The sequence below is a fragment of the Equus quagga genome, chromosome 9, assembly GCF_021613505.1.
Source record: "Equus quagga isolate Etosha38 chromosome 9, UCLA_HA_Equagga_1.0, whole genome shotgun sequence".
In the NCBI taxonomy this organism is placed as follows: Eukaryota; Metazoa; Chordata; class Mammalia; order Perissodactyla; family Equidae; genus Equus; species Equus quagga.
In genome coordinates this window covers 92,477,908-92,535,968 of record NC_060275.1, presented here as the reverse complement: position 1 = coordinate 92,535,968, position 58,061 = coordinate 92,477,908, and the positions used below count along the sequence as shown (strand labels likewise).

Sequence of the window (58,061 nt, the reverse complement as noted above, 5' to 3'; positions counted from 1 at the left end):
AGCTGCACAGGTCGCAGCCCCTGCAGACCACCAAAAAACTCTTTAAGTGCAGAGGAAGAAAGAGGGGTAGACCTCGAGGAAATTACAGGATTATGGATAGAGGAGCCTGGCCAAGTGGAGCGTTTCTAGATGAGGAGATAAGGTTGAAAAGTTGAACAGGAAAGGAATGAAGGATTAAGAATGTTAATTTGGACTTTATCCAATAGGCAGTAGTTTTTTGAAGGCTTTTTACTAGAAAGAAGTGAGTCCTCAAAGCAATGTTTGATGACTATTGATCTGGCTTGGAACGTTGGACAGTTTGGGAGGCAAGAGGAGGAAGGGAGGATTGGGTGCAGTTGGAATAGTTACACATAGACCTGGGCTAGGGTAGTTGTAATGGAAATAGAAGAAAATGCTCCTGTTAGAAGGGGAGAGTCAGATGGCAGTGCACCTCCTAGTGTTTCTCTCTCCTGCTCCTTAGATCCACTTGCTTTGGCACCCTCTTTGCTGCTTTGTAGTCCCAGCACTATCAGTAACGAGCTTTTGAACTTTGGGCAGATTACTTCATCTTTCTGAGCCTCAGATTCCTCCTCTATAAAATGAGGGAGTTGAACTAGGGTGATGCCAAGGTTCTGTCAAGCCCAAGTTGATTCTGAATATGTGAATCGGCTAGGCACCACCACCGACGTTTATTCATTGGTTCATTGAATGTTATTTGAGTCCCTGCTATGTGGCAGGTAGTGTATTAGATTGGGAAATACACAATGGAGTCTGATAGATGTCTATTTTAAGTAGGTCACTGACCCCTTCTGGCCAGGAGCTTTGCCTCACAGCAGCTGCTAATATTGACTTGTAGTGGAAACTTAAGCACATTTCTTAACTTCTGTGGGACATGAGTTACTCATTTATAACTTGAACATCCTCAAAGTCCTTTCTACTCTTACTATTTCAACACTTCATAATTCATTAGATTTTAGGAAGGAAGAAAAGGGAGAAGTCACCATTGACACCAAGGTTTAAAGCTTGGGTAAACAGGAGAATGTCAGTTGATCCATTTGTTAGGAAAAAATGAATCTAGAAAGCCTGTTTTAGATCAAAATCTATGAGTTTTGTCATGCATGTGTTGTCTACCCATTTCAAAGATAAGAACTCAAAGTTTTGGATCTCCCCCATTTCCAGCTACAAACTCACCTACAGTGACATCTTCTCAGTTAAGAGAGCCCTTTGTCCATTGTTATTTTTGAATCCTATCTCCTTCCCAGTCCTCAAAAATGTTACTCCAAGTTATCCCCTTTAATATACTTTAGTTCTCCCTCTCTCCTGGACTTTCTTCTTCAATATTTAAATATGCTTATGTCTATGATATCTTAAACTTTAAAAAAAAAAAAAAAAAAAAACTTTTAGGTGCTGGCCCCGGTGGCGCAGCGTTTAAGTGCGCTCGTTCTGCTTCCGCAGCCCAGGGTTTGCCGGTTCGGATCCTAGGTGAGGACATGGCACTGCGTGGCAAGCCATGCTGTGGCAGGCGTCCCACATATAAAGTAGAGGAAGATGGGCACAGATGTTAGCTCAGGGCCAGTCTTGGTCAGCAAAAAGAGGAGGATTGGCAACAGCTAGCTCAGGGCTAATCTTCCTCAAAAAAAAAAAAAATACACAAACTTTTAAGCCCTAGCTCTTTACATATTGCCTACCTTCCCTTTATAGCTAAGATTCTTGGAAGAGTAGTCTGGTCATCATTGCCACATCCCTGCCTCCTGTTCATTCCTTAACCTATGGTAATCTAGTTTCTCCCCACCACTTGACTAATTAGTGCTCTTGCCAAGTTGACCAAAGATTCAATTGTAAACTCAGAAGACATTTTTCAGCCCTTAAAATGACTTGATCTTTCTGCAGCATTTGAAATGATTGTCATTTTCTCTTGAAATTTTTTACTCTGGCTCCTGATACACCAGTACCTAATGGAGTTTCTCCCATCTCTCTGTCCCCTTTCTGGGTTCTTCCCAAGCTCATCTTCAGGATCTATCCTTCCCTTCTCTTCCCTTCCCTTCCCCATCCTTTCTTTCCCTTCTCTCTCTCCACACTTCTTCATGAGTTCATCTAATATTGTGTAATGAAAAGAGCTTGGGTTTTGGATTTTAAAAAGACGTTGGTTCAAATCCCAGCTTAAACATTTAATACCTTTTTCAACCTTGGACTAGTTCCTTAACCTTTCTGAGCCTGCTTCTTCATTTATAAAATATAATAGCACCTTTGTAACATTGTAATAGCTGTGTGCCCATTACAAAGTATACAGTTGGCAAATATTAGCCTCTTTCCTCTTCCATGACTTCAACTACTACCAGTATCTCTAGCCCAGACTGTCTCCTGAGCTTCAGATCCTTATTTCTAACTTCCTATTGGATAATACCTCTTGAGTCTTATACATACAACACATGTTAACGGAGACCAAATTATATTTGATTGGCCGCTATGGGCCAGGCACCCTGCTGTGTGCTAGAGATAAAATGATAAATAAAAAGGCAGTCTCCCTTTGGAGGAACATAAAGTCTGTGCAGTGGTAGAGTTATACACGGGATGCTATAGGAATTTGGAGGAACAGGTCTTAACTCAGCCTAAGAGGAATTAGGGAAAGTTTTCTGGAAATGTCATAAGTTAAGCCTTACAGAATGAGTAGGTATTAACCAGAATCAGCAAGAGTGAGAAAGGAATTCCACAGAGGAAACAGCCTGAACAAAGGCATGGAGCAATGAAATAGCAGTTCTGAATTCCTAGAGAATTTAGAGGGAGGCAGGCAACATTGGGAGGTGAGGCTAGACAGGTAGACAGGAGGAAAGACATGAAAAGTGATAGATCCATGCTTAGGAACTTGGCTTTTATCCTGTATTTGCTAGGAAGCCACTAAAAGGAGAAAATGGCATGATTAGCTTCTCAAAGATTATGAATAGGAATTTCTTAGCGGAAACACAAGTAATGAATAAATGAAAGATACTCGACCTTATTAGGAATCAGAAAAGCACAAATTAAGGTAATAGAGAAATGGTCTTTTGTATCCACCAGATTGGCAGAAAGTGTGAAGTTTTGGTAATCCTCTAATTTTTTGAGAACTATTATATCATCAAGTCTTTATTAGGCATTTGCTAGTTATTTCAATAACTCCTCCAATGCCATAGTTTCCAGACATCATCTTAGAAACTACAGGTGTGTTTATGTATTCCAGTTTGTCAGCTCCAGTACTGTGGGTATTATCTGGCTGTTGCAAAACAGACCAAAGGAAAGTACTGGCATTCATGGATTAAATATCAGTTTCAACTACCCTCAAGCAGCTAAAATAATCGGTAACGTTACTGAGTTTCAAACTTGAACCCCATCTATGGCAAGGCTGGTGTACTTTTCTAGTGAATGAGACTACCCAACCACCTGGTAGCCACATCTCAAGAAAGCTTAATTGTCAATATTTTATGGGAAAAATTACATATCATTGTGATATTCACAATTTGAAGATTTACAAAAGTTAAGATGTAGCTTTCCCAACCCCTAGAACTCCTTCCAGCTCACTTCATGTACATTCTGACTCCGTGAAAGATATACACTCCTCCTTTTTTTTGTGACATCCACATACTCCAAGACCTGTATAGGATATTAATCCCTGGGGACTAAATGTTCCTGTCTTTGGCAGTAATGGATATAAAATAATATTTTAAGAGAGAACATTTTGATGGTCCATAATTAAGCTGAATAACTTGGTAAAGTCCTGTTGAAAGAGGAGAATGTTTAGATTATCTTAATATAAGATATGTAATTAGCTATAATATTAAACATATATCTATTTGGGCAATAGTTATCTAAGTAAATTTTAATAAAAGCAGCTTCTGTGGAAATCTAAGAGGATGTGTGCTTTGAAATCACCTACCTAATAACTTGTGAAAATGAATATCATTGTGTGATTGATCTCTTCACATTAACGGGGGACAGAGGATATAGAAAAGCCAAAAAGGAGACAGCCAGGGGAAGATATAGGAAAAAGAGAAACTATAAAATATTTTTATTATCCTCCCAAAATATTACCAAATATTTGCATAAAGATTATAAGAAGGAATAGTAGAGTGGACAGGAAATGGGTTGAAAGTTGTAAGCTAAATATCATGTTTCTGCTGTTAGTAGCCATGTCATAATCTGGAAATTTTCACTCTTTCTCTCTCTGCCTTCCTGATATTCTATTTTGGTTCTGTTGCACTGGCATTTCTATATAGATCAGAAATTGAGGTGGTCTAATTTTTTTGCTTGGCATATGCAAAGAAGTACAAGGGAAATCACAGAAGGAAAGAATGAATTCAAATTATATTAAAATGTTTGAGGCATTGAAAAAATATTGCTTCATCTCCACCCTAAGGTAGGGGCAAGAATGAACAGGTCAGGAAGATAAAGATCTCTATTCTCTGCTTTACTTTAACAATTTAGGGCAATCACAATGTTCCCGTATCAGCTAAGTTCTGATAAGAAGAGAGAACCAATTCTTTATCATCTTCTCCAGATATCTCCCTGTTTATGCTGTGCTTCTAATGAAAATTTTTCACTGAGTGTGTTCTGCATCAGAGTCACTCTTTTGGATTAAAAAAAAAACCCAACTTTAAACTTCTGTTTTTCCATTCTTTTTATTCTTCCATTCATACTAAAGCTTTTCTTTTCTCTGTTTTTTTTCCTTCTCTCTATCTTTCCCCTCTTCCTCTCTCACATTAACTTTTATTCTATTTCCTGAGTCATTGCTTAGTTGAGAAATAAAAGATTTTATTTACTATGTTTCTTCCAGAGTCAGTGGAAGAATGACTGGGCTTCTCTTAGGGGCTAACATTTAATAAGTTATAGTTGCTGCGTTATAGGGAAAGAGCAAAACTTTGAATAATTAACATACTAACTAAATTATAGTCTAAAAGAGTTAATTCAGTTTTCATAAGCTAAAGTAAACTTGCAAGCATTAGCTCAGGTTTGACAATAAATACATATATATAATTACTTTTAATACTAAAAATAAAGTGATGTAAGTTTAAAAAAATATGTATTCACATATATACATCCAAATGAATATTGTGGGCCTGGCCCTGTGGCTGAGTGGTTAAGTTCACGCACCCTGCTTTCGCAGCCCAGGGTTTCACAAGTTCAGATTCTGGGCTTGGACCTACCACTGCTAGTCAAACTGTGCTGAGGTGGCGTCCTACACAGCAGAACCAGAAGGACCTGCAACTAGAATACACAACTGTGTACTGGGAGGCTTTGAGGAGAAGAAGGAAAAAAACCAAATGAATATTGTTCTTCGAAGTAAAATTTTGTGAAGTTGTAGTATTATTCCAAATATGTCGTCATTGTTCAAAACATTTTCAGAAATCATTTTGGAATTGTGAATCATCTCCTTGTTATGGACTGAATGTCTGTTCTCCCCAAATTCATACATTGAAGCCCTAGCCCCCCATGTGATGATATGGAACTTTAGGGGGTAATTAGGGTTAGATGAGATTATGAGAGTAGGGCCCTGGTCTACTGGGATTAATGCCCTCATAAAAAGAGACATCAGAGAACTTGTTCTCTCCTCTCCCTGTGCTCCCACAAAGAAGCCGTCATGTGAGCATAACAGTGAGATGCTGGCCCCCTACCAGCCAAGAGAAGAAGCCTCAGAATGAAACCTACTTTGCCAGCACCCTGATTTTGGTCTTCCCAGCCTCCAGGACTTCGAGAAATAAATGTCTGTTGTTGAAGCCACCCAGTCTGTGGTATTTTGTTATGGCAGCCTGAGCAGACTAAGATACCTCTAATAGGGGAATTGTTTAGGGGGTCACAATCAAAAGTCATTTTGAAGCCATGGAGTGATAAAACTGGATTGAAAAATGAAATATGGCTATAAGTACTGAGACTAATTTTCCTATATAACTCATGAAGTATCTCTGAAACAAATCTCAAAAGAGGGGCATCAAAACTCTTGCATGATTGTTGAAATTACTGTAGTCTACCATAATAACAGCATTTAAGAGAAAAGTTCACTAGGCTATATATGATATATCTGTTTTTAAAAAAGTCTCTATACAGCCACACCAACTAGAATATTAATCACAATTTAATTACATAAAGCAAAGAACAACTAAAGTTAACATATGTCACTTTTTCTATACTTACTGTTTTGATACATAGGTAATATATTTTATTCATTCCTTCACCAACTATTGGATGCTGACTGTGCGTCAGCATATACAAGGTACAATAGATACGAGTCCAAGAACAAATATTCTCTTTAAAGGAATTCATACCATGAATATATAATCTTACAGTATTAGAAAATCCAAAGGCTAAATGAAAATATACATTTCCCAGAAGGAAAGCATGATTTAATGAAATGTTATCATGTAGTTATAGTGTTTTTCAAAGAAATGACTCTGGAAATGTTGTAAAATATTTGTTTTATGGCCAATGCTTGACTGAAAAAATAAATATTTAGTTAGATATTTATCAAATCCAGCAATTTATAATTCTGTTGTATCCATCAATGTGATGCATAGTCCAAATTAGTTATCAAATCCTATTCTAAATTAACTTCTTCAAAAATGATAAATTTTGAACTTCCAAAGTCTATGTATTTCTTAAATTCTGTCATTTTCCCCACAATAATCAAAATGTAAAATCTCAGAATTATGAGACTACATAAGAGAAAAATTTTAATTGCAACAAATTATATTTCTTGAACTTTTCTATAAAAACTCTTCAAGGAATGAACAGGATCTTCCCATTTAGTTAGGATGGTTTAGTTTTCTCAGTAAGGTGATCTTTCTGTAGATGTCATGTTTATAACAGATAGCACTCATGAACAGGCAACCGACTGTCTGTGGGTCCATCTAGAAGAATCTGTGATATAAATTTAAAATAATTATTATATAATATATTCATATTAGATTTAATATTGAGGACAACTGAACATAAATACTCATGAATATGATTACTGGTGAGGAAATGAAATATATAGACTCTATATTTTTATAAGTGACATTTGGAAATGTTGCTAATTTTAAACATGACATTTTCAGAATAATTAAACCCTTAACTCATGGGCAACAAAGTTTAAAATATTAGACTTTTTATTGCTTCCATAACATTTATGCATTTGTATGCAACACCTCTTGGAGAAGGTACTAAGAGAAAAAGGGATAAAATAGCAAGGAAAGGAGGTTCATATGATTGACATTTACTTTGCATTATTTCCCTTGTTTCTCATTTTGTATGAAGATAGTTGCAAATCACTCCTTTCCAAAAATGGAATATAATAGAATATAGATTCTACTCATAAACATGTATCATTTGTTGATGAAAGAATTTTGCCATTTAATCCTTATTGCAAGTTAACATTTTTAATGGATACCAACTCATTTTCTAATAGACCCCATTTTATTGTTTACAAAATAAACAGTATAATAACAAAAGATAATTTTATTTATACATTTTATACATTTCCAAAAGTAATAAACCATTTGTTTAATAGTAACAAGAAAAATCATATTCATTTAGTTCTCTGGCTCACCGAGTCAAGCAGTCTATGATCCTGATCTGCATGGTGTGTGCATTTTTCCTCTTGATTACATTTTTAGTATTAAGCAAAGGAAGATATTTCTTCAAGTTCCGCACACATTCTTTGACAGATTCTTAAATTATGTATGTTTAAAATAGCCTTAAGATTTAAAATGATTAAAAGTTGGAAAATGGCTTGCTAACATACTATTTTTGTAAGCATATTGCTCAGTCCTCTGTAGAGCAGAATTTAAGGCTAAATGAAACTATTACTGAAAATACTTGGATGACTTTATTAGCTTTAATAGCTACATCTGTATAACAAACCTGGGCTTATTATTTCCTTGACAATGGTTTTCTTTAAAAATAATGATGAACTTTAATTTAAATGCCCTCATCAGGACAACCACTAAAACCTAAAAATCTGTTTACTACTGGTCCCACTTCAACCTTACTCAATTCATGGATCCTGACACAATAAAATAGTGCTTTCTGCCCCAGGCAAAGAAAGTTCTTGAAAATAAAGTAGTCAAATTCCAAAAAGGGAAGCTAGATTTTCCTGGTAGCTTCATTACAAGTATTAATACTTTTTCCTATTATAGCCAATAACAGGAGAATGAGAATAAGTGAAGAGAAATATAAATAAATTATTAGTTTCGGGGTCGCAATGTAATACTTTAAATTGTAATTTTTTTTTTTAATCAATTTATATGCAAATGATAGGCATTACAATGAGGCTGACTCTTGGTAAAATCCTAATGAAGGCCACATGTAAAAGACAGTGATTTTCACACTCCCTCCTCAGATCCAAACAGATAGTGCTCTAATCCCTGCACACTTGAAAACAGATCAGTTCCACTTTTTTAAAATCTATTTCATATATTAGGATTGTGCATAAGATTTCTTTCTCAAACCTCTGAACTTACAAAAGAAAAGTTATTTACCTGATCTATTTTTAGTGACCTGGATGAAATCATCCTCATCCTCATCACAGCTATCGAAGTTTAATTGTTGGAGGGCTGTTTCTGACTGGCTTTCAGGTTGATTTATATCTTTCTGCTTATCAAAGCTTCGAAGTGCAACAAGACGATGATGTATGGCTGCATACAGATATCCTGTATCTTTGGCACTGGCCTGCATGAGGAAAATTAGGTTGTTAAGAATATAACTAACTTAATAACAGCCACATTTTACAGATTCGTAATCTTTCACTATTAATAAGGAAGGAATTATATGTTATAAATCCAGAATGTAAATAGCCCTAAAAACTAAAGGGTAAAGAGCCAATTCCTCTTGAACCAAATTGAATCCTCAAGAGGATAATTTTATAAGAGGTCCTAATTTGTGCATTTGAAACTGAGAAAATGAAATTTTCTGATCGAATGAAATGTGATTTAAAATTTCTATGTGAATTTAAGACTATCCTTCCTCCAACATTTTACACTGTAGAAAATTGTAGGGCTAGAGGGAGAAAGAGACTTCCATTTCCTTTACATCACTTTACTTAGACATCCCCTGCAAGCTGCATAGCCCTGTGGAAAAGCAGAGCTCATTTGAGCAGTCATGGTATTGTACCATAAACACATCAGAAGTCCCTGCTTTCAATATTTTTCTATTTTTATTGTTGCTATAAAAACTGATGGTAACAATTACATTGGTATAACATTTACTGTTATTATATTCTTTTTTTAAATTTAGTCCTTACAATAACACCATGGGTTAATTATTTATTGCATTTATGTTAGTAAAAGCTCGTGGTACAGGTATTCAATATACACTTGTTTCCCTCTTCCCTTTCCACATGAGGAAATTATGGCTCAGAAAGGTACGACCTGTCTGAGTTTACACAGGAAGTTGGCAAATTGCCTGGAACCTGAATCCCAGGGTCTGTCATCAAAGTCAATGCTCTTTAAGGTAACATGGCAGTAGTTTACATTTTTGTATCTTTTCACAATTTCAAAGAAAATCTGGAAAATTTTTTCTTTTTGCTGATCCTCCAAAGAGCTATCAAATGTTTCAAAGCCAAGAACCAAGAGTTGAACCAACTGCAGGCCAACTTTTTGGGGGAAGGGTCTTAAATTATATTTTTTCATTTGCATGTTCTCAAGTTGCCTTAATTACTTTTGGGGGAAAAAAAACTAAGTTAAATAAAATATTTTTGTTTCTCACATTGTATTAGATATTACACAGAAGGTGTTGAGTAAATATTTGTTGTATATTATGTGCAAAGGTATAATTTTTCTTTAGTAAGTTAATAACAAATTTTGAAAGAATATTTGTAATTGAAATATAAATATTGTTCTGCTACCTTGACTTTCTTACCTTAAATTTTAAGCATACCATTCATTAGTCAATATATTTCCTTTTGACAAATTCACTCAGATGTTTTCATTCAAGAAATTCAGAACAAGAAGTTAAAAATAAAATAACAATGATATATTTTCTGGAAAACAAACTCACAATGCTTAAGAAAACTGTAATTCCCAGAAAGCATCATAAGAAAATACCAGTGAGAATGAAAATCAGTTCAGTCTATCTGGAGAGAAATTTGTCAAGACAAGTCAAAACGTTTTTCCAAGAAAATTAACATGTATGTACACAGGGAATTCCTTTCAGCTTCCTTACAAAATTTATAATAGTGAAACACAGGAAATTATCTAGGAATTTAACAAAGTGAGATTAATGGAATAAATTATGGTACTCAGAATAGAATATTTTCACCTATTAAAAGATTTTTTGAAGAATGAACTACTATCTAGTAACACAAGAACACTCATTTTCATTGATAAGTGAAAAGAAGGTTAGATATGTGTATTTCACAATCAAATATTGGCTATCTAGTCTTCTCAACCACTTTATAAAGCATATTATTTTCTTTTACTCGGCTTTGGCAGATGAGTAAAATTAGACTGGGGAAGGTTAAAATAACTTACCTGAAGGTCATACAGTGTATACAGTATGGTGCATGTGTATAAACGTATACACACACACGTATATATACTAAAATATAGTAGGAGACCAAAATGTTAATAGTGACATTTGGGAGTGGAATTTGGGTGATTTTTTTTTTTTTCTTACAGATTGGCACTTGAGCTAACAACTGTTGCTAATCTTTTTTTTTTCTTTTTCTCCCCAAATCCCCCCAGTACATAGCTGTATATTTTAGTGGTGAGTCCTTCTAGTTGTGGCATGGGGGACACTGCCTCAGCATGGCCTGATGAGCGGTGCCATGTCTGCGCCCAGGATCAGAACTGGCGAAACATTGGGCCGCCATAGCGGGAGCGAGAAAACTTAACCACTCGGCCACCGGCCGGCCCCTGAGTGTTGTTTATTGCATTTCATTTGCTAATCTCTAAAAAATACCCTATAATTTAAAAAGTCAGCATGGGTCAGATATTTTGCAGCAGAATCTTGTCACAGTTACAGTCTCAGTCTCAGGCAGGCTGCCTTACCCACTCAAAGCCAGGGGGATCTGGCCTGGCAGAGTATCAAGTATTATCTCCCTAAATGGTAAACAGGATTTGGGCATCATTTTACTCTAACATCGTAACACTCAACATTACTTACACCTAACAGTGCATTTACTGGTAGTTAATAAAACCTTTGGTTTTTTATCAGTGGACCCTTGCCAACTTTTCTTTCCATTACTGTATAAATGCCAATTTACTTGTATTGTCACCTTCTGCCTGAGTCACGTGAGTATTCAGTCTCCTCCAGTCTTCTGAGTCTCAGCTCATAGGGGAAACCCAGCCTTTTTTCTGATCTGATTCCTGCCAGCTCACTCTCTTGTGCCTGGATCTTGAATTTGAGGTCAAGCATTCCTGCCGCCGGGAAACAGCTAAAGCTGTGCTCCCATCCTGTTACCTTGGAGACTGACTCATGTCCAGAATTGGAATTTGCCACTGGACTGGTTCTTTTAACTTGCTGGCCCTGTGTTTTTCCATTTCTCACTGGTTCCTTTGCAGTGATCTCAAGGCCTTCTTAATTTCAGCATGCAGTACAAGCACCGGGCTGTGGGTTCTGCTGGCCTTCCAGAAACCAATCTTGACAACTCAGTAACTTGGTAACTCAGTAAGATTGTTGACATAATTTCAATAGTAAAGAAAAATGTAGAGATTTGACAGCATATATCAATACAAATGTCTTCGGACAGGTACCAATAATTACTATAGATTTTGGTGTTAATCTCTAAATTTCATATAAAATTTAGGTCTTATATTATACTGTAAACAACCATAATGAATAGCTGATTTTTTGCCAATGGTGTAGGTTATTATAATAAATTTTTTTTATAAAACCAAATTAGTAATTGCAGAGATCTATAAATACATTAGGGTAATCCTCTATCACTGAAATTGTCACTTACCTGAATTAAAAACACTTTGATGCTACAGTCTTCTAAATCAGTAGCAGTTATTCGTAAATTTTTGTGGTTTGCTCTTTGAATCTCCATTTGAGCCCAGAGTTTGCTATTGAGGATCAGCCTCAGGCTGCCTTGATTGCGCATAACTAAAATAGGAAGATGAATATATCAGACTACAGAACAGTGGGTTCTTAGCCTTCCAGGGGAATTTACCATTTGTGAAAGCAAAGTAAATCTTGTAGTTGTTTTTCAGACTGTATTTTCACTATAAATTGTAATTTGACTAGGTTATAATTTGGCTTTCAAATTGGGCTTTATTATTTTAGAGGACTTTTTTTAACTTATATACTGGAATTACATATTTTTACTATATTATTAAAGAATGGTTGAAATTTTAGAACTCTTTTGAGGACCCAGTGGTCTGAAGAATATTTATCCAAGAATTGTTTACAATGGAGAAAACCGAAACAAAAACTTTAAGCATTCAAAAAATTGAGTTAAATAAATGATGGTTCAGCTATTCAAGATATTACAAACCCATTAAGATTACTGAAGAAAGATAATTATTGATGTAGAAAGGTGATCATGGTATACTATTAAACAAAACCAAGTTAAAAAGGAATATAACACCATGAATCACAAATTTTTCAATATATGGGTACATTTATATATACAGAGAATGAAGTCCAGAAGAATATATGCTGTTATCAGAGGCCCTCACAGGAAGATAGGCCTATGAGTGATTTTAATTTTTTTCTTTTTGTTGGTCCATATCTTCTGTCTTCTATAATGAGCATGTATTACCTGTATAATACAAAGAAAAGTTGTTTTGTACTTTATTTTGGCAGGCAGTGGAAGGAATGGAGTTAAACCAGAGCAGAAAACAACTAGCACCTGCCTTGGGAATAATACTTTATTGGGTTATTTAGATACCTGTTGCCAGTTACATTACTGTTCCTATTCGCTTAGTCTGAATTCTATTCCTTACCCGTTTCTTGAGTTTGATTGCTGAAACTCAACAAATATCCATATACCTGGATCCAACTTCTGTCTGGGGCCTCCTCCACGGCTTTAACCACCCAACATTGACCAGCAAACCCATCCACCCTGCCCAGATCTCCGCCTGCACCCACTTTCAGTTTGGACCTCTGAACAATACCCAGTGTGCCTTTCTAGATGCCAACAACCTCCTGAGTCTTTCAGTTTGACTGATTCCAGACTCTGACCATCTCTCTGCCTGCAGGATTCAATAACCATGTACCTTCATTTCCTCAGAAACTGACCCTTCATCTCAACCCACACAGCATGTTTAGAATGCCAAAGATAAATTATAGGGCAAATATTCTCTTTTAGAAAAACTATTTTCACTTCAAACATAATTTCATCAAACTCCTACAAATAACGAGATTACTATTTAGGTGTGTGCTGGGCTCTGTCATAGGTGCTTGACATGGATTATCTCACTGAATTCTCACAATCACTCAATGTCATGGACTATTGTTATCTCCATTTTAAACTGATGCAACTAGGGCAGAAAGAGGTTAAGTAACCATCTGAGGTCACCAGTCAGTCAGTGGTAGAGCCAGAACTGGAACCCGTGTAGTCTGACATCAGAGCCTATTCTAAATGGAAGCTCCTACAGTACATTAGAAACAATATTGTTTTCAACACTCTGATTTATTGGCATATTTTATAACACATCTCTGGAAAATGATATGTACCTATATTGGAAATTTTACCCTGAGAAATAGTGTCTTGCTTTACAAAATGATTCCTTACTTAGTCTTGACTGGAATGTTCCACGGTCACTGCTTGCTGTGTCATTCAATCTCAAAGCTCCTCTGCCCCTTTCAATCCAGGACTGTGCTGTTTTGTTGAGAATAAAAAGCTTGCAGTTGATCTAAAGGATAATATTTTAAAACGTCAAATACATAGAAAATTTTTTTTCAAAGTAAATTCTTGACTCTTCTATAGCACTTTTATTTGATTGATCTCTTATCAGAATAGCCTATGTTAATGATTTATACACCAGATTTTAACATTTATTTAATCTTCAAAACATACGATTTTTGAATAGTTCAAACATCAAAAAACAAAAAGCTGTACAAGTGAAAAGTCTGCCCCCAACCCTAGCTCCCCATCTGCCAATTTTCACCCCTGCAACAAGTAATCACCATTACTAATATTTTGTTTATCCTTCCAGAGATATTTGCGTGTATACACATGCCGATATATATATATGTTCCCCTATTTTTTACTATAAATGGTAGACTGCCATACATGCTTTCTGCATCTTGCTTTTTCACTTAACAATCTATCTAATATACCAACTTTCAAATTACACTTAATGTTATTTGAGCTATATAATTTATTCAAAAGTGAAGGAAATCATGGAACAAAAAATTTCAAAGAACACAGCATCAGAACTAGGATGTGATACCACAGAATACCCTATAATTTAATGCTTCCCAATGGTTCTCAAATATTACTATGTACAAGAATCACCTTGACAACTTGTTAAAAATATAGCATGCTAGGGTCTCACCCTTAGTGATTACTTCCGTAAATATGGGATTAATCCGATCAGAGTTAATGCTCTGAGTCACACCTGTGTAGTAAATGTATCAGTAGATCATGGGGGAGGAGAGGAGGAATGGAGGGAGTTTGGGGCATAAGCACACAGAGAGAGGCAAGGGGAAATCCACGCCTTGTTGAAATGATTCAGTTGTAGTTGTCACATTGTATATGCCCAGGCTGATAGCTATACCACTCAACATTCAAATCCTATGTATGATACTGTGCACTACATTTGCGAAATTCTTGATTTATATGAAATTCCAAAGTTATTTAAAAGAACTTTTAAAGGAAGATAAAATCTTTTTATTATCTTGAACTGAAATCAATAAATCTTATCAGCATTTTAAAACTTTCAGTGTAAATAGAATTTTAAATCAGATGATAATAGCACCACTTATAAAGGCAGGTATGAAAAGCATAAAACATAGACCTGAAGTTATTTTAAGACAAGGTTCTTAGCTAGCTTCTTGCTAAGGGACTAATGTGATTGGGTGTAAACCCAATAGCCTGTTTTCCTGCAAATTATACATACAAATGCGAGAATTCAACAAAATATTGGTTTAATCTTTGGAAGCCTCTAACATTTTTATTTAAGCAACTCAGTCTTCACGAAAACTATACTTCTGCCTTTATTTTTAAAGACATCCCTGCTGATGGTAATTATTCCATGTATGTAAGTGGTGCCAGAAAGAGCAATACATGATATACAGACCTTTAACACATTATGTTCTGATTCCTCCCCAGTAATAACATCAATTTTCTCCAGCAAGCATTTAGGTGATGGTTTAGAAGAGAAAGCAGCAGCTGATTCAATTAGGGATATACCTTTAATAGAGTCTGTTCCTAAGAGAAAATAGGAGGGGAAAAAAAACACATAAAAGGCCCCAATTTCTCTACTGTGAAGTTCTTTGTTACCCCTGATACCATACATATTTCCTTAGCATTTTATAATAATGAGTGTTTCCAAAAACTCAAACTGCTTGAGTTCAGGTAAATGTCTTTAATGATTCCCCATACCATTAAACATTTTAGAAAGCTTATATTTCATGTAACTATATTTATATGCTTGAATCTTTACCAAAAAATTATAAAACACTGTATTTTATAAATATTAAACAAATGACATGGAAAAACAGGAAATAAACTAGTTGAATTAAATGTCTTACAAATGAAATAATTCTTACTTGACATTGGAGAGTTGATAGGAAATTTTAGAGTGGATTTGAATGTTTTTTCCTTGGTGTATGAATCATTCTCAAGTTGAGCCTGGGTGAGCTTTTGAGTACCCTAGGTGGGGGAAAAAAGGTATTACTTAATTTTATGCCTAGATATTTGCAGTAAGCCAAAAGATACTTTTGTTCTTCTGTCTCAACACAGCAAACAAACCCAACTGCTTTGGTTTTGTTTGGGGCTCCCTATGTGCTGAATAAAGAACTCCTCCCTATTGTTAGATGACTTTTGTTCTAAGCTTCAGGAAGCGTAATCTAGTTACCACGAGCCTACTTCAGGCGGGATCTAGTTCCAGAGACAATGGGAGAAGGTTTAGAGGCCCATAAAGGAAGTAGCAGCTGTTGCACCAGACTGACCTGACACCTAGGAGGTGCAACTATTGTCACTGTTTCAAGGTATTTCAGTATTCCTAGCAATTGACCTTTTCTATCCACTTCATTACAAAAATTAAAAAGAGAACCCATTCGCTGTTTCAGAGAACATCTTTATAGAAAGAATACTAATTATTCCTCTAAGACATTTTTTTTGTCAACACTTTTAAGGCTGCATACCTGAGGCTTTGCACATGTGTTGGAATCAAGGCCTGTGTAAAAAAACACTGAGCAATTGCCTGGCCCTTTATGATACTGTATAGTCCCTCGCAGAACGGGGAGAACTGAAATGATACTTGAGAATTTAGGTTTATATCTTTTCCCTTATAATCAAGATTCTTTCACATTATTTAACTGGACATCAAGATATCCTGTTAAAATTGATAGAGATGGGTGTAATTATTTCCATTTTAAGAAAATAGAAACTAAGGCACAGAAAGTTTAGTGACTCACTCTAAAAGCACATGGTCAGCCAACAACTCGGGAGAGCATCCTGGCCCCCAAAATCGCTAGGCCACAAGATTACAGGATTAACTAGAGGACAAATACAAATTATCTCCAAAGACCCTGTTATCCCAGGATGTCATCAATTTAAAGACAGAGGGAGCTCAGTTTCCTTTGTAAACCAAATTAAAGTGCCCAGAGGAAATGTGCATAAGTACCTCCTCAAACCAAATCTGTAATCCTGAAGATAGTCATTTGTATATGTATCTCTCTGTCACCCTTTACTAGATTATAAATACCTGTAGAGCACAGTGTCTCCTTTAACTTTGCATAACCACTTGCCCAGGTGGTTTTCAATCGTGGCTGTAGGTTCAAATCACCTGACACCTGGCCTCACCACAGAGCTTCTGATCTAAGTGGTTTGGGGAGATGCCCAGACATAAGAAATCCTTTAAAGGCTCACCAGATGATTGTAATATGCAGACAAACTTGAGACCAACGCCAGTGCTTTATATATCATAACACAATACATGTTTGTTAAATTTAGTCGAATGTTAAAGTTAATACTAAGGTTTGGAAAGTATTTAATTTGTGCCTGTGACATCTTACAGAGGCTGTGACTGATCTAGTGCCAAATTTAGGAATAAATGACATGGAATAAATGTGCCTAAATATATTGCCTGGACCTTCACTCTGGAAGTTGGTCCGTTCTGGCTCAGATCCAAAGGTATGGGTCAAGAGCTCTAGGATTGCTGGAGTTGACCTTCATCTGGGGAGAGACAAAGGGTGCCCTCTAAGCTAAAAATCTATGATATTGCTCTTCAAATTAGGGTTTAGCCTGAGGCAGGTGTAGAATAAGCTAGGTTTTAAAAGTGATTTGTGAAAGCCCTAAAAATCTTGGAATAAACAGGCCTCAAGAGTTGGTCCTTTTCTTATTCTGAGCCCTTACACAGGTTTTAAAATCTGTACAGTTTCTTTGGGATTCGTCATGTAACTAATAGGCCCAAGAGAAGCTAGCCACCTTGCCCCATCTCAGGCAAGATTCTGGTCTGGGTGAAAGTTGGAAGGGGTATGAACATGTGATGGACCAGATGAAACCATAGGAACACTTGCTCCACAGCTTTCACCTTGCTGTATAATTCACTGCTGTAGATTCTGCTCTGTTTTAGAAACATGTCCTATGGAGGGCAGAGCAGCAACTGCCTCATGCAGGATGATACTCAATATGAAATAAGGATGATAGTAAGAATAGTTAGTGGGCTCCACTTGGCAAGTATATTCCCCTAGGCAAATGAAATACTATGATTTTCCTCTTAAAGCTATTTAAAAAAGAAAAAAAAGAGTTATAATAATGCTTTCAATGTAAAAGCTTGAAGATAGGGTTGTAGTTAATAAGAAAATATTGGCAAATGATTTTAAATGTATCTTGTTAAGACAAATCCTATTGAAAAACTATATTAAAATATCATTACCAGTTGAGCTTATCTAACTGTTGCAGATAATTCTGAGACTTCCTTGGGTAACTTTGGTTTAACACAAGTCAAAGAATTATTTAATATTTCTCATCAGCAATAATGTTATAATTATATAATTCCCTTCCTCTGTGGGTTGGATCATTCTAACAACTAGAACTTGCTTCCCAGGAGAATCTTTCCAATTAAAGAAAGAAAATGTGGCTTTGACCCCAGGAGTTAAAAAGTGTTTTCCACTTTAACATTGTTTTAATTAATTTGCCTTCAGAAATTTGAAGTGACAGCTCTCTATATAATAATGGAAACATTTGCCAAAATCTTACCAAAACTCTTTCTACCATGTTTTCTCCAAAAACGAAATCAGAACTGTAGCTTTTAAAAGAATACTTATCTTCATTTGGTTGACATCTAAGGAAAAGAAATAAGCATTTACTATTTTAAATATATGGATAAAGTCATTTTAAACCATAGCACGTGAAATTATCAGATGATTTAACAGATTTATGTAAAGCATAAAAACATCTACTGCTAACTTTTGTTTACGTGGAGTTAATGAGACATGAAGGAAAATGGAGATGGGTACTTCCAGGCATTATGTTCAAAATATTTGACAGCTGTTGCAGCACTGGCTGAGACCAGTCCAAAAAGGTCTCCCGACCATCACTGTACCGGCTGTGTGATCAACCGGGGGGCTGCCCAGCTCTTACCATTTTACTTTTCCAGAACAGCCTCTCCATCTCTAATCTCCGCTCTCTTCTTCCCTGCGTGGCCAATGCTTTTAGCTATCAGAGGTCTGCTGGGCAAAGCCAAGCCAATCTATCTTGTCAGTTATACTTGAGTGTGCATTGGTTTACTTTGTTTTTTTTCCTCCTCAAAACTTTTCTTTTTAATGTTAAAAGTGTTTTGCATGATGAGAAACTGGAAGACATTCAACCCTCTCTGTGTAGGCAAATGTGCCCCAGGGTCCCCACTGCATCCCCAGTGTGCACAGAAGGTAAGTGCTGCGGTACCTGCATGGGGCCTAATCATATGAGTCCAGTTACATCCCGGGCTAGTTTTAATCTTCTCTCAGATCAAGCATGCCTTCATCACTGGTGAGACTAGTAAACATTAATTTTCATTTTGCATATTTATACTGCTTTCTTTGTTGTCTATCCAACCTATGCCAGTAAATAATGAATAATGCTGAAAATAATTTTTAAAAGGGCAAAAAAGGATGCCAGAGAAAGCAGAAGAAAGGCTAATCTGTAGCCACATAATTAATGCCTAACTAAATAAAAGTTTAGCCATACCTTTTTGAAACATTCTAACCCAAGTCAACGAGAAAATGAAGACAATACAATAATAGTATGAGAATATTTAAACATTGGAGATATTTTGAAAAGCATTTTAAACGTGTTCTTTATAAAAATCTCCTTTCAAACAGAAATCTTGGCAATTTATCTCTACAATGTCGGAAAATTTTTTTCCATAAATGGTTATAATGATAGAAGAAGGCAAGAATGAAAGGACGGCACCTTTGTTTCCACATCATTAACGTACCCTACTGATGTAGCACCTAGAACATTCTGGTTAGGAGACAGCTGGACTGAAATTCTGGCACTTGGTAAATTTTCACTTAGCAAATAGGAGTTCCCTTCAGAAATCTGAAAGAAAAGAAATCCATCAAAAAAGTTCATTTAAATTGCTTACTATTGGAGCACCACATGAGGAAACAATATTATAGTCAAATGTACTGAAAATTTACTATGTTCAAGAACTGTCCTAAGCATTTCATTTACATTATCTCATTTACTCCTCACAACAACTCTATACACTTTATGCACATTTTACAGATAAGTAAACTGACCTAACAGTTTAAATAATTTGGCTAGGCTTGGAACCAGGAAGAGCGCTGACATCTGAGCCTGGGTCTGTCTGACACCACACTATATACTTAGTCATAATATTCAGAAATCCCACCTCCTTTTGTTACTTTTACCTTTTTAGCCAAATTGAGTCAATTCTCATTTCTACGTGGTAAATCTATCTTTCAGGCCTAGTTAATCCCTGGAAACAGCCTAAGAGCTTCACCATCATGGCCACCCAATGTGAGAGGAAACGCCATTAATCTCTTCATCTAGAAACCTTTGACTGGTAACTTAATCAATTAATCACTCTGTCTGATGTGTATAGATATATGCACATTACCTGCATTAATGTATACATGAAGGAGTGAGCAATTTTAGAACTGGAAGGAACCCTATAAATTATCTGATGCAGTGTATCTAGTGTTTTGTGGACACCTCCCTTCCCCAACTAGGGATTTGCAAAGATGTTGCAGGCAGTTCTTGTCTTTAAAGGTAGATAGGGTCTGTTTCCACTTTAATTTTATATCAATCAATAAAAATAATTCTGAGTATTTTTCCCTTTATAATAGAATTGGCGAGCTGAGAAACATGTATCAAGAGAGTATGTGTCATTGGTTAGTAAAGATCAAAGTACATGGTCATGACTCAGTCACTCTGATTTCTCTCTCAGCCAAAATGGGAGTTTTTATTCTTACATTGCTTAAAATAGTTTCTATTAGGCATATACTGTTTAAATTATACACAATAAGTGACCATTAATTAATGACAGGATGAGTAAAAATTGCTCTGATTTTGATATACAAGTTAATAAGGAACATAAAAATAATGGTCCTATAAAATTCACCTACAGATAATTTTCACTAATCTATAAATTACATTTATTTTGTCAGAATTCTTACACAGCATCTTATATATAGCTTGTCTTTAGATCTTCAAAGGTCATTATTAAACAGAAAATTCAGTGATGGGCATATCCAATTAGGCTTTTCACTAATTAGGAATAAGTTCCATTCATACCCTTAATAAGTTATTCAAGAAGAAATGCTAGCAAACAATAGCTTGAAAATTTCTCTTATGCTTTATCATTTAGGAGGAAAGGGCAAGAAATATATTAATAGATTTTATTTTTAAAGTATGCAATGAAAGATTTCAAAATATTATGCTGAAGAAGAAATATTCATCTACTTTTGATATCAACATGTAATAAAAATTTTAATCTATAATATATGCTGTTCCAAAATCAAATACAATAACATTTTAGAAATTAGCCAACACATCTTACTTTTTCTTACATAATTTAAAACAAATTAAATAACATGTATCACTTCTTAAATAGATAAAAGTAAGAACTTATGTAATATGGTGATGATTATATTATGTTTAAATGAAAAATTTTAATAAAATACTGATTTTAAATTGAGAACGTTTTACTTAAAAATCACATCATATGCCATGCATAAACAATGAAATGATTTTTAAAATTGACAATGGGTCTCATGAAATCATATCTTAGAAAGAAAAAGATCTGGAAATATAAAAACGTTGGTAAATGCTGACCCAGTTCAACTTTCGTCCTTCACCGATGAAAAGAGAAGGTTGGCTGCTTTGTCCAAGAATGCAAACGTGGTTAGATAGTGGCAGAGGGAGACTTAGTACCAATCTGATTTTTTTCATTGAACTGATGAAACTACTGGGTTTTTGTGTTTTTTTTTTTCTTGAGGAAGATTAGCCCTGAGCTAACATCCATGCCCATCTTCCTCTACTTTATATGTGGGACACCTGCCACAGCATGGCCTGACAAACGGTGCATAGGTCTGCACCGGGATCCGAACCCATCAACCCCGGGCCCCGAAGTGGAATGTGCAAACCTAATCACTGCGCCACCAGGCCAGCCCCAACGACTGGTATTTTTAACACTTCCGTGTGTTGCTATCTTTGTTTGTATGGGAAAACAAAACAAAACTAGGTGACCAACCCACAATAGTTCAGCTGGAAACAAATGACTGATGGAATTAACTCTCAAATTCCAACCTACCGATCTTGTGTCCCATTCCTTTCAAGTGCCTGCTTCTGCAAGACACAGCTAGAACTATAGCAACAGAATATCTCCAACCCATATCTGCATGGCTGGAACCAAATGAATAGCCCCCTGAAAAGGCCCACGAGTGATTCAGTCACTACAACAGTTGGAAGAGAGAATTCTTATCTGTCTCCAGAAGCTTCCCAAGCTCTCCCAGTCACACTGGGTAGGTAGTTCCCTGGTCCTTTTCTCTTTGAAGATGGGTCCCTGGTGTGACCTAAGCTTCCAAAGCCACACCAGGCTGTCAACGAATTGGGGATGCAGAAAATCCCTGTCCCTTTTGACTTCTGACTCCTGGACTTTGTCACCTCATTGCTCCCAGGTTCTCACATGGGATCAAAGCACTGAAACAAGACCCGGAGGGTTCCCACTCCTCTGGACTCAGCTTTACACCTCCGTAAGACTTGTTCCTGGGAACAACCCTCCAATTAAGGGGACAAGTTTAAGAATGTTACCGAGGGCTTTTTGCCATCTAGTCCCAGTGCTTCTCTAGCCGGGCAGCTGCTTCAGCAACAGAACAAAGCTCAGGCAGCCCCTAACTCTTGAGGGGGCTCCACAGCAATCTACTGAAAGAAGGTTTGGGGATTGAGGTCGGTCCTACCAGAGGAGGTTTTCTTACCTTATTTTTTGCTTTTTCTTTAGTCTTGCAGGATTCCAAGGCATTGTATCCAAATGTTTTTCTCACTTTTTCACACCTGTGAGCTTGAGGTGGCTGCAAGATAGCAGGTCTTAGAATATTTTCAGAATGTTTCGCGGGACCTTAAAAGAACGAAATTAAAGGGTCAATATATCTTTAGCGAAATACTACTTCCTCTCTATTTTTGACTAATTTAATGCTTATTTTCTAAAGTCATCATTCAATGAGGGGTTAATGTTAACTAATCAAAGTCAAAATAGCCAATGAATGTGTACTACTTACTTCCAGCCAGGCTTTTACCTAATTTGTACCCATGTTGACCTTGGAACTTGGCTTACCAAATGTATTTCTTCATGTTTTGTCACTCAGCCCTACCTCCCCTACTCCCAAAGCACGCATTCAAGCAGATTAAAATATAGATGATAAAACGCCACATTTCTGAGGTTCTCGTAATAGAGAGAAGCTACATACCTTGTTCTGAACTGTTCATATCAACATCCCTTTGCACAAGAGTTGATGTCATAAACACATTGTTTTTCTTCACTGTAAGAAAAAAATATTAGAAAAACTTGAATCTATAAGGGTGTGTCAGTTTCTACGCGATTCGGGTTTTCACGGTCCTGTACTGAATTTACCAGTAGATGTCGCTGTTGGCACTAAGAGTAGTAGGCTGCGCATAGGAGAGCGCGGGCTGTGCTAAAGATGTGAGGGCAAGATGAGCTTTGCTACATAGTTCTGTTTACTCTCAGAAATATTAGTGCAAATCAGATCACTAACGGAATAGGCAGTCTTCTCTAGAATGATGAAATAGAGTACTGAGAGAAATTCTACAGATTATAAAATGTGAATTGATAATGAACCCGCTGTGTGTGTAAATATATGTTTCTTATAGAATGTCATAAAACTGTTAGCAACTTTTCTGCCCCTCTCCCCACTCTAATGATACCTGAAGAGAGAAGTAAAGATGACCATTATGCTGGGTTATTTTTCTGTGAGGTGTGTTGGTGGGGTAAGACTGTGGTGGTGGTTCCAAGTATGGAATTACTATGCATTTCAAAGAGATAACCTCTTGCTTGCCAATTGCAGAAACAGCAACCTTGGAGCATTCGATTAATGGAGATGAGAAAAGAATAAGAACTGCTTCTTCAAAGTATTATAACATATTGTAAATGTCGGGGTAGAATTGCTTCTCTAATTCAAAGTTCAATTAAATGTTTTATGATCGTTATTATTGACAACCAACAATGAAAGGGCCATCTCAAAATTGTACTATTTTTCTCCGTTCTAACACCACCAACATTTTGCACAACATAAAATGGAATGGTGCTTACTGATATCAACGTTCCTTTATTCATTCTTTCTTTTTGTGTGTATCTGATTTATAAAAAAATGAATTGAAGCAGTTATCCAGATAACTTAAAGCTATCGCTTTGCTTTTTGCACAAATTCAATAAAACAAATCCTCTAGGATCAGGACCTCTGTTCCTCATCTGTAATTTGCCAGTCAGGTTAAGATGGGGCCCAGTGAGGTAGAAAATATCTCTGCTGCATCTAAAAGATATCTGACATATTGTTGCTCAGTCATGCTTGGAATTGTTAATAAGACTAAAAATTTATTGGTTTGAAAACTCTGTGGTTCCCAGGGAGAGAGGGATCAGTTAAAAGGAAGTGAATAGTTTGTATTTTTTATCTCTTAGTGGTAAGCTTAATTTAGAAAAGGCAGTTGGTTGTTCAGTAGAAACAAAAACACACAAGAAGTCAAATCATAATTTTAATGTGGCAAATGTTCCAATCATTTCAAATATTTTATGATAAAATAGTTTTACTTAGCAAAGCATTACAAATTTCAAATAAAAAGGAGTAATGTGGTAATTAGTGAAAAGTTCAAAAGAAATCATGTTCTAAATTTGAGAATATAAATCTAAAGTATAAACTTTAGAATAAGAATCGAAAGCATAGTTATATATTTTGAGTACTGTACATATTAAAAACTGCATAAATGGACCATAATAAGTAAAATAAAGCAAATTATTTTACAGGACTGCCTTATAAAACATATTGCTATCATAAACATGAAATCTGAAAAAACATCAAGTTCAAACTTTCTACCAAAATAAACAGATATACTGTCTGGATTTGTGGAATTGGAATTCATAAGGAATTCTTCTATGCATACGTTGCTAAGGCCTCTATTTTATTTGCCACTAAGTGTCAGCATTTTATAGTAGCTGAGAAAGAAAGCTCATCATTAATGAGAATGGATTCTGAAAAGTCAGAGCATTGGGCTTGAGGTTCTGTAAGCTCTTTATTACCTGGTCCAGAAGGGGGGAAGGCCGGGAGGTCGGTGAAGGATGATGATCTCATTCGCTTCTGGGACAAGGTTGATGCTAAAAGCAGATTGCAAACTGAAGTGAATAAGGAAGTGCTCTTTTGTGTTTCTTTTCATTTGGATTTTTGCTGTTTCAGAAAAATCTCTTTCTCACTAACTTAAAAAAGGTTTTGTATTTTTATCAGCAGAAAAAAGTGTGCCTCTGCTGAGAATTATAAATTAATTTCCATTCAATTCAATAAATATTTGAGTGCTCACCAGGTGTAAGACACTCTATCAGGCATGAAGATGACCTCAAGGAACTCACAGTGGAGGAGACAGACATTTACACAAATAGCTGTATTACAAGGCAGAAGGCAATACGATCCAGTATACAAGGAATCACCTTTTATAGTACTTGAGTGTAGAAGAGAGGCAAACTAGGTTACTGATTTACTTGGAATACAGTATATGATGGAGTTCTTAAAGTGTCTTTTGAAAAGGCAGATATCTATCTAAGCAGATATTTACTTAGGAGAATGTGTCAATTTCCCCTAATTACAAAGCTAATATCCACTTAATGCAGAAAATTTGGAAACAGCAAAATACAAAGAGGGAGGGGAAAAAACCCAAATCGCTAGCAATCCCATTACCTAAGATAACCATTGCTAACATTGGGCTATGTCCTTTCCAGTGCTGATAAATCAAATTCTTAAGTAGTGACTCGTACCATCCATTTTATAGATTGTGTTTTCATATAAGAATATATGATAAGTACTGTCCAATAAGTAGACTTTCTTATCTATTTCAAAAGTTTCCTAGTAATTTCATATGCAGAGTGAACATAACAGTGAACAGCCAACAGACAAGGCTTTACCCACCTCCTTGGGACTGAGAATCTGCAGTCTGCAAAGTAAAAGATGAAGACCGTACGCGCTTTCTTGAAAAACCATTACATTCTGCAAGACATTCAATGTGAAGGGTAAAATTGCTTGCAATAACAAATTATCCTCAACCAATGATATGGGAGGATAAATACAATTTCCTTTTGTCTATATAGACCATTATTTGATAACATGTTAACTTCTGAAGCATAATTTTAAATATTGGGGTTGATAGCTTGGTGATTATAAACCGATAGGCATATCATTCTAATATGAAACAATTAAAAACAAGTGGCTTCTGCAAGAAATTGCATAAGAATTCTGAGATTTTGTAGAAAATGTTTTTGGTAGTTGAGACACAGGCAGTGGAGAATTGTGGGATTCTAGAGTTGCTAACATCAGCATTCTCAGGGTCCTGCATGTCACCTTTCAAAACAAAAGCTTGTTTAAACACAAGAAAAACCATTAAGTCCCACATGTCAAAATGCTTGTGCCTGCTAATTTTCTTTGTATAAAGATTGATTTTGAAATACAGGATACAAATCATTATTACCATGTTCTGCTGCTTCATACAGGGTGTCCTCTGCAGGTCTCTGGAAGGAAACAAAGCTGCCAATGAGAGCTGAGTGTTTGCTGGTTTTACGTCAGATTTCCACCCTGTCACTTTATAAGAGAATTCTCAGAAGCCAGGTCTATTTATCTAGGCCAGGACAAAGTGGCTCACCAGGCGTGTATTCAAGAAAAAGCAAAGTCTTAGCAGAGAGATTTTATAGTTCAGTGACTGCAGAATCCCTTGTGGGAGCGTGTTGAAAATGAAGATTTTGAAACACCAACTCTCAGGATTCTGAAGCACTTGGCTGGGGCGTTGGGGGAGCGGGGGGTGGAATCTGCTTTTTCAACAAGGGCTTGGGGTGGAGTTTTTCTTTAGTTTTGTGGGTAGTAGGGTAAATTATCTGCATAAGCAAGAACGAGAATAATGAGACAATACTAATTAAGCTGAAGTGAAAATGCTACTAATCTCATGGTTTGTCTTTCAAAGCAGGTGATTTTAGTAGGATGCTGAAAAAGCAGATAGGGTCCTTAAGATCCCTTTTAAATCAAATATCACCGTTTAGAACTTATTTTATACCCAGTTAGGCTAGGTCAGTGGTGGAGACTCATAAGGAGCATCAGCCCTCCTAATCTCTTTCAGTCCTTCCCCTTTCCAAATCACTCCCAAAAAATGTAATTTTGGTAAAAATGGCATGTTATCCATAGTTTCAAGACAAGGCCTCTGGCTTCCCATTTCAGCCAAATTGCTGTTGGTGAATCCCTACCCTATAAATATTCTATGTGCACTGCTCTGCTGCGTGAAGAACAGGGGGATGAACTTATGCAGCAGTGATAGCATTTAGCATAGCTAGCTTCTTGAAATATAAATTTCTCGGTCAAAGTAAAAAATCAAACAAAGTAGCTTGATCTTACCTTAAAAGTTTTTTCTCTCTTTTCAAAAACAAATATTGGTTGAGCAATGACAGATTTTTCTGTAAAAGAAAAAGAGCAGGCAAGAAATGAGGTCTCATTTCTTATTTTGACATTTTGACATTTGACCATATTTTGACATTTCTAACACCAACTAAAAATATTGGAAGATTTTTGTTTTGTTTTGTCTTTTTCCCTGTCTTTGGGTGAAATCCAAACTGTTTTACATGGATACTATAAATTGCATAATTACAAATGATTTTAACGGTTAACTACAGAAATAAATACTTGGGGAAAGTGATAGTAAATATTTCCATAAATAGATCATCTCATTAAAAGAATATGTTTTAAGTGTTTAAGGAAAACAAAATATAATTCCCTGCCCTTGGAGTCTCATCAGGACGTACTGATTAACATCTTTACTTCTAGAGCAACAAGTTTCAAAGGGTGAAAAATCTCATCTGAGAATATTACTTCTACTTGGCTTGGATCTCAAGGTATAAATGCCGTAGACATACTGCATTCCGTCCTTAAAATGATCCAGAAATAATTCATATTTCCTTGCCTAGAGTAGTCATATCCTAAGCCATGTTTTCACTATTTAGACTAAGAATCAGTCTTAGTGTTATAGAGTAGCTAAAATTTATCTTCAATCCTACCAATGTTATTGATCTTTTATATTTTCTGTCTTAGGTAAGAGAATAGAGAGAAACTCATTCACTCTAGGTAATATAAATGAATAATAACAGCTTTAAATATTAGCACTCCAGAATTCATAGGGAAAATTCTTAAGAGAATCTTCTTGTGTTCAAATAGAAGTTCCACCACTAATTGGCTATATACTTTGGGAAACTTATTATACCTGTACCTTAGTTTCCTCATCTGAAAAAAAAAAAGCATAACAGTACTTACCTCACAGAGTTTATGTGAAGATTAAATGGATTTTTAAATATAATTACTTAGATTTTAACAAAACAAAAGCCTTAGTAAAGGATATTAAATATGTGCCATGCCATCAGTCCCGATTCCAAAACTCAACACTGACATTGCTAACCTGTGACCATACTTTCTCAAGGAGCCCAAATATGACCTCAGAACTTTTTTCATTATAGGTTTCCAGTAGCCATTACCAATATTTTGTCCTGACATACATGCTCAGATAATTTGCCCTCCCTAGGCTGAATAAATAAAACCCTGGCTTAGGAACTTCAAGGAACTACCAGAGAATTACATCTTTTATTTTCCAGAAGGGGTTTACTAGTTCCCTACAACCTTATCCCATAAGAGAGTGTCATGAACTCTGCCAGACCACCCTTTGCCAAGGTCCTGGGGCCATGGAAACTTGGGTACCTTCTTTCAGTCCAGTGAGATCAACTGGTTCACTTTTTGATGCAAGTGCTTACTGCACTGTCTGCCCTTGGAGCCAAGTGAGCCCCAGCAGAAAATGCTCAATAACATATTGGCATGCCCATCTATATTAAACTATGGCTCAATTCTTTGATCTTTCTCAAACAAGCTCCTTTTCCAGCAATTACATCAGACTTAAGAAATGAGATCTCTAGTGACTTTGAAAGGAAATAGTTTTTGTGAATGTGCAGGGAGATACGTATGAATCAGAATAATAAATGGGCCTCTTCTAAACTAGATTTGGAATAATCATCCTTAAAATAGCATGACTTGGCCTAATCCTAGACAAAAAAACATGTTAACTTTCCCTTTATCAAAATACACAGCTAAAAATGGGCAAAAGTGATCTTTAATGGCAGCATTAACGAGGAATCACAAAGAATTACTTGCAGCTTGAAGGGCATATGGTAACGTAGGAAGGCCATTTTTATTCATTAATTCAACAAATATTTATTGAGCATCTTTTTTGTGCCAGCCACTGTGCTAGGATCTAGGTATACATTGTCTGAGTGAAGGCATATTAGCCTCAGTGCAACCACCTTCTTTCCATGACACTGCCCAGCACAATAGTTAGAAAACAGATAATCTCCATACTTTCTCTTCCATCCAGAGTCTCTCCTTCTCTCCCAAGAAGTTCTCTTGGCTCCAAAGACAAAGCAAAAATTAAGCATTTATCAAGCCATTGAGTTCATAGCAGTTTTCTTACCTGACCCAGTAGGAAAATTTGAAAATAAAAGCCAGCTCCTTAAAATTAAATGCTTTAAAATTTATTCTTCTTTCTAATATATTCATTAATCAATCCACTTGTTCAACAAACATGTATTGAGGGGTGACTACATCTGAGGCACTTTGCAAGATAAGGGAGAGGACTAGTGGTACAAGATGAGGCTGAAGATGAGGTTGGAGCTTTGTGAAGCCGTGTAGGTTGTGCCAAGGAGTTTTGTTTTTATTTTGAGAAATTTGGGGAGCCAATAAGAGATTTTAAGGAGTGGAGTGATTCACTCTGATATGCATTTTGTTTTTTAAGATCACTCGGCATGCTGTGTGGAAAACGGATTAGAAGGGGAAGGGACTGAGAGAGAGGAAATAAGGAACCTAATTAAGAGGCTAGTCTAAATTCTAGAAGAGAGCTGACTAGGCTGCTCTTTATTTGTTTGTTAATCTTGCATCCATGGTTTTTTTTGAGGCAAATGAAATAATGAAAAGTTTAACATACAGTCTTCTGTTAAAAAGAATGAAGAGGGAATGGGTAAGAGAAATTTAAAAACCTAAAGATAAATTTTGATGTTTTACCTGTTTTAAGGTTCACGTAGCATTTAATGGATCCCTATATTCATTGTTGTTTTCTGAAATACTTCATTAAAAAAAGACATTCGTTCATCCCACAAATGTTACTAAGTATCTGTTATATACGAGGAAGGGCACATCTATATAATGTACATGTATATCTACATATCTGTACATATATCTATATGTGCACTATCTATATAACTCTATCCATGTAATATCTATATAATTCTATAATTATAATTCTATCTGTATAATATCTACATAATTCAATCTTGGTTCACCTGTAATTCTGCTCCACAATGGAGTTATGCTGTCGGCCACGGGCTTTTATCCAACATCTTGTCTAATTTAAGCCTTTTCATCACTTTGTGAGTTAGATATTGTTTCTACCATATTTACAGATGAGGAAACTAAGGCTCTGTTAAGTGACTTGCTCAAAGTCATGCCACTAATAAGTGGCAAAGCCTTTAATTAAACCCAGGATCCCTCCTACAAAACCATCGATCTTAACTCCCACGTGTCATACTGACATATGTCATATATAACTCTACTGGAACAATGTCATGTTCTAAAGGTATAATATACCATCCAGCACCATGTCAAGGAAAAAGCAGTATAAAATAATGACACTTATATTTTTGCAACTTTGTCAAAGTTGATTGACCATACACATGTTCTCTACTTCCTCCTGAAATCAGAAATCACAATAAGATCATAATAAATGGTTGAGCGTTTTTAGGGGTAGGTGGGGTGAGGTGGAGGGAGGGAAGCCGCCACAAAGACAATGAAAACTGAAGAGAAATCATAGTGACAAAATTTTGGAAACTAGAAAGTGGAAGGATGAGTGGTAACTCACTTAGCAGACCAGGAATCTGGACCTTAAGCCAGTAGTGGGGATGCTCAAAAGCAACCTGGTTTACTCCCCACAGAGCCACCAAAAGTCCAGGAATTGGTATCACTAAGTACTTCTGGAAGCAGAGATGAAGTATGGCTGAGAATAGGAAGAAATTTATCTATTAAGCAGCAAAGCAATGTGTCCCTCTCCTACCCTGACAGAAGACTGGAGGGTTATTCCCTGGAAAAGATAGAACATCAGGCACAGTTTATCGTGAAGGTTCTGTAATGAAAAGAGTGGTGAGTAGGTGAAAGCTTACATACTATCTTAGTTTCCTATTGTTATTATAGCAAATGACCACAAGTTTAGTGGTTTAAAACAACACAAATTTGGTATCTTACAATTCTGGGGTCAGAAGTCTACAGGAGGTTGTCAGGGCTGTGTTCCTTCTGGAGGCTCATGGAACAATCCATTTTCTTGCCTTTGCAGCTTCTAGAGGCTGCCCTCATTCTTGTGCTTGTGGCCTCACCTCACTCCAACCTCTGCTTCTGCTGCCACATCTCCTTCTCTGATTCTGACACTCCTGCTTCCCTCTTTGTCTTATAATGACCTTTGTGGTGGCATTGGGCCCACTGAGTAATCCAGGATAATCTCCCTGTCTCAAGATCCTTAATTTACTCACATCTGCAAGGTTTCTTTTGCCACATAAGTGTGCGTATTCACAGGTTCTGGGCATTAGGATATAGACAACTTTAGGGAGCCATTATTCTGCCTACCATGCATACAAAATGTTGAGGCCTTTAGCGCTCTCTTTCTACTCAGTACGTAGAATGCTGGCAGCCAGATTTATTTCCTCCAAGAAGGAAATTAGAAGATTTTTTTTCTGGAGAGTCTGACTAACCCAAAAGAAAGGATCTAAAGACATAGGAATTCCCCAATGAATGGTCAAGTCAAATGATGAGTCCCCAGTTCAGGTACACAGAGGTGCCAATCAGCTTTTTAGTGAGTGCCCCTTTCTTAAATACAAGCAGGCAGTCAAGGATCACCAGACAAAAAATACAGTGATCAAATGAACAAGTGGGAGAAAAGAACATTGGGTGAAAAAGACGAAACAGAGAGTTTTTAAAAATATATTTATACATATATAATTAATGTCCTCATAAAGATGAAACATGCATGAAGCAAAGAAAGATATTAAGAACAGCAAAGAACAAGAATAAGCTTTTAGAAATTAGACTTCAAAATATGATAGTAGAATCAAAAGAATCAATGTTGATCAAAAAATCAATAGAAGATTTAGAAAATCTTCTTATTCAATCTTCTATTGAATAAGTTTAGTAAGTAGCCAAGACAGCAGAGCAAAAGAACAGAAATTGAAAATATGAGAAAAATATAAGAAAACCCAGAAGATTAGTTCAAGAATCACTTGAACACCTGACTAATAGGAGCTCCAGAAAAAGAGAACTTAGAAAACAGAGAGGATGAAATTATCAACAAATAGACTATTAAAATTTCCCCAAATTGAAGGACATAAGTTTCCAGATTGAAAGAGTCTATCCAATGTTCAGGATTGTACCTGAAAATAGACTCACACCAGTGCACATCATGAAATCTTAGAATACTGCAGACAAAGAAAAGTTCCTAAAAGCAACAAGAAGAGAGCAAAAGAGTTCACGTACAACAGGTCAGGTATCAGAATGGATTTAGGTTTCTCAAAAACAACACCAGAAACTAGAATCAAAGGAGCAATGCTTTTAACACTCTGAGTAGAAATGATTTCCAGTCTAGAATTATTTATTAATATAAACCATTGACTAAGTGTGAAGATATGATAAAAGCCTTTCCAAACTGCAAGATCTCAAAATGCATATCCCACATGCACCCATTCTTAGGATGCTTCTGGAGGAGAGGTTCTACCAAAAGAGCTAGTAAACTAAGGATCCAAGACACAGAGGAGCCAACTCAAGAGACGTGAAAGCAGTCTCAAGGATGATGGTGAGGGGATAGCCCAGAATGACAGCAGTATGCCAATCACAGACAGCAACCAGTCCACCAGGGGGTAAGTCTCTGTGGAGACTCCAGGAAAGATGTCTCCACAAAGATGTGACTAAAAGCATTTGCATATCTCAAGAGGTTGAATATTCTGAAAGGATATTTAGATGATTAGAGGAGAGCTTGGAGATTGGTAATAAATACATAGAGAACTAAGAAAACAAAACAAAGACCCCATGACACAATTATTAAATCCAAGGAAAACAAAAAGTTGGGCAAGAAAGGAAAAGGAAGCTTAAATCTTATTTGGATCAATTGTGATAGTTTCACACAATGATGTCAATACTAAACTTTGATCTAATCAAATTTATGATACAACAATTTTGGGATGACGGGGGAATAGAAAGTGTGCATGTATGTAGCAGTAGTAATTATAGAGTTGGGAGAAATCTGTGCAATGGATATAAATTCTTCCATAGTGGCAAATCAGTAATGCCTAAACATAAATAGAAAGAAATAGCACTAAATGCCTGATATTTGGAGATATGGAGGTTAATTCCAAAAGAAAGCTAGGAGAGTTAGATGCTGTTGCCTCTGGGGACCAAGGAAAGGGAGAGCAAAGGACGGGGCAAGGAGGAAACTGCTGTTTTTTCCAGAAAAGTCTTGTAGAACAAGTTGATCCCTTAAACCACATGAATATGTATAACTTTGAAAAAATAAAAACTAAATTTAAAAATAATTCCTTTTCTACCATAGTGTCAAATGCCCATAATTAAAGGACAGATCTCATGCTCCTTGCCAAGAATAGACTTCTTATTGAGTTATACTGCGTAGCAATCATCCAATATCTTATTTCTTGGTCCTGAGTGTTCTTTACGTAGAAATATATGGAAACAAAAGCATAAGCAAGATGGATTCACTGAGTTCAGAATGCAATGGAAACTCCCCTGAATAACTGAAGATCTGCTCTTCATAATGCCATCGAAACTTCTGAGAGGCATTTATGTTCTTGTCCTTCATCTTTATTCAAAACACTCCTCTGAGTCTCCAGACAAGAATTCAGTTAGAAGATTATGAATATACATAAGAGCTTTGTTCTTTAGGATTCTTAAGTGCTATAATGGTCAGTATTATCAGTAGACATAAACTTTTTTTCCCCTATTCTATGTACCATAATTTTTCCCAAAAAATTTTGGGTGGATTGTCCAGACCCTTTATTTCCATGTGTTTAACTGGCACTCAGTGTCTTGACAAAGCAATCTGTTTCATCTAGGAAAGTAACTGGAGGCTTTTCTTGATGAATTATCTCAGAGGAGGAGGTTTGAAAGGATCTACTGAGCTGAAAGCAGAGGAGGAGGAAGAGACTGAGGATGGAGTCCCTTGGACTCAGAGTCCCAGTGAGAATGGAGGCAGGCAGCTTCTAGGGGCTCCAAGTTTCTGCTACACAGCTTCTCCCACGTAGTCCTGCAGGCCACTTTCTTGCTGTTTTGGTGGTTTAGGGAAAGTGAAAACCAAGCTCTCCACACTGGATAGAACCAGGCTACTCTAGCCAGGGCTGAAAAGGTTGTGGAAACAGTGTCGGCAGGAAAGAGGGTGACAACAACCCCCCTGCAGAGGGGCAGCCGCTGCCAAATGGGTCACCTCTAATTGCTACCAGGACTAGAATTATCCACTTGAATTGCAGCCCTAGCAGGCCCTGCATTTTCCTCTTCCCTTCTTCCTGGACCAACCCATGTGTCTCTGCCACATCCTCTTCTCTAATTTCTTCTCCTCTGTACTATCTCACTCCAGGATCCAACATTGTCCTTTAAGCCTGTCCTCCTCTCCCTCTTTCTCTTGTGTTCTGCTCTCTGACTGGTCGAAGCAAGGATTTTGGAGCAGTGAGGTCAAATGCTCCTAGAGATGTGTTTTTAAAAAAATTACTCCAGGCCTCAGCTTTATCACCTCTCTCTGTATATTTTAAAAGGGTTGTTATGAGGATTGAAGCAACGTATGCTTGTGAGAGCACCTAGTACAGCTTCCTCTTCAAACCTTTTTGGAACAAAGCAGAACATCTATCTATCTATGTACCTATCTATCCTTCATATATACATGCATTTATATATATATATATATATATATACACACACACACACATATATACATACACAAATGTATAGCAATATGTCGTAGTACAGGTTGCACAGCAGACTCTCAATAAAAGTGAGATTCCCTCCCCTCCTCCTCTCCAGTCCTATTAACATAGGATTTACAGTCGCCCCCCCCACCCCCACTCTCGTGGGCTCTGGAGGAAATACCTCATTGTTCCTCAAAGGTTTTTCTTTTTCCTTTCACTCATTATCTTATTCTTACCCCTAGTTTTCTTCTCACTTCTCCTTGTCGAGCTCCTATCTTCCTTATTCATTTTCTTTTGTACTATCAGGAAGTTTCTGAATTCAGGCCGTGGCCCATAAATAGTTTGAGAGATCCTTGCTCCTCAAAGTGTGGTCCAGACAGACCAGTAGCATTACCTGGGAGCTTGTTAGAAATGCAGACTCGCACGGCCCACCTCAGACCCACTGAATCAGAGTCTGCATTTTGCGTGATCGCCAGGTGATTTGTGTACACATTTGAGAAGCAGTCCTCGACAGCACCTCCAGGTTTCTGTCAGCTGAGACCAAACTCGGGAAGATGGCATGGAGACTCCTAGAGTTAATAACCAAGCCTCCAGATGTTCTAAGTGACCTGACAATTAATGAGAAAATAATTACTACTCAAACCACATCCTGTGATTGTTATGGTTCAATGTAAGATGAAGTCAAGGGCTATTCTGAAGACTTAGAAAGAAATGTCTGTGGTAAGGCTATTGAAATGTCAATATTGATATTGAAATCAGTCATTCAGATACTCTGCTTGAAGCAATTAAGGATTTCCTCTCTGATGCAAGAGTTTGTTTTCTGTTTTAATAATATGTTTGAAATACGACTTTTTTTCTTGAAAAAAATTTCGTATAAAATGTTTCTGCTTGAGATTGCTAAATGTTAATTAAAATGTCCATTTCTTCAAAGCAAAAACTACATCAAAAAACATTTGTCATAGTACTAAGATTCTTCAACAAGAATTTGAAGCATCTGAAGTTTCAACTGTAAAAAGTGATATCTTCTGTAGAAAAAAATAGACAAATCATAGCAGGTGACCTTAATCTCTGTATTGAGCCCCAGGAAGAGGAGACACAGTGGGTCTGAATCACAATCTTGATTTTTTCAAAAAGAACAAACAAAAATTCAAAACTATATTAAGTATTCTAAAACAGTTTTAAGAAAGAGAAAATTGTAGCCCTGGAAGAAAAAGGACTCCGTGCCAATTCACAAGGGAACCATGAGTGTGAGACATTCTGTACTTATTTCTAGCCATATAGGGGGGACTCTGTAAAAATACAGAGGGAATGAAATAAACAACACATTTCCCACCAAATATAAGAAAGTATGTCTTTACAGAAGAGAGTGGTAGGGTCACAGAGTGACATTATTAACTGTGATGGGACACTCTTGATTCTATTTCCTGAGACACTTTGTACTGACTTGAAGGTAAAATAACCAGGACCTCAGAGAGAAACACAGGCAGTTTATGCAGGAAGTTTCTGGGATGACTCATGAAGCACTGACTCATCTTGAGATACAAGATGAATGGACCCTGCTGGAGCAATTCCAGCCCTGGTCATCCCTGCTGAAGTTATGACCAAACGTGTGTACTATAAATACAAGCCTGTTGGAATAAATACAGTATATGAAGTAAAAGGGGAAAACACTCACCCTTTTCAATCCAAAGTTTTTTGAACTGCTTTAAGTTTTTGTTGGAAATGAACTTATAAACTGCCAACTCTAAGAAATCTAGCATTTCTAGTTTTGATTCATTATGAAAAGTACACACTAGAGACAAAAAGAATCAACATTAGAATACAACAATGAAAGTTATTTCTCTTCTCGTCAATACCATGCTGATAAAGAAATCACTCATTTTCAGAGTGGGAATCATTTCAGGATAGGAAATTGGAAAAGAAGATGAGAAAACTATCTCAATCCACTGAATACAACCGTCGTCACCCAGAGCTTTATCTAATCCATCCTATTTTCTGAACTCATCTGCTTCTGATGCTGATAATCTTCAAGGGATCCACTCATTTTAAGTTCCAAAGACTCTAGACTCTTTCCTGCACTGGTCTGTACATGGTCTAGATCTGGACACCAACCAATTTTGAAAAACCAAGTTATGAAGATAATACAGCTCTCTGATGTGAGCAAGAAGATTCAGAGGTTGTCTCAAACAAAGACCTTGCTACACTTCTGGAAGTAGAACAAAGTCCTGAAAATTCTGTGTTGAATGCATGCTCAACCCAACCTCGACGCCAAACTGTGTCACTTAATTGATTATCCAGTCATATGTGGTAGTGGGCTATAGCCAGTGACTTAATTTCCTTTGTATTTTAGAATCTGGAGATTTACAGCAGCAATAATCCTGTTGAAGAAAAGTTCTTCTCATTTCTTAAAGTCATTTACTTCACTAATGTCTTTAGAAATAGAGATGTCCACAGATGCGGAAAAAAAAGAGAATTTTAGTTAAATCGTTTGGTATAGAACATCTGGCAAAATCACTCCATCAATCAAAATGCAGGGATGATGGAAGAAACTGGCTCTATATTTTTGAGAACGTTCTGTAACTGATCCCAAAAGATATGGTCATCATGTGCAGTGTACTTTATATTTGGGGATGATCAGTGACTTTTTCAGTAGACATCACAGCATACTCCATTGAATTTTACTATTGTTCCAGTGTCAAAACATTTCTCTTTGAATTATTTCTTTTTTCTTTCTTCTTAAAGACAATAGCTACCATATGACATGCTTATGCGTGTCGTGGTTAGTCTTTACCCTTTTGCCCTTTGAAATGTTTAAATTAATGTGACCTTAAGAAGTAGTATGAAAAGTTAGACTTGGTGATTTCCCGTGATTCTTCCTTTATTCACTGACATAACATAAAGACTTATATTTGCATCACACTTTACTTATTATAAAACATTCTTAAATATATTAGTCTTTGGCGACTGAAGGAATGACTGCAAGAAGACAGAATGCATGGTTTTAAAAATCTAAGCTTTTCAAGAGCTTAAAGACATGGATTGAAACTCCATCGCCTCAATTTACTCACTGAGTGAGCTAGGGCAGGTCATTTGATCCCCCTGAGCCTAAATGTCCTCATCTGTAAAATAGGGATAATGAGACAGACTTCAGAGAGTTGTTGCAAGGATTAAGCAAGGTAATGTAGGTAAAAGACAAGGCACAGCGCCTGGCACGTAGGAAATGCTCAGTAAGCTGCAGCTCTTAGTACATCACACGATCCTCCAGAGGTCAGTGATTGAAGTGACTAAGACTCTAACATTACAGGATGTGCCCAAGGCTACACAGCTAATACTTAGAGACCTGGGACTAACACACATGAGAGCTGACTCTAAATCTCATGCTTTTTCCTGTAAGAAAGGCTCCCTCCTGGCTTCCATTTTGAGTTGAACGACTGTTTTACAGCTGCTTCTCTTCTGAAGTTGTGATATGCCCAGGCCATGACAGCTCTCCTGCTTCCATGGTCTATACAAGCCAGGTTGAGATGTGATCCCAGACTGTGGGTCTTCCTGCACTTTTGTTTTGCCATCTGTAAACACTGCAAGATGCTTCACTTACTCTTACCATTTTCTGTTCATGTTCTGACTCTAAAGAGGTTTGTTTAAGAATGTCGGCAGGCTAATGGTGTGGTGAACCTAGCAATTTGAAATCTCCGTGTCAATATTTATTTTCAGCCACTGGCACAAATAACTCAGAAGAATTTATTACTTTTGACAGAGCATATCCATTTCTCCATAATTCGGAGGTGTTATTTTGTTTATCAATAAAACTATTGTGTGCTTTTGTGATAAGGTTACTTGCAGTCTTTGATGACTTGAACATGTTTAGCCGCAATGAATGTGGGACCTCTGGATTGATAATTCGAGAAGGAGCTGTTTGCTGTCCGTTCATTTACGCCGATGGGGTAATAAAGGTGCAGAATGTGTCCTAAGATGTGCTTGGTCAACTTGGTACCATTTGGAAACACATATTTCATTTGATAGCATTTATAAATCACATATTTTCCCCTCAGAATAACTTGCAGTGTGAAAATGCTTCCATATGTTAGAAATGGGTCTCTCCATTTTGCTGAGGGAGTGGGGAAGGGAAATACGGTCTAGGTTTCACGGCAGGTTGAAGATAAATATTGTGCAGACACATGCACAGGTTTAAAACGCACAGGTCAAAGTTAATTTTAAGTAATTCTCTAGTGTATTCTGTACTGCTAAAATTAAAGAAGTGATTTTGACACAAAATAGCATATTAGTAAGAATTAAATCATTCCTCACAAAGACTATTAATAAGTCAATATGGCTGAAATACAGCTTTATATATTGAATTCAGATAAATTTAAGCTCTTCCTCTTCAGTAAAGAAGCACATGATTTTTAAATTCCTTCACGGATTCCAAGGACACAGGCCAGACGGAGAAGCTTGATTACAACTTCTTCCAATTCCAAGTCACTTTTCCTTAAACTTATTCCCCTTTGTCCTGAGCCTTTGAGCAAGCAGGAGAAAAGGCTCCTTGTTTTCCCGTTTCCACAGGAATAAATGGATGTTATTCCACTGAGAACAGGACCTCGGAGGCCTAGGCAGGAAGAAAGGAGCAGCATTGTCACTCAAGGCACTCACAAGCCCAGGAGGCCTGGACCTCATTCTCCTCTTGGGAACTCGCAGAAGCCCCGGCAAGCCAGCATTCACCCTCGCTGAAATGCCCTGCTGGCCCTCAGGGCACAGAAATGGCGCAGGAATACTGCGATGCCTGAGGCAGATGGTTCTGCACAGATCTTACTGCGTTGATTTAGAACTAGTCTGGGAGAAGTAAAGGCCAGGTAGCAATGTATAAACCTTACCAGAAACATTTTGTTCATTGTGCTAAAGAAAATTACAAGAGAAAAACTTTCACTCTTCAAACTTATACAACTTCAAAAATTCTCAAGAAAACTGAGAACAATCCTTTATATTTACCCATTTTCTTCCCTTCAAGCTTTCATGATCATTGAATTATTATGACAAGTCAAGATGAAAGGATTAGAGGAGATATTGTTACTATGCGATGTCTTTTTTTTAAAAAAAGATGTTTTTTATTCTAGGAAAATATACATAACAATACTTTTTTAATGTCCCATTCAGTGACATTAGGTATATTCACAGTGATGTGCAACTATCACCACCATCCATTGCGAGAACCTTTTCGTCAACCCAAACAGAAACTCTGTACCCATTAAATAGTAATCCCCATTCCCGTCTCTCCCAGCCCTTGGTAAGCACTGTTATTCTTTCTGACTCTGAATCTGACTATTCTAGGTACCTCATACAGGTGGAATCATACAATATTGGTCTTTTGCTGTCTGACATTTCACTTAGCATATTGTCTTCAAGGTTCATCTATGTTGTAGCACGTGTCAGAATTTCATTTCTTTTTAAGACTGAATAATATTCCATTGTATTTATATATCAAATTTTGGGCCTTCTTTTTTAAAATCAGCTTTTCCTCATTTGCCTTTTCCTCTTTTCTTCCATTTGGTTCCATATTTATCTCTAACACTCACCTTTTTTGCCTCCCCACACATTTTCCTCCCTCCACTCTTCCCATTTCTCTTTTCCCTGCTCCTTTGTACACTCATCATTTTCTCTACATGCTTAATATTAGGATTATTACACATCAAATAAATACTCTTTTTATGAATATTTAAAAAAATGAGATAAAACAAATTTATCCCATCTTAATTTTTTTATCCATTTTAGGTACTTTTAATAATGATGGCCCTTATATCATAAAATTCTTAGATAATGTAGATTGAAGTATAGCCTCAATTCTCTGCACTAACTACTAACTTTGAGTAGATTAATTCGCTCCTCTGGATTCAGTCTCCTAATATGTAAAATCAGTTGGACTATGTGATCTTTGAAGCCCTAATAGTCAGTGATTTATTAATATCAATCACTTGGAGGAAATTTTGGGGAAAAAAGCATTGATTTATTTAATAAAAATTAATTGCCTGCTATGAGCAAGTAAATGGACAATAACCATATTGCAAGTTTCAGGTTTAAAATGTGAAAGAAATGTTCACAAAAATGGAAAGAAGTTTGGCACATCTATTATGATGTTTTCTGAACACTTGTTTTCTGTATCTTTGTTTTTCTCATCTTAAAATTTGTAGGTAGAGTTGTTTCTACAACTCCCCCTAAATCTACTTTGCTTCATCTCACTATCAAAACAATTGCTTCTACTAGTTAACTTTAGCTTTTTCAGTTTTCAAAAAGAAAAACGGCAAATAGCACCAAACCTTTCATCCACACTTGAGAATGACACCCTTTATAACAAAGTTAGTCTTGTTGAACAAACAGAAGTAGCAATGGTGTGTTTTACCCATGCTCAGCAGACAACAGCACGCATACACACAAATCTTTATCTGCAACTTCATTTCTCTGCAGACAACTAAAGTTTAACACAGCTGACCCTAGACCAAAATGGTCCATTTCCAACATTTGAAGATTTTCTCCTTACTTTGCTCTCTTCTCTCTAGATGGCAACATCCCTCTTTATCACAAATTACCTTCTTTTATCAGAACAAGAAAGGATTTGGTGCCAATTACTTAAATCAGTCATTATATAGGTATGAAGTATGGCTTTTCCATCCAGATGGATCCCTCCTCCAGAGGGAGGACGAAGTTATTGAGCTGTAGTTTCTGGAGGTCTGGTAGTTTCAATCTGCTGAGGGGAAGGAATTTGTGTCCTGTTAGCCTTCTGTTCTTTTAGGACCTGAAGCCCATCCTGCAATGATACAGGCCATTTATAAAATCCCTTCCTTCTTTCTCCTGTTTGAGTATACAGGCCGTGTCCTATCTCCTCAGTTCCAATTTAACCCCTGTCCTCCTTCGGGCTCGACTCACAGATGCATGTTTTAGGCTCTTTTGGTGTTGCTTTAGTTAATATCAAAAGACATCTGCAGACTGTCACACCTTCTTAGAAGTCTAGATCTGAGTCCTCTGACCTCTCGCTTGTTGACTGCCATCCATGGGGGATAAGATCGCTGATCGCTGGGTAGAAGAAATGCAGCTTCTTACTGAATATAGGTATTTACTGCATTTTGAAGCCCAGCTTTTGGATATTATGCTAGATGTGCCAACAGACTTCATTAAACAGCAACTGAGGGGCTGGCCCCATGGCCTAGTGGTTAAGTTTGGTGGGCTCTACTTCGGCAGCCTGGGTTCGGTTCTCAGGTGCAGACCGACACTACTCATTGGTGGCCATGCTGTGGTGGTGACCCACATACAAAAGAGGAAGACTGGCACAGATGTTAACTCAGGGACCATCTGCCTTAAAGAAAAAGAGGAAGATTGGCAACAGATGTTAGCTCAGGGCCAACCTTCCTCACCAAGAAAAAAAGAAAGCAACTCAGTTGTGAAACTTACCTTACCTAAAAGTTAAGATTTCAAGTCAAGTTAATGATTTAATATAATAGTTGAGTCAGCACTTTGAATAGAGTCCTCAGTTAAAATAAAAAGATGAATTATAATACTGACTATTATTTAGCCCCTTTTTAATTTAGAGTTTTAGATAGTGCTTTTTTATTTTGTCAAAACCCAAACTCTCTCTCCAAGGTCATATCAGCCCAGTTCCAAAAATGGTACATTGCCATCTTTCACCCTTCGTGCAGCGTAAGAGATCTGGACTGTGCAGTTATTTAAGTTTAAAAGAAAACTGCTACGCCAGGAAGCAGGCCACCTGTTCTGGGCTGATGTGTTTGCACTGATACAGCTGCATTTTCTCACCTGTTTCTTTTAGAGTCAAATACACCCTTTTGGAAGACAGTTGGATGTGGTTAGTAGTTTATATGGAAATTAACTAATGACTTCAATAACAACACATTTTAAACAACTGAACCACAAATTGAGTTCAAGGGTCAGCCACACTCAGGCCCTTCACAGGCGCTTAGCTGAGCATCTATTTTGTGCCCCCATAAGAGGAAGTGAGCGTAGCTGAAAGCATGGGCTCTGGAGTCAGGTTTCTTGGTTAGGGTCTTGGCTCAGGACCTCAGCTGTGAGGTCTTGACATTATCTATCTCATAGGGCTTTCATAAAGAAATGAGCTAACACATGAAAAGTGCTTAAAACAGTGTCTGACATACAACAAACACTCCATAAATGTGATTTGTTTATAAGTGACATATTAACACTGTGGTGTGGTCCAGGGTATAAACCCAGTTTGCAGCTCTCAAAGGACTTGTACAACACAATTGAGGAGACAACGTCAACCTGAATGAAATAATTATGGGCAAATCATAGAATCTTAGTTTTGAAAGGGATCTTATAGCCCCTAGTGGAACTTACCATCTAAAGTGTCTAGAACATCTTCAATACATGGCCTTCCATGACACAGCATATCAATAAGGGTTAAAATGTATGCTATTGCTGGAGCTCACTAGCCCACATGTGATGCACACTGGTATATGTGTTAAGCGTGTGCCAAGATCTTGGCCCTTCATCCCTCAAGGTCAGCCTCCTGTCTTTACTCCCAAAGTGTTGTGCACATTTGAGATTCATCTATGTGGTTACACATATCAGTAATTCATTCCTTTCTACTACTGAGTAGTATTCCAGTGCATGAATCTACTACAATTTGCTTATCCACTTACCTGCTTATGTACGTTTGGGTTGTTCACATGTTGGAGCTCATAGGAATAAAATCTGCTGCAAACATTCTTGTGCAAGCTTTTTGTGAACAGATCATTTTCATAGCTCTTGGGAAAATACGTAAGAATGGAATCGCTAGATCATAGGATAGGTGTAGATTTAACTATATAAGAAACTGCCAAACTATTTTCTAAAGTGGTCACACTACTTCACAGCAATGAATGGCAGTTCTGGTTGCTCCACATTCTTCCCAACACATAGTTTCATCAATATTTTTAATTTGAGCCATTCTGGTGGATGAGCAGTGATATCTCACAGTGGTTTTAATTTGCATTTCCCTGATGACTAATTATGTTGAGCATTTTTTGATGCACTTATTGGCCATTTGCATATTCTCTTTTTGAAATCTCTGACAGATCATTTGCTATTTTTTAATCAAATTGTTTATATTGAGTTCTTTACATATTCTAAGTCCTTTTTCGGATCTATGTATCACAAATATTTTCTCCCAGTCTTCTCTCTTCTTTTATTAATGTTATCTTTTAAACAACAGATATTTTTAATGTTGACAGTCTAATATATCTATTTTTTATGATTAGTACTTTTTGTGCCTGACTAAAAACTGCCTATTCCACTTTTTGTGAAGAGATTTTCCTATGTTTTCTTCAAGAAGCTTTATAGATTTAGCTTTTGTGTTTTAGTCATCTTCCATCTAAAATTAATTTTTGTGTAAGGTAGGGAATGAGGTTCATTTTTAGTAACCTGTCTATCCATTTGTGCCTGGACTATTACAGAAAAGACTGTCATTTCCCCCCTTGAATTATCTTGGTATCTTTGTCAAAAATCAATTCCTATATGAATGGATCAATTTCTGGGCTCCCTCTTCTGTTCCAATGAGCAACTATTTATCCTTATACCAATATTATACCATCTTGATTGTTAGAGCTTGAAATCCAAAAGCGTAAGTTGTTAATTTTATTCTTCTCTTTCAAGATTGATTTAGCTATTCTACATCCTTTGCATTTTCTTATAAATTTTAAATTAGCTTGTCAATTGAAAAAAAATGCCTGCTGGAATTTTGATTGGGATGCCTTGACTCTCTAGATCAGTTTAGGGAGGATAGACATCGTAAAAATATTGAGCTTGCCAATTCATGGATTTAGTTCAATCTTCTTTAGCTTCTCTCTGTAATGTTTAGTTGTTTTAAGTGTACTCGTCTTGCACATATTTTGTTAAATTAATCCATAAGTATTTCCTTTTTTTCTATCATAAAGATACTTTGAAGATTTCAATTTCTAATTAGTCTTTGCTAATATACAGAAATATAGTTGTTTTTTGTATATTGACTTTGTATGCTGTTATCCTGTGACCTTGGTAAACTCATTTGTTTGTTCAAGTGTTTCTTTTTTTAGTAGATCCCTAAGGATTTTTCTATACTGACTATCAATAATCTGTGAATAAAGATAGTTTTACCTTTTTCTTTCCAATATGTAAGGCTTTTTCTTCTTTCTCTTAACTCACTACATTGGCTCGAACCCCCAGTCCTATTCCATGATGTTGAATAGAAGTGATTATGGTGGACATCCTTGTTTTCTTCCCAATATTTGCAGGGAAGTGTTAGTCTTTCATGGATAGTAAAGTTACTTACTATGTTAGCTGTCAGTTTTTTGAAATGTTCTTTACCAGGTTGAGAAAGTTCCCTTCTATTCCAAATCCTTTTCAAGTTTCTTCTACATGAGTGGGTGTTGAATTTGTTTATATTATTTCTGGACCTTTCTGACAGTGTTATTGATAATAGTCCCTTATTATCTTTCTAATATCTATAGGACCTATAATCACACCCTCTAAATCATTCCTAATATTGATAATATGTTTTCAATCTTTTATTGATTAACCTAGTTAGGGGTTTATTAATTTTATTAATGTTTCAAGGAAATAGCTTTTGGGAATTAAGGATGAGCAGACTATTTCCTCCTAGTTTTGGTTTTAGGAATAGGAAAAATGAAAGGTTTTTTTGAAGTCCAACTTCAGAAATGTGATTAGAGATGGCTTTGGGCAGCCATGGCTTAAAAACAATTACAGTAAAATACACATACCATAAAATTTGCCATCTTAATCATTGTTAAGGTCCAGTTCAGTAGTGTTAACTGCATTTACATTGCTGCGCAGTCTCCAGAACTCTTTTCAACTTGCCAAACTAAAACTCTATACCATTAGACAATAACTTCCTATTCCCCCTCCCAGGCCTGGGCAACCCCCATTCTGCTTTCTGTCTCTATGAATGACTACTCCAGATATCTCATATTAATGGAAACATATAGTGTTTATCTATTTGTGACTGGCCCATTTCACTTAGCATAATGCCTTCAAGATTCACCCATGTTGTAGCACATGCCAGCATTTCTTTTCTTTTTAAGGCTGAATAATATTCTATTGTATGTATACACCACATTTTGTTTATCCATTCACTTGTTGATGGACACATGGGTTGCTTCCGCCTTTTTGTTATTGTAATAATGCTGCTATGAGATTTGGTGTGCAAATATCTATTTGATTTCTTGCTTTCACTGCTGTTGGGTATATACCCAGAAGTACAATTGCTGGATCATACAGTAATTTTATTTTTAGTTTTTGAGGAACTGCTGTACTATTTTCCCCAGCAGATGCAGCATTTTACACTCTCACCAACAGTGAAAAGGATTCTAATTTCTCCGTATTCTTGATAACACTTGTTATATTCTGCTTTTTGGACAGTAGCCATCCTAATAAGTGTGTGGTGGGAAAATGAAATTCAAGCCATTGTATGTATTTTCCAAATCCTCACACATGAACCATCTATCAGGGAGACTTATTATGGAAAGGATTCCTTTACTGGCTGGGAGCCTCTACATGATTAAGTCTAACAGAATATGAGTTCTCTCCTCCTTAATTATTTTTAAATGGCCTATATTTTTTCTACCAATCTGTGCCTTTAAATGCCAGTGATGGTTCTGCAGATAGAACAAAATTCATTTGAGTCTCTTTGAGGCTCCTTTTTGGTGGAAGAAAAGCAGAAATAAGAAAATGTGTAGGTCTTCTGCCTTTAATCCTACTTCACTTAACTATGCACCATCAAAAGATTTCGTGTTGTCTATGTAGTATCACTGCTTTAGAATCACAAAAAAGGAAAGCTAATACAAATCTATTTCGAGAGGCAAACAATGTATATTTTTTCACGTTATCTTTTCATATGAAAAGCATTATTTAGTTGTATACCACTGGATTCCCTTTCTCATGGCCGTATGTTTATTTCCCAGCCGTTAAATTCTTTTGGTGTTCTAAATTAAGTACATTCATGAATGTTCACAGAATATATTTAGAGGAAATAGTGCTTTTGCAAGAATCTAAATGTAATTTGTGTTTTATGGTTTAGGTTCAGAGGAAATTTGATGGCACAGTAAATAGGCACAGTTTAGCTTTTATATTTATATTTACTAAGCTCTCAGGTGGATTCAGTGCCTTCTGAAACCCTCCAGAGGACTGTGGCTAAAATGCAAAGAATGATGTTGAATGCAGCCAAGTCAGAACATTATGGAATAGAACCACTTTTTCTTTCACCCAGAAAGTTGAAAAAGAATCATTAGCTTAGTTCTTGTTACTGAATTCCTCAGAAAACACACAACAGAAAACAACCTTGGGAGAAAATCATCTTTGCATTTCCAGTGTCTAATATAGCACCCAGTACTTGGTAGATATTCAGTAAAAATGCGTTGAATAAATAAATGGTTGAGGGCATTAATCTGTTTCTTGACTTGCAGGAAATTGTCTTGACATTAGGATCAGAACACATCCAGAAAATCATGGCCAAAGTGAGATATAATAAAGAATATATCTGGTTTTGTCCCTCATTCCTTGCACAGAACTTCCTGACTTGTAGTTGTGTATCTTTGTTATGCTAATGAGATGACTCATGGTGGGCCCTTAGATCATTTCACGGAAGGGGTTGGCCTCAGCAAAGAGACCAAGCACCTATTTAGAGGGTTGGATCTTCCAGCCCTACTCCCTACCCCTAACCTCCAGGGAAGAGAGAGGGACTGGAGATCTAGTTCAATCATGGCCAATGATTTAATCAATCATGCGTATGTAATGAAATCCCATATAAAAACTCTGCACATCCAGCTCAGTGGAACTTCCTGGTTGTTGAACTTAGTGATACACTGGGAGAGTGGTATACCCTGGCTGCATGGGGACTGAAGCTCCTGTACTCAGGACCATCCTAGATCCTGCCCTGTGTATCTCTTCATCTGGCTGTTCATTTGCATCCTTTATAATAAAACGTTAATCATAAGTATAGTTTTTGAGTTCTGTGAGTTGTTCTAGCAAATTATCAAACCTGAGAGGGTTGTGGGCAGTTGAATTTGTAGTCATCCAGGCAGAAGTACAGGTGTCTTGGAGCCACCAGAAATCTGTAGCTGGCATCTGAAGTGAGGCAGTCTTGTGAGATTGAGCCCTTAACTTTTGGTGAAGTTAGTGAAGTTAGTCCTCACTAACTCTGGGTAGTGTCAGAATTAACTTGATTTTAGGACACCCAGTTAATGTCAAAGAATTGGTGTGAGAACACACAAAGAAAATCAGGAAGAATCCCAATTTATCTTGAGTATCTAGAGAGAAGTTTTCCTGATATATCATGATCAATAAAAAAATTAAACATCATAACACTAGGAATCATGGATTTTATGAGACAGCTGCACATAGCAGGAAGTGTAATGAATGTAGCCTTTAATAACTACATAACCTTGGAAAAATCACTTGACTTTGAGGATTCCCACTTTCCACATCTTTAAAAATAAGGATAATGACGCCTACCTGTAATGATTAATTTTATGTGTCAACTTGGCTGCACCACAGTGCCAGATATTTGGTCAAACATTATTCTGGATGTTTCTCTGAGGATGTTTTTGGATGAGATTTACGTTTAAATTGGTGGTCTTTGAGTAAAGTAGATTGCCTTCCATAATGTTGGTGGGCCCCTCCAATCAGTAGAACAAAAACACTGACCTATCCTGAGCAAGAAGAAATTCTGCCAGCAGACCACCTTTGGACTTCAACTACAGCATTGGTCGGCCACCTTGGTCTCCAGCCTGCTGGCCCACACAGTAGATTTTGGACTTGCAAGCCTCCACAATCATGTGAGTCAATCCGCTAAAATAAATCTCTATCTTTATCTCTATCTCTACTTCTATGTCTATGTCTATCTTTATCTACCTATCTGCACACACACACACACACACACACACACATAATATCCTGTTGATTCAGTTTCTCTGGAGAACCATGACTAATACATTATGTCACCTGGTTGTTGTGAAAATTAAATGAGGTAATGTATTTGAAACCCCTTTGTAAATTTTAAGGCATTATGAAACATGGAGATGGGTAAGTCTGCCTAATGCATGTAATGTGTACGTACTAAACTTTGTTAAGGCATTGTAGACATATAAATTAATGTTTACAAATGTGGTCTCAGGTCAATATTATAGAAAAAAGGATTTGAAATATCACACAAGAAGCTGCAAGACAGCAACAAGTAAGGCGAGGACCCTAGCGGCTGTAGGCTCTAGACTAGTATAGCATCTGTTGCCGAAGAGCATAAACTCCACGTGGACAGGAAACCACAACTTAATTGGCTGAGTTCAACTTACATACCCAGCATCTGGCACAGTGCTTTGCAGTCATCGTCCACATAACTGCTGAAGAATAAGTGTCTTTTATCTATGTGATCACCCAAAAAGTTCATTTTTGTGAGTGACTGGGTAGAAAGAGTTAAATACCTCAGAGTTAACATAAAGCACTTTAGCATATAGCATGGAGGGTCAGAAAGTACACATGTGTTGAATCTGGTCATTCCCTCAGAAGAGTCAAATGTCAATTAATCATGGTCTGTATGCTAGAAACTTAGTCTGGCTGGGGGTAGGCCAAAGCCACAAACTCAGAATGCCTTGGTGAATAAATCCACAGCTAGATCTCATTCTCTGAAACTAATGGCTTTGCTTCCCTGGACCTTTGCTGAACTTCGCATAATAACAAGGTGCAAATATAGCTTAGAAGAAAACTCAGGGCCACTGCGCTGAATGAATACTTTTACACCCCAGGACAGTAACTGGAATGCTATTTAGCAGCATAGCAAACACTGCCCAGTGTTATTTGTCAACCGAGATCTCCAGAGGACACTGCTTGTAGCAATCTGGATTGCACTAGCGTGCTTCGCAACTTTATGGATTGTGGTTTATGTGGGAAGATATTTTGAGACTGGGCTGTGGAAGAATATGGTTGCTTTCAAAACATTCTAGGCAAAAGCTTCAGCCTGAGAAGGGAGACCAGACTTCTAGTCTTGTTGGTATTTTGGGAAGTATGTCATCATAATGATATTTCCAGGCTGCTCTGGATATGGCCAGTAAGAAAGAGAACATTAAGACAGTCTGCCTTAAATTAAAACAACAATGGGATACTATTTTTTCATTTATAAAATTGGGAAAGAACTTTTAAACTAATATGCAATAATCCTGGGAATATACCCTACACTGCTCATTGGAATGGCATGTGGCAAGAAAAAAATCTTAAAAACATGCATATCATTTGACCCCACAATTCTACCTCTAAAAATGTATCCCAAGCAATTAATCTTATCTTTGCAGTGATTTATCTATTAGCTTATGTTAAACACACTATTATTTAGTAACAGTAAAAAAATTAGAAATAAATGAAATGTCTTACAATAGGGAATTGTCTAAAGGAATTTTGCTACATCCATATACAGGAATAGCGTAGAACTATTAAAAATAAGTTGCAGAAGAATATATAATGACATGGAAATTTGTTCATAATCTATTATTAAGTTAAAAAGCAGTTTAAAAAATACTGTATACAAAATAAGTCTATTTTGTTAAAAATCAATCAAAAGAATAATCTGGACGTGTGCATAGGAGAAAAGGCTAGTAGACATTAATTGTCAACAGCAACTCTCTTTGGGTGGTAGGCTTACGGTGATTTTTACCATCTCCTTTATGCCCCCCCCCCACCAAATTTTCTATAATAAATATTACATCAGCAATTGGGGGAGAGGAAGCTTTAAATATTTCAAATAAAATGAGCAGCAAACAAAATATCTATGGTGAATTATGATTGTCCACAAAGAGAGGAGCAAGAACATTTCACAGTGCTATGATCAAACCCTGACACATTCCAGGACTTTACGTTCTAAGGCAGCTAGTTCAAAATAATTTATATGAGCCCTGGTGGTACAGAATGGTCTTAAAAATTTATGCTGTTTTCACTTAATACGAAGTATTTTCTACCCATGCTATGCTAAGCCTTGAACAGCATGGAGTCACTTTGCATAGCTCCAGGAACTGATACAGAGAGATGGCCTGACACATTCACACGAATGTTAGCACATAGATGCCACCTTGCAAATGGAAGATTTCAGGCCATGCGCCAACACTCACCATGCCACTGAAATCTAAAACTGTGTCTATAGAAAAATAAATAAAGAGCTTGTAGCCGACATTCATACATGTACAGATCCATCACAGGTTATTAGGAGAAATTAGAAATGTCTGGGGTAAATCCTTGGCCTCTGGGGGGTGGTGATGTCATCTGTGACAGCCTTTTCTACAAGCGTCCTTTGCTGTCCCTGACAGAATGGATTGGCAGGATCATCTTGTCTATTCATGTCAACCATCTGCCACTAATTGATGCAGCTGGCTGAGTTGTGGATTTGAAATTTAAAAAAGACTGATGGTGAAAATGGCTGCAAGGTGGATAGTTTAGTCTGCATGAGTGCCCATCATGTGAAATGTGACACTTTTCCCTGTCTGTTCCAGCTTTTTCTGGACCATAAAAGGGAAAGAGCCAAGGACATATTTATTTTGCTTACAAATGAATGAGCCAGCAATCCAGACAAAATTAGGCTTAAACTTTAAGTCCAAAAGTGAACCATTAGCGATAGGACAGGAGAGACAGTGCCAGACTAACTTAAAGCTACTCTCAGCAAATCCCCCCTGGAGCTGATTCAGCCTTGCTGGATGGGTGTTTTGAGTTACACAAAATCTAGCATACTCTAGAAAAATGAGAGCATCTAGAAGTTTAAGCACATAAGTTTCAGAATGACAACTCCAAGAAATATGCATTCTTCATAGTCTTTCATAATCCTTTAGAAACCAATAGTGAATCCAGGTTAACCCACCCTAAGCATCACTATCATGTCTATTCTCAGAGTTTAAAAATGAAAGATTGCAAAGCATGTCACAGCCAGACTTCCCCAGCCCACCACTCTTCTGGGAAAACAAATTGACAGGAAGTCACAGAATACACGACCCATTAGCCTGACTGACTCACCTTGCTGTGGCTGGTCCTCCAGAAGCTTCAGTTTATAGGTGTGCAGGCTGTTGAACAGGTGGCTGCTGGCTTTTCTTTGTATGGTAGACATGGTACTGGCAATATGACTGTGGCTCCAGTATCACTAGGGCATTTCCTTCCCTTTGCCGGTCACCTAAAATGGTCTTCACAAGACACCCAGAACCACAGATGTACACGCAGACCCTGTCCTTGCTTGTAAAATATGTACTTCTCTAAGAAACGTCTGAGTGTTTCCCAGTCATGATTCTTGACATAAATATTTACCAATATAACTTCCCCTACATATAAAGATGCCAATTCATTTGAATAAAAACACGACTTAATTCTTCTTTCATTTCAAAGCACACTGAAACTTTTCTCTTCTGGTGTAAAATCCTACCACGTAGCTCTTTCTAACAGTTTGCCGTTTTGGCAGTTTTTGACTCCTTCTGCTCACATGAATCTAATGCCCCAATTATTTAGAGAAGACTGCTAGAGTAATACACACACAGAAACGTGCTGCTGAGTTAAATCAAGTGATTTCTAAGTCTGGTCTGTTACCCTCCGTGACAGCTGAAAGTGAACAGTTCTTAAGGGAGGCAGGAAGGAGGAGGAGCCAAGTGGACTAGCTCGTTAGCATAAAGAGGCAGGCCAGAAATGGCATTGGAGTTGCTTTGAATAAAAGTGACCAAAGCAGAGATTCTAAAAAGATGCCCTGACATTACAGTAATTGCATATCTGACTTCTGCTACTTTGTTTGTAATTAAAACAAAAGCTCAAAGCAGAGGTTATACCCTGTGGATAATCATTTGTACTTGCAAAATCTAAAGGTTGTAAGTGGAACTGGTAATGAGCTCATGGAAATGTACTGCTGGAACTTTCAATTTCTGTAAACACCTCCGAGTCTTCAGGAGGGAGCACTTACAGAGCAGCCTGCCTGCCAAGGCAACTATTTGGTGTTCTGGAAGAAAAATAAACAAGCAAAACACTTTCTTTCCAGAGATCTATCTCTGTTTCTCCTTAGATTCTCTGTTGCTAACTCTAGAGCACAAGATAAAACTAATGCCAGCGTTTTCTTGTGCTGAAATAGCACATTTCATTGAAATATTGGACATAGTTCATATTTTATTGAAATACTCATTGAAATAATAGCATATTTTATTATTGTTTAAAAACAAACCAGAAACACCCTTCACTTCACTTGGGAGCCTGCTCCATCTGAAGTCATGATGAGTGCTGCAAGAGCCTGCCCTTCAAGATTCACAGCTCTTTGTAGATTCAGAAAGGTGATAGGCAAAGACGAAGAAGAAAGACAGAGCTGTTCAGCCTCAAAATCAGGATCCTGCAGCTTCCTGGGCGTGTTTGAAAATTGGTGCTAAACTCAACACGCTAGCCAGATCTGAGTGGGCATCCTCATTTTAGTTTGGGGCAATTAACAATTCTCCAAGCATATTCTGAGCTATGGAAACTCTAATGAAATGAGTGATTGCTCTTTTATAATTCCTCTGAGTTATTAAAGTGCCTTTATTATTTTAATAGTGTATCTATTGCAGATTTAGGTCCTTCACAGTGTAACAGGTTATGGAAGTGTTTAGCTGCTTGGAAAGAGATTCCTGTTATTAGAGAAACATAGTTTCTGCTTTAAATGGCTGGTATTTATCTCCTGCTTCACAATAGTCATGGTGGAAGGCTGAGGCATTTTCCAGAATGACATAAAGCTATCAACATTCTGTCAAGTTGTGGACCTCACTAATAAGCACATTATTACATCAGGAGATCAAATAACCTGCAAAACTGTAAGCAAGACCCTGAGAGAAATGGATTGTCTAAAAAATGTTTTATAGTGAGAAATTTAAAAAACTATATGAATAAGCAGAGAGAATAGCATAATACGCCCTATGCACCCTTCACTTGGATTCAATCCTTATCAACCCATGGACTAACTTGTTTTAAATCTGTGTTTCATCACAGTCACTTTCCCCTCTCACTCCACCGCTGGATCCTAAATATCACTGACTTCATAAATATTTCAATATGTTTTTCTAAAATGCAAGGACTTTGAAAAATAGAACCATAATAAAATTGTCACCCTTTAGATGATTAAACATGATTCCTTAATGTAATTAAATATCCAGGTGGTTTTCTTATTTTCCTGATATCTCATAAGTTTTTTTTAAATTTTTATATTTTATTCAAATTGGGACCCAAAGGCCCACACATTGTATTTGGCTCATATAGCTCTTAAGTCTTTTTCATTCTCTAGGTTCCTCTCTGAGAGAAAATGTTCCTTGGGGGTTAATATCTACATTTACCCTAATTTGTGTCTGATTTTTCAAGGAAGCCCCCTGGATGCCCTCATTTTTCTTACCCATGCATGGGTATAAAGCTTGGAAAAAGGAGAGGAAAAAGAATGGTCATCTGACTGTAGATGCTAAAATGGCCAGCTTTCTGGGACCAAGTGCTCCCATTGGTGTACTGTATAATCTTAAACCAGGTACTTAACATCTCTGCGTTCGTGTCTTCATTTGTCAAATAAAACAAATATCTGGTAAGCAATGCGAGAAATTATTTGACACTCATTCTGTGATTATCAAGACCTGGGGAAGGATGGAACAAAACATCCTGCTTTGTCCTTGGCTAGAGACTGAGAAGAAAGAAACAGATTTAAAATGAAAAACCTGAGTAGGATTTGGGAATGTATTTGAAAATCTACTTCCTCAATTCTCAAACCTGTAAGAATACTGTAATTACCTGGGGAATGTCACAAAGATAGACATTTCTGAGCCCCAACTGTGGAGTCTGAGGTCTGGAGTGGGGTCTGAAATATGTATATGTATTTTTTCTTTTTTTAATTTAACTGTTTTCCCCCAGTTTTATTGATATAGAATTGACACATGACATTGTGTAAGTTTAAGGTATACAGCGTGCTGATTCGATACATTTGTATACTGCAAGATGATTACCACCCTAGCACTAGTTACCACCTCCATCCCATCACATAATTGCTCCTTCTTTTTGGTGATGAGAACGATTACGATCTACTCTCTTAGCAACATTCAAGTACGTGATACAGTGTTATTAGCTATAATCACCATCTTGTACATTAGATCCCCAAACTTGTTAATCTTATAACTGGAAGATGGTATTCTTTGACCAATAATTCTCCATTTCCCCCATCCCACAGTTCCTGGTAACCACCACTCTACTCTCTCTCTGAGTTTGACTTTTTTAGATGGAATCTATATATTTTTAAAGTCCTCTTGGTAAAATAGACAAGCATAACCTGCTTAAACAGATCTAATTTACTCCACTATTTTGTTCATTATATCTTTCCTGAGGGCTGATGAACCCAAACAAGCACTCCCTAAACAGTAGTTTCCAGTGCCACATGTAAGCAGATAGGGACGACACCAGAGAAGGTTGGCTGCCTGGTTCCTCTATGTCCCACAGTTGTGCATCGTTGAATCAGCCCTGGGCAGTGGCCCTGTGAGTGATGACTTGAGTCAAGGGGACTCCTGGGCTCTTAACTGCATGTTGAGTTACACTTCTGCTCTGGGAGGAGTCTCTGTTTTGGATCACCAGTTTCCACTGGAAATAAGTCAGTGTAGCTGAAAGCAGTATGTTACAGGAGTACATAAAATAACATCAGACGTATCAGCCACAGTAAGTACCAGCTGTAGTAAGCCATAGCTCTGACTTTTCAGAAACAACACCAAGATACTAGTTCACGATGGGGTACTGTACTCTGCTTTTTGCTTGTAAATAAAAGCAATAGGTCAGAATGCAGAAGGGGAAATCTGGTTGGGTCAAGAAATAGGTGAATAATATTTGGTATTTTTACTTGCAATTTGATTAAAAATGAATTAGAATCCTATGAACGTCAACCTTCTTCCCTTATCAACTCTCTGTGATGCCAAAAAGATGCCATTGGTTTTCTTGGTCTAGATTTTTCCTTCTCTCCCATATTCTCTTTGCTTAATCTGTGTCTTTGTATTCCCAAAGGAGTAGAGTGGAATGGCATGCCACAGAGAAACAATCAATTTTATCAACTGGTGCTTTCGGGGTGGATACTGGAAAAGTTGATGTTTTATGATTAGAATTCATAGCTCAGAAAACATAGTGCTTGGTTGAATAATATAAATGGTACTAAGTTTATAGGGGAGTTTTCATTTTTCATTTGAACCATGCTTAAAAAGCAGGAACAAACGTACTGTACATTAGTTCAAAACTGAGTTATTTGTTTAATTAATAACCTGCCTTGTTTCAAAAGTATTTATGACCTCTAGTCTACCAGTATCTCTACTCTTTGAGGGTCTTCAGACTGCTTTGAATGACAAGTATTCTATAAATAAAAAGCAGTAGTATTACATTTATCATTCTCATGCTCAAAGAATAGGATAAAAGGCCCTCAACTGAATGCAAACATGAAAGCTATGGGGCCTGAGCCTCACTGTGGTCCCTAAAGCACTGCAGGAGTGATTAAATGATCATTGTAGTTCAAGGCTGATGAACTAGAGCTAAGACTTCAGTTTAGAATTTCTGTTGATTTTAAATAACAGATACGCTGCTCCTTTATGTCAGCCACTGGTAGATTTTTTTCTAAATGACTCTTCCTTCCACCAACGACATTGTGGATGAGAGTGTTGAGTTTCAGGATCTCACAATGGCTTATGTAACGTGTATATCATAAAGCATCATCCAGGTGGGCTTTCATGGCTGTTCAGGGTTGTGTTACTCTAAGCTATTGTATGTTTTCAGTTCAAAGAGTTTCCCAGGTAGCACAGTTGGCTGGATTCCCATAATTGCTATTTATAAAAACATCGGAGATGAAAATGGTTGTATTACAGATTGTTTTGCTTGAATACTTGCGCCTGCCCATGGATACAGGAGGCTACACTGGCATAGCACCAAATTGCTTACTTATGAAAAGTGCTCACTATTCTGAAATTGCTACCGTTGATCTTTAACCCATTGACACCAACATTTGGGTCTTGATTATCAGAAATATTGACTCATTTCATAAACATTGCCTTGGCCGTTCAAACTAATTTTGGCCCTTTCACAGATGAACCTCAGGTTTGTTTAGCCCCAGGGCTCCCTCTGGAGGTCAGCAAAGTGCAAGTTCAGCCTTGGCCTCAACACAAGATAAACTTGTGTCTTTTCATGCAGAGCCCACAAGAATGGGGTCTTGTATTTGTGAGTTTAGAAGATAATTATCTGTATCTGAGATTGTAGGAAAGTTACCTGCGTGTTCTCCTATGGTGAAATTTAATCACTGCTGTGTGCTGGTATTTAATCTCCGTAGCTTTACGTTTTTCTATCTTAATTGAAGCCTTTTAGCCAAAGTAAATACAAGACAAAATAAAACCAAAGGTCGGAAAAATGCTGAGTTTTATTTTGTTTGTTTGTTTTAAGTGGCAAGGAAACTCAGAATAAGGTGGTTCTGGTTCCACTATGTCCACCATCTGGGTAGGATCAAATGATCCTACAGAGTCTGAATTCCAACTAAAAGTGTTTGAAGTACACAGGCTTTGGGGTCAATGGGTTCGCCTCAGAACCGAATTCTTTGAAGGTAGACCCTCATTAACTGGGCTCATTTCCAAAATAAAGCAAATTAACTTGCACCAGATCAAACTTTTATTACTTGAATTACTTTTATTACAGGAATAAGATAATAACCAAACTGTGTTCTTCCTTCCCTCCCTCTCAATCTCCCTCATACCTTCCTTCCCTCATTAGTTGGTTTGTTGGTTCCTTTCTTCCTTCTTTCCGTCTTTTTCTCTCTCCATTTCTTCTTTCATTCATTTTCTTTAATGTTAATTAGGTGGAGTATAATATAATTTTGATATATTAAAAATGAAATTATTCTATATCTGAATTTACTTCAAAATAATTTGGATGAGGAAGATATGGGGTTTTAGGTGAAGTAAGATTTACCATAAATTGGTAATTATTAAACCTGAATGATAAGTACTTGGGACTTATTATACTTTCGTGTGTACTTTTATATATTTTTTGAAATTTCTATGATAAAAAGTTTTAAAATAATTACTTTTAAGGAGTTTGATTGAAAGCCTATAAGGAATAGGCAATGTGCTAGATTTATTAGAATGTGGAGAGAAACTCTTCAAATTTCTTTTCTTACTTAACTTTTTACTCCATATCGTCTACAGTATATACAGGGGCTGGCCCCAT

General features: G+C 36.9%; 1 protein-coding gene across 3 annotated transcripts; it reads right to left on the bottom strand.

Moving 5' to 3' along the window:
- Positions 1-6,099: 6,099 nt before the first annotated feature.
- RANBP3L (RAN binding protein 3 like) lies at positions 6,100-52,427 on the bottom strand. Of its 3 annotated transcripts, XM_046671022.1 has the most exons (15): positions 51,867-52,427; positions 27,199-27,257; positions 26,288-26,327; positions 25,732-25,809; positions 24,855-24,929; positions 23,014-23,085; positions 22,525-22,664; positions 19,518-19,621; positions 18,299-18,383; positions 15,643-15,745; positions 15,171-15,301; positions 13,661-13,781; positions 11,885-12,027; positions 8,463-8,652; positions 6,100-6,861 (listed from the first exon to the last, which is right to left on the bottom strand). In XM_046671022.1, the coding sequence occupies exons 1-15, from the start codon at positions 51,955-51,957 to the stop codon at positions 6,818-6,820; spliced, it is 1,476 nt and encodes a 491-aa protein (XP_046526978.1). In that variant the 5' UTR covers positions 51,958-52,427; the 3' UTR covers positions 6,100-6,817. The 3 variants fall into 3 exon arrangements, with proteins under 3 accessions (XP_046526978.1, XP_046526979.1, XP_046526980.1); XM_046671023.1 differs by lacking the exon at positions 24,855-24,929; XM_046671024.1 differs by lacking the exons at positions 26,288-26,327; positions 51,867-52,427 and having other exon boundaries at positions 27,199-27,244.
- Positions 52,428-58,061: the final 5,634 nt, after the last annotated feature.

Coding starts and splice junctions, on each gene's coding strand:
- RANBP3L (XM_046671022.1), bottom strand. CDS start 51,957: ATGTCTACCATACAAAGAAAAGCCAGCAGCCACCTGTTCAACAGCCTG. Junction 23,086..24,854: donor CTTCCCCCCTTCTGGACCAG/GTAATAAAGAGC, acceptor TTTTTCTTACAG/TGAAGAAAAACAATGTGTTT. Junction 22,665..23,013: donor TATGAACAGTTCAGAACAAG/GTATGTAGCTTC, acceptor CGTTCTTTTAAG/GTCCCGCGAAACATTCTGAA.